This window comes from Saccoglossus kowalevskii, chromosome 8, assembly GCF_978046115.1.
Source record: "Saccoglossus kowalevskii chromosome 8, keSacKowa6.1, whole genome shotgun sequence".
Lineage (NCBI taxonomy): Eukaryota > Metazoa > Hemichordata > Enteropneusta > Harrimaniidae > Saccoglossus > Saccoglossus kowalevskii.
Genome location: NC_140648.1, coordinates 11,584,639 through 11,650,087, shown reverse-complemented (window position 1 = coordinate 11,650,087; position 65,449 = coordinate 11,584,639). Strand labels below are relative to the sequence as shown.

The 65,449-nt window shown below is 37.7% G+C and overlaps 3 protein-coding genes across 3 annotated transcripts in view; 1 reads left to right on the top strand and 2 right to left on the bottom strand.

The window, feature by feature from the left end:
• The first annotated feature begins 14,526 nt into the window (after positions 1-14,526).
• Positions 14,527-17,280, top strand: LOC146739306 (uncharacterized). The gene is made up of 3 exons (XM_085502166.1): positions 14,527-15,064; positions 15,390-15,644; positions 15,900-17,280. Exons 1-3 carry the CDS (start codon positions 14,611-14,613, stop codon positions 16,841-16,843), a joined length of 1,653 nt encoding a protein of 550 aa, XP_085358292.1. The 5' UTR covers positions 14,527-14,610; the 3' UTR covers positions 16,844-17,280.
• Positions 17,281-17,537: 257 nt separating this feature from the next.
• LOC100369686 (uncharacterized) lies at positions 17,538-20,370 on the bottom strand. Its single transcript, XM_085502167.1, has 3 exons — positions 19,771-20,370; positions 19,112-19,385; positions 17,538-18,727 (listed from the first exon to the last, which is right to left on the bottom strand). Exons 1-3 carry the CDS (start codon positions 20,313-20,315, stop codon positions 17,912-17,914), a joined length of 1,635 nt encoding a protein of 544 aa, XP_085358293.1. The 5' UTR covers positions 20,316-20,370; the 3' UTR covers positions 17,538-17,911.
• A 40,987-nt stretch (positions 20,371-61,357) lies between these two features.
• LOC102809059 (histamine N-methyltransferase-like) overlaps positions 61,358-65,449 on the bottom strand; it is a 4,634-nt gene continuing 542 nt past the window's right edge. The window contains exons 2-4 of the mRNA XM_006821767.3: positions 65,272-65,447; positions 63,568-63,715; positions 61,358-62,585 (exon numbers count right to left, since the gene is read on the bottom strand). Of these exons, the coding sequence (XP_006821830.2) occupies positions 62,221-62,585; positions 63,568-63,715; positions 65,272-65,447 (689 nt within the window). The 3' untranslated portion in view covers positions 61,358-62,220. The remainder of the gene's footprint in view (positions 62,586-63,567; positions 63,716-65,271; positions 65,448-65,449) is intronic.

Here is a 65,449-nt window from a genome sequence, read left to right as displayed (position 1 = left end):
TCGCATTGACTTTATTTTACGCTGTGTATACCATGACGTAGTTTATAACGTCAGAACGTTAGGAACTCGCTACTGATAATCCGGAAGCGTTACGGTAAATGCGTCATCACATTAAATCATAAAGACATCATAGAATACCGCAAAATCATAATGGGCAATTAGCGGTAAATATGATGCGTTTCGATTTATTCTAGGTTTCGGCTTGCAGAGACCATCACTCGTGCGTCACAATTTTCACGACAAACGTGAAATTGTACCTGGTTTCAAAAAGATATACTGATATGTTTTCCAGTACATACGTATATAAAAACAAAACATAGGTACATCGAATTATATATATTTGTTGATTGTTAAGAATGAAGAAAATCAATTATAAATCATTGCATTTAAAGTTATCTTCATCGAGGTATTGGGGGTATGATGTGAGTGTATGATCGTGTTAATTTGCGCAAATTACGGGCAATATCATTTTCAAAGCATCAACTGCGCTGAATGGACCATTCACCGCGCCACCAGCGACGAGAATTGGAGAAGGGAAAATACTAGTATATATCATAAACATCAAAACGTCAATGATTAGGCCTCCCACTTAATTATAACAATGTTAAAATCATAGATTCACAAAGATTACTACAGTTCACAGTAGTTCGATCTGATTAAAATGAAAAATGTAGGTATTTCGAGGTTACTAGGGGGGATGGGGATAAAGGGAAACCAAAACGAAAATAACTCCACAAATTTGAATTGGATTGTGTTTTATATTAATAAGTTCATGTTAATTCTTTCTTCATGATAATATGTATTTGTCTTTTTATTTTTTTAACGTATTTTAATCAATGTCCTGGTGAGGTGATCAGAATAGTGCTTACTTCAACTAAAAGTCACAACTTGCTTGTCTCTTCGATCCTAAATTGAGTTCTAATTGTAGCATATGACTGAATTACTCGTTCATTCATTTTGCAGACAGCTTGAACTTGGGCGAATCCTTCCTCTGTAATTATATTATGTAGAGGGTGGGGGAACCCCTAAGTAGAGTTCTGAAAATACATGTAAATAACACCATCATTGCAGGTTGATTTACATTTTTGATTATCAATAGGAAAAGTATTTATCAATAAAACATGTCAACCAAATGTTGGTGTGACTAACATGTATAATATTGGGTTGAATAACTCAAACAATAATTATCTGCTCTTAACTCATTATATATTTTATTAATTAGTGTTGTAACTTATCAAGTTCGATGTATGCACATTTTTCAAAATATTGGTGAAATTTTACTTTGAAATGTATTCTACTTGTGGTTACTTGTGGCCAAAACAAAAATAAATGCCAGTTTTAAATTAAGTGACACATTTTACCATTAAGGAAAGGCAAACATAAAATATTTCAGTCATGAAAGCGGACACTGTGTCTGATATGAAGATTTGGGGACAGTTTTCAATAATACGTCGCTGATGGCGTGCGACGCAAAATTTTAAAAAAACAACAACAATTTAACTGTTTTATCATACGTTGCATCTCAGTATAGTGTGTGGCCCCACATTGTATTAATTAACATAAGTCACTCAAGTAATTATCCACTCATTGACAATACAGTAACGAGAATACAGTAAATGAGATTTACCAAAATGTAGATTATAATAAATAAAACATTATAATAAATCATATAGTCATACTTATTGGATAAGTTATCATTGGTAATAACGTAAACAAAGTAAAATAAAGTAATACAGAAATGGAATTATATCACCACAGTGAAACTTACAATTTCGAACACGACAACGACAATACTTGCTTCTAATTAGAACCATTCAAATTTATGCAATATATTACTTTATATACAGTCATCTAAATCACCTGATTGCAAGTGACTACCGGTAATATTTTCATCGACATGTCTCATTTGATTTGTCCATACCGCAACCGTATTTCCACATTCAAGAACCAAGGATCAGGTATATTTCCTGAAATAATATGTAAATATATATAATTAAGGTGACAGCATACTGTCATACTTCATTATGAAACGTAGATAAATATTAATAACTTTAATTATTGATAACAATTACAGGGTAATCTTGCGTGCACTGCACTATGGACAGCCAATACAAACATAACTACCAGATGGGCTTAATCTTGGTAGAATATCAACAAAAAAGTTGAAGACGACAGCTTCAAAGTACAGTATGTGTGCTGTGTACCAAGGATCTGATAGCAACAATCTGTACAGCATTCAACCAACAACAGAAACTAAATTGAATCAAAGCTAGGCTAGATAACACAGCTTTGCGATTGAAAAATTAGATTGAAGAGCAGTCTTGGCTGATTACAAAACAGCCCAAAATGCATGCTAAGTGCAGAAACTAGTACATTAATGAGAAAAAATTGTCAGCTATTCGACGTATAGGCAGTTCTACTATACACAATTTGCAGGATATGCCGAGTACAAGTAACCGATTTGAAAAGTGTGGTGTTATTCTGCTAGGTCCAATTAATCTTCGACTGATACATTTGCAAAGACAACATTATTTGTAACCGGGGGTGGCTAAAAAGAAAAAACCCAACTAGTAATGGATCTACAGTGAAAAATCATCATTTGAATGTTATTTTGCTGTTGAGAATTGGCCAGGGACATGATGTGGTGGGAAAATCTATATGTTATCATAAACTGCGCATGGACAAATTTAAAACTTCAAGAATTCTCTCTTGAAAATAATCTTTGCAATCATGTATTATGCTACATTTGCCCTGTCTCATTGACAAAGTTGATATACCACTCTTCAAACAATCACAAGAAATCTTGGTTGTTTCTTTGGGAGATCGCTACAGGAATACAAACAATGTATACTTAAAGAAGTAGGTGTGAATAATGCTGATGGGTATCGTTCTAATAAATGAATACATCTGTTATTGTGCTAACAAAAACACATCATCACAATATGCCATTCAAGAGAAATGTTTGTTTACCTGGATTTTCGTATATTTACTAGAACAAATGTCTTTAGTGAGAAAGTAGGAAACTACGAATACTTGCATGCCAATGCGGTATCCGTACTGGGAATGATTTGACAAATGAACGAAGGAAGAATGTATATCTCAATAAGCAGATGGCATTGCTAATTTATTAGGGTATCTTTGGACAAATAAAATATATTCAACCACAACTCTTCAAATGTTCAAGTTCAAATTCGGCAACTTTGGAAAATCAACCATTAGCAAGATTCTGGTTAACATTTTATATGTTTGACCTACTGAAAAGGTGAATCTTCTATCAACGGGAGGTCACTTGTGTGAGAAGGCAGAGATGCTTCCACATTTAACAGCTGCGGGGCATTACAATTATAATCAACAATTATTACCTCTTTATCTGTCTGAAATGAAACAACTGCACATGCCTGCAATCGCAGAGAGCATTCACGAGAAGTGATCACCATATTGTAGTCTCCCCAGATATGTTACTAGAGCAAACATACAATTGCAGATGGAAAAGAGTGGATAGGATGATATTACTTTAAATGACTCCAAACTCGCACCAAATTTGTATATGACTAAGCCAAAGACTACAGCTTTTCAACACAGTTTAAATCTATGAAGCTGGTGAAACACGTAATGCTGAACTGGTTCTAAAGATGATAGATGTGTTTAACCCATTTGAACTATCAATATTTCACAAGCCAACATTTACGCAGATCATTTAGTGCATAGAAATTTGCCACAGGTGGAGCAAGTTAGACTGAAAACGCTAAACGAGTGTCTGGGAAGTGTTACATACATTTAATATATAGAAAGCAAAGATAGCAAACAACTCCTGATCATGGAAAAAGTGCTTAAACAAACACACTTCTTTGCATAATTCAGGGAATTGTCAGTGAGATAATAATTTATATTGTATGCATGCACTAAATCCTCCATTATGTATTTCTAATGAAAATGGGTCAAAGAGGGCAACAGGAACAAAGTCCAGGTGCAATATATGACTGAGATGTTTGGTATTGGTCATTCGAACAACTGACACAACCAGGGACATTTACTGTCTGTTTCATTGGGCGTGCAATTCTAATACTGTAACAATGTATATAATTATATGCAAATTAAAAAAACAACCTACTCCTGACCAGTATACATTAAGTCTTACACAATAAACACCTGTTCTATTTTACCTACATCAACGGATAGTCTTGAAATAGAAGTATTTATGGTTCCAAAACAGGGAAATTACAAATATCGTTAAACAATTCAGGTATAAACTATTCAACACTATAACCTTCTTTTTCGCACCCTCACAGTTTGGGACATAAAAACAAATACACAAGTAACAGAAACGCGCTCACAAAACTTCTCAAAGCGGTTAAAATATATTTATCAAACAAATCTTACTATGCGACAGGAACTATAGCAAAACTAGCAAGGGATGAATGAAATTCCAAATAAAAAGCTATACCACAAAAGATACATTTAACTGGCTCTAAAACGAATATGCAATTTTATTGAATATTTCACCAATATTTGCCCAAACCTGGAGCTACCTGTTCATCCCTAGGAGCATGTACTCATCGCCAAATAATTGAAACTCTTAATAAACAATTTATCAATGATTTAAAGAAAAGTTAATGATAAAATCACAATTCAGCTTTGAATTCGAAAACAGTTTATATAATATGCACTTGCAGGCTTACTGTTAGACATTACTCATTAGAAAACGATAATATTTGACATATCCATAGACCTGAAGAGGGCCTTTGATACGATCAACCATGACTTCTTGTGGCTTTCAACTGTTCTGGGTTAACAGATACTTGCTTCATCGTCAACAATCTGCCCCTATTTCGAATACGTTTTCTCCATATAAAGAAATTAAATGCGGTGTCCATCAATTATCGATTCTGGGCCTCTTTGTATTTCTTGTATATACAGTATTAAATAAACCGTAAACTCAACTAACGCCTTTGAATTCCGCATGTTTGTGAATGACAAAATCTATTAATATTTTGGAAAAACAATGTTATTGATCTAATTCAAATCCTCTATGAATTTCAGAAAGTCTGTGATTGGTGCAGTGCCAACAAACTCACGATCAATTCTGAAAAAAAAAAAAAATATATGGTTATGAGAACCCCAGAGCGAGCAGGGAGTTCAAAAAGCAGTATTTTCATGAACGTCGCCAGAGGGCGTTGTCTTGACAGTCAATTGGTAAAATACATTATAAATATCAGAAACCTATTGTCGGAATTATATCACAAATTCGTCACTATGTACCAAGTTATTGTATTGACGTTTGTGGTAATTTTGAAACCAGTTACTGCCACTACAAAAATAATCCTCGCAAATCAAACCTTTTTCACTACACTCCTGTTTTAAGTTCTTTTTCAACATTTCTAACGATGGTTTGTATTCTGACCGAACTGTTGTTAAAGTAGCTACTATAATTGCAATACTGAAAAATCTTTCAACAAAAGCCAAACATGCTGACACGTATTTTTTATGTAAATTATTTTAATTTTCATATGCATTTGAGTTTTACTATCACAATCTCTCATTACCAATATGTAATAACTATTTTAATGAATGGAGGGAAATGACCAGATTCAACAAGGCAAGTAATAATAATCGTTCTATGGTTTATCTCTAGAAATTGTAAACATGCCTTGACAAACATATCAAGTGATGTCGAAATTGACGTTCATTCTAAGTATTAACATAGTTGAACTCTGGTGACCTTGCCCTTTGTTATATAATATAATTCCCTTTATCATAGTTTGTTTCAATATAAATATGCATTGTCATAATTAATTTTGAATACAAATAAGTTTTGGGGTTGAACCAACAGTGGGGAATCAGTCTACCGAATGTCCTTAAAAGATGTAAATATCTTACAAAAACATTGGTGCCTTATTTGTTTAATTATTTTAAGGAACATAATTTCCAGCTTTATTCAAAGTAATTGAGATATTTTAGAATAAAACCAAATGTCTCATTGCAAAAAAAAAGTGCTGCATTTAGATGTGAATAGATTCATAAAACATGCAAGATAACAGAAAAATTTAGCTAGCTATAGTCCAAGTATTTTGTACAGGTGTCTGTCAAAAATGAATGATTCACTGAGACAAATATGAACTGCCTCATTGTGTGACTACTGTATTATATGAAAAGTAAAAAAAACACCCTTTATGAATAGCTATCATGTTGCAAGCTCTGCTTTGTATGCAAATCAACTTAAATAGTTGGTGTCCAGTGGAGGGAGAAGTCAACAGTACTGTTGCCTCCTGAGAATCTACATCTTCAAACACTGCAATCTTTGAAGTGCGTTTTTAAACCAGTATTATAAAAACTCTTTCATTCTGTTCTAATAGCTGAAACATATTCCTGTGAGTTTATTTGTCGAATGAACTGTTTGTCAAATACAGAATACATATATTTTAGAATAATTTTCTTTTTAAAATGTGGATGAAATGTTTTTTTGCTTTTAATGTATTTCTTATGTATTGTTTTTGATTTGATAACTTTGAACTAAACAGATTTTCTATTAGCTTCAGATCTTGATCAAAGTTAAACACCCAGTTCATAGGAGTGCTTATATTGATTTTCTGACATCTTGTTTTCTGTAAAGATTTTATTGGTAGGTTTGCAAATGTGTATCAGACTGTGCAATCTCTCCATGAGTTGGTTTTGAAACCCAGTATGGGATTCTGAGATACATTACCAAGGATATTATTACAAGATAAATCATTTGCTTCATTGAACACATACAACAATGCATATTTCCACTGAGATCAGTGACCTTTGATGCGTATCACCAGTGATCAGTCAAGTAGAAACAGTCAAAATATTTTATCAGATTTTCTCAATTTTTGCATGATATTTTCATACAGGACATCCGTTGTTCAAACTCAGGGAAGACTTTATACTGATGAATAAGGTGACCAAGTTTGATAAAGTTTGGAATAGAATTAGTAAAGTTATTATGCACACAATAACAATTATTAACGACGACGACGACGACGACGACAACGACAACAACAACAACGACAACGCCAGACAAAATTTTTCCCTTAATATACCTTTTCCTTCCATCTTTGATGGTACGGGCAAGGTAAAAATGATTGGATAATACACAACAATATCGTACAATACACCACATGTTAATCAGATTGAGCTACTTGTCGACTGTCGCCGTCTACCACATCGATCTGATTTCTCACACAGATACTTAGAACCACAGAATCATTACATTGAAATGCACACAATGAAACTGGAGTCACCATCGTATTTGCGTATAATCTCGGTCTCCCCGCCGAATCGTGTCTCAACATAAAGCGATTGTTACCCAGTTCCTGAAATAGCGTAAAAAAACGACAACCAATGAACAGGAAGACTACTTCTGTATCAAGTGCTTTATTTGAACAATACATTATTTGTATTTACAAAAAAAAAATGTTTCTATGTTAAGAGAAATCCTCGGGGAAACCATTAGATCCAAGCGACCCGCGTCTTTGAAATTCTAATCATATTGCAATTGCGTTTGCCTGCGAAAAACAAAAACAAAAAAACGTCGAGGTGAAAAGCGACCTATTTTCGCATAAAATCCAATGAATTCAGTCAAGCAATTATTTATGAGAGACCCCTCCCTTCCCATCCAGCCAATCCAGTGGTTTGATTGTTGAGAAATCAAGCCTTATTTTTGCTCCCGTCGAATTATAACAGATTTGGGGTACCACAACTTGAAATTCACAAGTGCAAGTGATTCAATGAGTTAAGCAAAACAAATTAGAAATAAAAACGTTTGTATATTTCTAGATTTGGTTGATATGATATGTTATCAGCCGCTACGATTGGCAGTTTTGTTTATATATGTGATGCAGCCACTTGTGTTACGCAGATTTGCATCTCTCCGAACACACGCCACAGGAAGAAATCCTCGTGTGAATGGCGCCCCCTGTCGACAGCTGAACGTACATGCTGTTCCAACGCTTCGCTCAACCAGTAAAGGGCTCATATCACTAATTAAATTTCCATAGACGACAATGTTAACATATGACGAGATTGTTATATATGAAAATGATGAACAAAGTTGAAAACATGGCTCAAAATGGGAAATCAACATGTCAGTAATCAACCACTTGAAAAAAAAAACTAACATGTTGGCCAGCTCAAACTTTTGCAAATCTCAGGTAAACAAGACACACCTACTGTATTTTGCTGCACCTAGAGAAATCACTGGAAAACACCAATATTAGAACATCCAAATACACACAGAATAAACTCACAGGTACACACGCTAATTAGTAAACAAAAGATCTGTTGGTCTCACCTTTGACCCACGTGATCACGCCCTCAAACAGGAAGCACCTGAGAAAAATAATATTTAAAACATTTCATTGGTTCTTGCAAGGCATTTAAATTGAGCTACGGGCAGCCATTGGTTGATTAGTGGCATGAGACCTAAAATAAATGCAAGCAATGAAGATTACTAACGTGTGTCGCTTGAATTGTGCTCTCTTGTAGGAAAACAATTATTGTTGATTAAAATTAAGATTCTATGGATAAGATTCTGAATTAGATTTGAACGACACGAAGAATGTTTTCCAAAATCCCACTATATACACCTCGACATATTAGAGTTACTAGTACGAATCAAACTTATTTATTACAACGTAAGCGGTACCAAATATCCGTAACTATGCCATATGTTTATCCTGATTGAAATAATTAATTTCAACAGGGACGATTTTTTACACAGTCAAATGCTAATCTAAAAAAATCAAAAGAAAACAAGCAAAAAGTGTTAAAAGCAATTGTAATCAATCTCATTCTAGCTATATTGTGTATAGTAAATCATGAAGTGAAATTCGGACAACCTCCCTTTCCTTTGCTCTTATATACCGAAGATGAGATTACGATCAGTACTACTGAGCTCCCTTATATATTTTCTCTAATCCGTATGTTTTTAATTGATTATTTTCTGAATTAATTTATCACACTGGTATATAAATTGCTTTATTACTTATTTACTCTATTCTTGATCCCATTCCAATTACGTAATAAGTATGTACTCTCCAATTATTGTCCGACTAGCATGTCTCTTTAATTTCATTTGTTGCAGACAGGAAACTTGTAATAAAAAGTTACGCAATTTCAAATTTAATTAGTCTATCCTACTTGTATCTGCGTATTTCTCTAAAGCCCATTTTTCACACCTATAATTTAGCATGGGTTTTATTTCTAGTGAAAAACATTGATTCAAATTGTTGTATCCATATAAAACTTTCCAATTAAAATTATATCTCGCAATATTCAGAATGTTAAACTATATATATAAACTATATAGGTATTTTCTCAAAAATAAACACATAAATAGTTTATAAATGCAGACACGTAGACATATTTGGTTCTACTCATTTAGATGTGCAACAAAACAATGCCCGTGGTGGTCTGTCTGGGTGCCTTGATTATTAACCATTTACACTGGTCCTCCCGGGGAGGAAAACCACAACCTAGAAAACGACGAAGTAACAGTAACGCCGTGTAGTACATCTTAACGAAAGATAATGATTAGTTTTTAATATGAGATTGTCTGGTGCAGGTAAAATGTAGCCGATATATCATTTCTAATCACATTAGTGAATGTATCCCTATAGAACGGCCATAAAGTGATTAAGCCCCATAACGCCTCGTTAGAAGGTCGTTACAATCATTTAATGTAACGACTTGCCATTGATTTATAGTCAAACACGGACACGAGTGGTGTGTACAGTATACGAGTGCGGTATGGAGAGTGTTTGAGTTTTGGTTAAGATTAAGATAAAAAATACACAAAATGCGACCTTTGACCTTGCAAGGCTCTCGTTATTTTTTATTATACATATACACACAGTCAGGCGGCTCATAATAAAAATCCGATACATCATAACAGTAGTAAGAGTTTATTGTTGGGTATGTACTATATAAACACACTGAGTGCAGATCGGTTTTGAGCTATTGTACAAATACATTTTAATATCTAATTGAAATATAATTAATATAAATTATTAATATATGGTAGAAAAACCAAAGATACACATCTTAAACGGTTGCCAAGACAATGTATAATACTGTTCTGATAAAATGATACATAAGCGCGTAAGTGCACACAAATGACGTATGAATGTGAAGTCACATCACCTTGACTATGGCACGTAATATCCAGGCAATGTTACAAGAATAAGTAAGAGACATGTAAGTAAGACGAAATCAATTTTATTCTCCGCTTCTATTTCCTCTACATAATGACAGAGAAGGTGTAATGCATATTAAAAAAAACAGGCCCCCTAGCTTAGACAAATTACAAATAAATGATGATGAGTTCGCACTTTGTGGCATAGCCTGTTGGAAATGTTTTTTTTAGGTAAACTTAAATTCTAATTATAAGTAATATTCTGTAGTATAATGCATTTATTACCTGTACTTGTACTCTGTGTTAGTGGACTGGGTCTGAACAACAAAATAAATATACACTTATAATTTATCATGAGGTTAGGTAAACAGGTGACATGACCCAGGCCTATGATATCATTTATTCATATCAGGGTAGGGAGAATAGGCCGGGAATGACCCTGCATACTATTTGCCGGGAACTAAGATCCAGGGATGGATGCAGGAGATTGTGTAGGTGGGCGCATCTTTATAAAAGACGGATTATGGAATGTACGGTGCGCCCCTCAGCCATTGAGGTCATAATAAACAATGGTGACATTACCCTGGCCTATATGATGTCAAGAATTTACTTCGGGTCATCTTTCAAAGTAGGAAATTAGACCAGAACGAATAGATGTCAAGACCCGGACCAAAAATGTCAGTAATTCTTACCGGGTTCACTATTATATAGGTAAAGGATAAGGTCGAAGGGGAATGGCGACAATACCTATGATATAACTCATTCATTTTGGGTCCCGGTTAGGGTAAGGGGTTGAGCGAGTGAACCAGATTATATCGATCATTCATATAGGGATCACCATTATATTGGCAACTGAGGAATAGGGTGACTCAGGCCCAGGCCTACGAAATAGCAGGTTATATCGGAGTTATACCTATACAGGTAGGAATATTATGTTAAATAAAATAGTCACACAATACATCATTTATTGATATATCGGTCACCATTATGTTGGCATGGAAACAGGGCCTTTGAAATAAGATAATAAGCCTAAGATGCAACTGAATCGAGTTACCATTTCATTTTATTTAAAAACAAAAACAAAGTCGTGATTAATTTAATCATTAGTGTGTTCAGCGAGCATTACGCAGCTTTGTTCTGTGATTATCGCGCTACATTGCTAATATTACACCTTTTTTAAATGACGAGTTGTAAAAACAAAGTACGTATCTTGCGATACGTTAGATGGCGTTATTCGTTACATGAAACGACCCGTCGACGTAATACCATCAATTACTTTTGGATCTCACGAGAATACACCCCACCAAAATAACACTAAAAACAGACTATCCCAAAACATACACAAACATTTATAATACATTGATTTCACTCAAATATATTAGACACCTGTATTCCCCTCTTCGCCTGAGTTACGAGTTTCACCTGCAATCTGATCAGCGAAGCCTACAGTAGTTTCCTACTAGCGTTGAACAACGATGGTATCGTCTTGGCGCGTATCGGATCGATGAGTTTTATTACATTTTACGACCCTTGCGTTGTAATAAACAATGATGAATAAAAGCATTACTTAATAAAACATGCTATAACTCGTTAATAGGGAGAGTAATCCCTTCCATTTCAACTGATATTGCGCTAGCGGCGTACGTTGTGCCAGTTTCAGGTGGTCGGTTGGTGCCACTGTCATAATCACCATACTGATTAATAGCCCGTGCACAATTAGAAAGAGATACAAACTGTGAAGTGATGCAATGCCATACGCATTGTTTTCATTCTGTGTGACGGTGCGCATCAGACAGTGGAGCCGATGGTCTCCGACGACGCGGTGCTGTGACGTCGCACTAGACGGAATATATCATAAGAGGCCTAAAGCTATTCACCAACAAACTAAGTATTCGAGACCAACTGTCTTTTGTCGATTGTATATAGCATTATCTTTGAAGCGTCATTAGGTGCGTTTTCACTAATGTTATCAATCCATGTACAATATTGAGTGGTACGCAATAAACATAGATAGGGTGAAATGTTATAATGTCCAAGTTACGCGCATGGAAACAGCAATTAGACGCCCGGAGAATGAATTTACATATCACCATACTTGTTTGGGCACGTGGGTGATGTTGGTACAGTATAGCATGGATAAAAAAATATGAAAGCAAATTGAATCTCGAAAAATGCATCTTTAATTGAGTGAATTCCATGTAACTGTGATATAAAAAAAACTACAATCACAAAGTCTTATTTGCGGCACGTCTTTTTAGGATTAACGGATAAAAATCTACCACTAGGCGCTGATTACGACTGTGCTTACAGTGACACAAAATTTAATCAAATGAAAAAAAAAATGAAACCCATTCTTGGCAAAACATCGACTAGATTCAAGTTGTTAGTGTTAAGTTAATTAAGCTGAAAATAGGTGACAGTTCAATGTCTGACATAGAATGTTACCGGACATTTGAATCATTTTTGTCAATATACTGTTAAAATGCTAATATTCTAATGCTAAAATTCAATATTCACTTCACAAACAAACGCCTGATGAAACACAAAATACAGTAATCATTTCTCAGAATTTAGCAACTTCAATTCAATTTATTGAAAACGCAATTACTACTCAAGGATGAATAGCAGCATCGTATTACAAAATATAGCCTAGGGGAATACTGACTTATTGTAATCGCCGTATTTCAACTGACTTACGTCGTTTAGTGTGCATGTCATTAATAAGAACACTCCACGTATGAGACATTGACGATGAGCGAAATTCTCTACAGTATGGGTCAGTAATAGAAACTGAGCCTGGTCTAGCATTACGACGACGTACCTTATGGAACGCGAACACTACATAACGATAGCGTTGGGTGCAATGTTGAACACTTTATCAAACAGATCCTAAATCTGTCAGCGAACTAAACAAAGTCACTTGAAACACGTGACAGTTGGTAGTCTGTTACTGTCGACTGCTGTCATCAGGGTTTCAACAATAGTTTGTATTTCATAATTAAATCATACACACTCACACCCGCAAACAACATGTTGCATGATGGGAATGCATGGTTGTTGTTGGTACGTACAGTGACGTATGTCGCGATGTTTTGTCAACAAACCATTTCAAGTGTTTTTTCAACATGTGCTCCGTAGATGACAGTGGCAACAGTCAAAACATCTGTCATTGACAGGTCTACAATACGCACTTGTTGAAAATCCCTGCACAAATAAAATGCGTCGTTACACATGCTCGACCATACGGTGAATTAATACGATTAAAGATGAAATACCGGATGCAATATGGACAACTTTTAACATTTCATTGATTTCTCGAAGTATGACTTATCGATGACTGAACGTTTACTTTCAATGGCACAACATTTATTTTGTTATGGGTAAATGTTTGTTGCTGTTGTTGTGTTTCTGCTGCCCTTGTTGCTCCCGGTATTTACAATTAGACTACAATTTAAGAAGATGGTGATAGCAAAGAAAAAATGAGTCACGGTGAGTTACAAATTTCTTTTATAGTAACATAACGTTAGAAGCAGATGAGCGCATACCGCTCTGTCTTCGTCATAGGTGCTAAGGTGATCTGAATTGAGGCTATAAAATGTTATTGTTCTCATTGCGAGTGCGAAACAGAAAATATAACGATGATCGATTCATGTTCATGATGACAAAAAGTGATGTATGGCGAATCCGTGTTTCATCATCCCTCTCTCTCTCTATATATATACAGATTACAGATTTAATTTCGTTCTATGATAATATTATTTTCCATACTATACAGTGCAGCAATGTCCTGTTTTGGATTCTGAAATATACTTCCGGTTCGGTTACCTCGGTTAAGTATCAAAGTCTGACTTTCACGGTGAATTGCGAATAAAGAGAAACTTACCTACTTGCCAAATCATACCACACGTGTTCCTTCTGGGTGATTTGGCGATCGTTCAACCGAATAAGCACAATACACTGGAATCTATTTTTTTATAATAACGAACACAGCTACATACCACGACTTACTTCAAACGAATATATAGCATAATTTATGAGCGTGTTTGGAAGGTCAAAGGTCATGTTTTCCAATTCGATTCACTTTTTGCCAAGACTATCTCTTCCAACAGACATGATGAAGACAAATTTACATACGCAAGCATGAATCAAATCGACCTGTAAATTTATGGGCACCTAGGGAGTCGCGTTCTAGAGTTCGCCTCAGGTCACTCGGCAACCAAATGTATGTTGGGGACTTCGGACTGAAAACGTATCACATGTATACATAGACCCATATGCTTCTGTATGCCCGGCAATTCTCGCGTTTCACAATACACTGCGCCACCTACCGGGCTGTAGAGAGAGGCATATGATACGCAAAGCATCATGGGAAATTGTCGACATCTTTATTCTGAAGTTTTACCGCGCGTATTTGATATCGTCAATTTGTTTTTCATATAATAATTCAGTTTATTGCCATGGTCTTCCTTTGCGAATCCTCGGAATGCTATTCACATACATCGAAGCTTCGAAACCTTGACAAATATCCTTGGATGAAGGGTATTAGGTGGGTAAAATGGCCGCAAGAAAAAAACGCAATTGCAAGGTGGAAACATTTGATTAGACGTGGCGGAAAAAGTAAAGATGAAAACATAGTGGATATTCTGAATATTTCTAGACGGTCGAGACTTTGTTCCCGACATTTTGATGAAGATGAGATCGATATGTGGGGAAATGCGTCCGGTGATCCCAAATACTTTGCATGGAACAACTGGGGGAAACCTGTAAATCAAAGGCCATTGAATAAACATCAAGCTGCTAGGCAACCACGGCCATCAATTTTACAGGTGTGTAAGAACGTCCCAAATGAATTGGTACCGACTGTTGGCAAAGAGTTGGATGTTGCAATAAAGCAGAAACCTGATATTGGACGTAAGTTGTATTTTTTTGTTGACTTTAAACGTACATGTCGTTCGATGCCCGTAAATCAAATTAGTTGATGTATAGTTAGTTTGGCTAATGTCGAGTATGTGTATATGATATGATACGTGGTCCCCAAACACTGAATCCCAGAGCGTTTTCGTTATATTCTAAAGGATTGTGTTTTTTATGATCAACTAATTTCACACAGAAATATGGTAGCTGCTTGTGATCAGGCAGTATTCGTATTTATAATTGTGCATCCAAACGTTTGTGACTGTACATTTGAAGTGAACAATTTACTGAATATCAAACTGTCTTCATTATTTTTATATAGGTTTGCAGCTTAACGTTTGTCCATTTGTTGAGACACCACAACCACTGGATCATGATTACCTCCATACTGCATCTCCTATTTTGGTTAACATAAGTACACAAACCACAATGACCATGGATGACATAAATGTTCTAGAAAGTACAGCTAAACCACCATCTTCAAAAAAACCAGGACAAGGTGTAGTCAACTGTGCAACTGAGACTGATGAGAGAGTAAATTTCTATACAGGATTGCACTCAAAGTCTATTCTTCAGGGTGAGACATTCACAATATCAAATTCATTCATATTAAAACATTTTGTAAATTTTATTTTTTTCAAAATTTTTATTGTTGTAATTGTGTATATGTGTTATTGCTTGTGTTGCTATACTACTGGTTTATTATTTTTGTACAGTTTTAATATATAGTTTCTGTGGTGACAATACATAGTTTAAGGTAATGTTTTCAGTACTGCATTGTTTATTTTGTTCATATGCTATATTTTTATTTTTTTTTTATTTTTTTTTGTAGGTGTTTATGACTCAATTAGTGGTGGTGTTGATCAACTAAAGTACTGGAGAGGTGCAGAGAGTACTGCTGATCATCATAACAGTGGGCGACAAAGACCAGGAAGGCAACATCAGTTGCCACATTATTACCAATTTCTTATGTGCTTAATTAGACTACGTCTAAATTTACCACTTCTCCTCCTAGCGGATTTGTTCGATGTAAGCTGCTCAACTGTATCAAGAATAACAATCACATGGATCTCCTACATGTACCAGACTTTAGTGCCAGCATTACTTGTCTGGCCATCACAAGCAAATATTCAAGGATGGATGCCACTGGACTTTAAAAAGTCGTTCCCCAATACCCGTGTTGTAATTGACTGTTCTGAATTTTTTATTGATCGGCCAAGAAACAAAGATGAACAATATAAAACTTACTCACAATATAAAAGTCACAATACATACAAAGTTTTGTTTGGGGTTTCACCTTTTGGTGCATTCACATTTGTAAGTGACCTGTGGTCAGGAAATGTTTCTGACAAGTATCTTACAGAACAAAGTGGACTGATAGAAAAGCTGGATGATGGAGATGCTGTGATGGCTGATAGAGGCTTCCATATAGAAGATTTACTTTTAAAAAAAAATGCTGCTCTCATTGCTCCTCCATTCACCAGAAAATGGCTTAATGGGAAGGGTAAAAGACTTAATGTTAATGAAATTAGACGAACAAGAAAAATAGCACGCCTTAGGATTCATGTCGAAAGAGCAATCCAACGTGTTAAATGTTGGAGGATCTTGAAACACCAAATTCTATCTTCTTTACAGGATTGTGCATCAATGATTGTTAAACTTGTTGCAGCATTCTGCAATCTCAAAGGACCCTTATTTTATTCTAAAAACGAACAAGCATTGAAAATGTCTAAAGTTGTACCCAAAAAGGCAGTTAAGCGTAAACACAGTTGCTGATGCTTGAATGCAAATGTATATCTTTACAACACGTTTGTATGCAAATGTACCATTACAGAAAAAAAAGTCTTCTTCACTTGTACTAAATATGTATTTCAGTAATGATTTTCTAGTCCAGTTTTTATTATTATCTGGATTTCTGATTAGTTTTTTGTTCTTTCATATTGTTTGACTGAATTCAGACTTATCAATTTTTTTTTCTGCCATGGTCCAATCTGATTAAAATTGCATGTTTTTCCTGTGTGGGAGTCATTGTATTGTCACACATATTGATCCTAGATTGTGATTGGTTAGCAATCACGTAATTCAGATGATGTGAATATGTTCACATGATTAATGACCATGAATGATGCACCGTTAACAAATTCGTTGTTACTGTTACCATACTTTTAAATGCCAATTTTTAGAATAAATTATCATACTAAATAGGTAAACAACACTAGTTTTTATAGTTGGTAAATGTGTACATAATTTTAGCAGCAGGCAAGCTAAATGTTGAAATAAGTTTTTTTTTTTTATATAATTTGAATGCCAAACTTACAACGTAGGATTTCATACCATTGGCTGTACGTGTTGCATCATTCTGGAGTATGTGACCAGCCAGTCAAGGTAGCAGATACATGAGTAGCACACCAAGAGATACATACTAAATACTATAAAATATTTTTTTTTAAAAGAAATGTACAGATTTCCATTGTGATTTTTTTGTAACAATTTATTCATGTCAGTAAACATACATTATTCATCTGTCATCTTACTTGCATTGAATAAAAACACCACAATAAATATTGAGTGTTAAGTGTGTGAAAATATAGGTAATCATACAAGTTGGAGTAGGTTTACAACATGTAACAACTAAAAGTTTGACTAACAATATAGGTTTTGTACTGTTTGCTCCTCCCACATGAAATCTTGATAATAATTTACAAACCTTTTGATAAAAAAGCAGTATCTGATACTATCTGTATAATTCATAATTATGGTGAAATGTACAGAAAATTTTGCAAAATGTGTAAAAATTTGCACTGAATTTTAAGCGGGAATAATATATGGCGGTCAAAGTGATTTTCATAGCAATGGCAGTACAGCAGTATTAAAAACAAGTTCTGCTTTACTCTGTAACAGTTCCCATCTGTCCACATCAAAGTATACAGGTATTTTTTGTATTCCTTTACGTGTGTACACAACTAAATCACAAGATGCTATACCTGTCACACCTAACTGGAATTGTATCTGGCTGTACCATGGGGAAGTCTGCTTTAAATGCAAAGTTTCATCAACTAGTTCTAAATGATATTTGGGATCTATGCAAGGTATTTTCTCAACAGCAATGTTTTTGTGCTTAAAAGAACATTTAATTTCAATTAGTTTTGGTTCATGGCATGAACAATTAACAGTGCCATCAGGTGATGCTCCCATAAATGGTTTATTTTTCATTACTATTAGTCCACACTCATTAACTTCAAATTTGTTGTGTTTCTTAACCTCACTAATTGAGTATAATTGCCTTGCAACCGGCTCATTTTCTTTACCAAAAGTTACAGCACTGTTTTCAATAGGTTTTGCAGTTCCCAAAATCTTACTGACTAATGTTTCACACTTGTGAACATCTCTCACTGATCTCACCAAGTCAGCAATGCTTGCTGTTATACGTCCCTTTCTGGCTTCATACCATGCAGGATCACATTGAAGAAGGTTTTTTAGAATTTCTACATGCTGCTCTGTTGTATTTTGGGTTAAGTAATCTAAAAACATCATGTTACTTCCTGAAGATCTGTAAGTTGTATAAATCTCTTGCATCGTCGGCACATTAGTCTCAGGCAATAGTTGTGGATCTTTCACTAACTTCAGAAATAATGCACCGGGATGAGATTCTTCACATACCTGGAAAAAATGTAGTCATATTTACTATCCATATTTGAGTGAATAAGGGAGAGGGGACTTGTTTTCTTTTCCCTTTTGTTTTATTGCCTAAAATAAAGTGGTGGGTAAAGAGTTGTCTAACAATATGACAGAAAAGGAAATTGTACTTATCTATATACAAACAAAGTTTCTTATGTTACGATGGGGCACTGGTAAATAGATATTTTTGGCCATCTGTTTTCAGAGTATACAGCGGAGCTATATCAGCCGACAGGCTGTTAGTTAATGAAATATGTTGCCACCATGTTGGGAAGAAAGTAAAATTTACAATATGTACATCCATTTTCCCCAAGTGCCCCTCCCCATTATTAAAATGGTTACCCCTTAAGAAAATCAGCACCTCACCCTTTTTAAATGCTCTTGAATCCTGAGAATGTCTGTATTGTTCACTGTTCTCAGTGGTCTGTAGTTCTTAGGTTGGGGACCAGGTTTCCTTGGTGTTGTTTTATCTCTGCGATAATCTAGGTCTTCCACCTTAACTGGTATGGATGTTTTGCGGGGCTTAGTCCACACACAAGTCTCATCGGTACTTACTGCAGTTCCCCTGTCAGTCTGCCTGTCTACGTATTCAGCTACTGCAAATAGTAGAGCAGCTGTGTGCTTGCAAGAACCATCATCACTAATAGAAAAATAAATATAAAATATTTTAATGGAGGAACCAATAAACAAATATTTTACCATATAACCATAATTTATTTTAGTTTGTATAGTTAAAAACTGGGAACTAGAGAAAATGGATGGCATGCACTATACTTGTTCTAAGATGTGGGAAGGAGTGATTAAAACTTTAAAGCATTCTTTAATTTTAAAATATACTGTTATTTACAACTTTATATTTACATGCTAATTTTTGTAAACAATGTAGATATTTTCAAATTAATTATGTTTGCGTCAGTACATTAATATCAACAAAACACTACATGTAGCTTCTTAAAGATATGAATGTTTGAACTACATAGTACATGTAAGATAATTATAACAATTACTGGTTTGGTAACACTTACGCTGCAACACAGCCACAACCGGCGGACATAACTTCAGCATCTGATGAAAGAAGTAGCCAAGTTGCGTACCGCTGAGCAGTTTGGCGTTGTTCCGGTTTCACCTCAGCTTTGACATAGACGTGATCTATGTGCCCAGACACCTTTCCTAAAAGAACGTCCTCTACATGGTTATCCTTAAACATAAGATACCCATCGTCGTGTTTATATTTTGTGAGTCGTTCCGGTGTCCACTCGCAGTTTTTTATTAAATACGCAAACACGTCACCAAGCGCAACTTTCGGGAGACAATGAAGTGTTCGTGTCCACACCACTTGTTTACCATTCAGGTTAACAGCAACAGTCCCGTCATCATTTAACACCCGCCGGCGTTTCCTCTCTGATTCATCATGATCACAGTCTTCAATAACATCGTATATACCGCTTGCTTTTTGTGCCAATTCAACCAACTCATTTTTCTTCTTCCCAGCACATGGTATACGACGATCAGTTAAATATTTTTTTAAATCGGGGACTCGCAGACGACTAAAGTCACAGAAGACCGCCATACAAATAAGCCTCTCAACGTTCTACGCTGGTGGCGCCATTATTGCGATGTCGACACCGGAAGTGAGAAATGCGTCTTTCCAGGTTATCCGCCGAGGGCGCACTTTATTGTGAAACGCGAGAATTGCTTGATGGAGCGAGGACTCAAAACCTTACCGGCATCGTAGTTTGTTTTCAGTTCGATTATGGAGTGTTGGCGTGCCAGTTCTGTTACCGAAACGCAAATGAACTTCGCGGATTGTTGTAGTTTTTTTTTTACAATTTCATCATTCAGTGTTCCCCGTGTGAGACTTCATTGGCATGAAGCTAGGAGGTCGCATCAAGTTAACCATTAATGTTAATACCTAGTTATATTTCCACAGTTTCATTGACCGTATGCTGCGTAAACACGGATCGTATAGTTTCCCTCATAAACTCTTCAACAATTACGGATTTATTGACTATAAATAGCGGAAGAATAACACTACAAGATTTGAAGATGAAAGCGGGAATTCGACTGAGCTACGAACTGTGTGTGCACGCGGATTGTAAGGTGTTCAGAGCCGTCTGCTAGGATATTTGAAAAGAGGACCTGACCTACGCGATTCTGTGACCTGCCTACTGCACAACGATGAGGTAAAATGTGAAATTCTCATCGAAAATGTTCTCAGTGCGGGGTATTTTTTAGGAATTTTCCGCTGTGACAATCTATCGAAGTAAATAATGGGTATTTCGGTGCTGGAGGTCAGTATGTAAACCATTAGTGGGCAGAGAAAAAGGAACGCACATTTATCATACTGTGTGCGAGATAGAACGAGACAGCGACAAGGGCACGCTCGCAAACAAGTAAACAGTAACGCATGTCTGAATGTAGACATCAATTTCGAGGAGTAATTGTAAGCGAGGACAGGAACCGGGACAAGTTTACTGACAAATGGATCGCAAATGTGTTTTTTTAATTAATGGGAACACTTTTTCTGAAAAATAGGCCGTGTTCATGGACGCGCCAAAATGTGGGGGAAATGACATTGTTGCCTCTCCCAAAACACGAATAGCAGAATTCGTGTGTGTAATAATATTACGCCTGACATAAACAAATTTGTTCTTGCCATTAATGTGACGGCTTGTCTAAAATTTTCAAGTATCTCCGTTTTTTGTGTGGCCGTGTTAGAGTGGAGATAACGTGTTATCGAACCTATCAGTCCATTTGAGAAGTTTTGACTTATTTTAAGTGATAAGGCATCATGGGTCGAGGGAAGGTCCATCGAGGCAGAGCAACGGGCTATGCGTACGCCGATGGACGGTACACTTACAGGCAAAGATCGCCTCGAATGAGCAGAGGGTATCGCCCATACAACTCGTCGCCCTACCAAGCTCCTCGCCCGACCGGCGGAGTGCAAACTTATCCGCCCGTGCATCATAACCCGTATTATACACCCCAGATTCAAACGGCCGCTCGATGGAGCTATTTGAGCGCCCCTGAGCGTCGACCCGCAGCTGCAATACAGACGGGGCCGACACCACGGGTAGCTCCTACGCGTGGTACTCCGCACGACAACAACATCATTTATCCATCCGCCACAGAACACGTAAACTTTCCCCCACAAGAAGATGGGCGGCCCTGTAATTGCGGCTCTCATCATTCATGCAAAACATTACAGCATTACGAATGGGACGATGACGTAAATCACCATGCCATGCCACGATCGTGCATCGATACCACGCCGAAGTGGTGTTTTGGACTGCCATTGTTTCTGGGTGCTATATTCATGGTGATAGGAGGATTTTTCACAGACAAGTCAAGTTTTATCGGGCATGGAATCATCTTTTTTGTGGTAAGTACTGTGTGTCTTGCCTTCGGGACTTTTTTGTTACTTCTAGAAATTTGCATCTGCTCATACTTGTGCATGGGCCCGTCATCGAGGAGAAAAATATCCACCTGCACATGCTGCAATGATCACCACGACAAATCTAAAGGGGGCGACGATGAAGTAGTTCAACAGATCCCAATGACCGTTCTACAGCCTTCTGTGACAGTCAACGCCAAACACATGAGTTTTCCTAACAACGGTCTATCGCGATCGCCTAATGGACTAAATCCACGCGTAGGGACGGAACATCGTCGACATAGTTTGAGCACCATTCACGAAACCTCCTTCAATGCGGACTCTGAAAGTTTGTGTTCGGACGACGCATCGATTACTGTAGAACGTCCCACTTCGTTTCTAAGCACGATGAGGACTGTTACAGAAACGTCAACTCCCCCGCCGACAATTCGTACATCAATATCATCATACTGCAATAACCATGATCCCGTCAACTCGAGAGGATTGGATATCCGTCGACTCCAAGAACGACTCAAAGAAACGGCTTTTCGGCAATCACTAGACACGTCGATAATTATGGGAAAAGACGACTCACCAAGCAATTCGGATTACATGGAAACGCGAGAGATGAGTGTTAATCGTCAGAAAACCAACAAACTAAATAAGCTAGGCAGTGATGAGCATGCCAATGTTACTATGGCAACCGACACTCCAAATGGAAACTGTGACAGTGAAAGTTCAAGTGACTCGGAGATGAACCGGACTGTAAACACGGAGCCCGGGTATAACGGCGGCTCGATGAAACTTATTGGGGATTTGTCATCGTATAGTAGCGAATCAGACAGCCTACTAGGATTAAATGGTTGCCATGGTGACGCTACATCCAATGATACCATTCCATCGTTCAGACATGCTACTGATTTGACAACAGACTTTGACTCCGTTGAGGAAGACATTGACGGAGATTTTGTTTATGTATAATTGTTGTCTCCAGCTATGCGGGCAGCTCAATACCAAATTATAACTTTTCTTTTCCTATTGCTACCTAGTTACACATTGACCAAGTAGCTAGTTTAATCAGCATATAAGAGAATTGAGTCATTGTATTATTATCATCAGCACGCATGCTCAGACAATAAATAAACCTGGGCATTACATCACATGTGTAAGCCACACTCAAAATGTATTTTGACCAAGATTCTTCAATTTGAAGACCCGGTTCAGGTTAGTCACCTGATAGGTGTTAATTTGGATTCACTTTCGAGAGTCAAACATCATTTTCTGACATACACAGATGGATTTTATTGAACTTTAGTTCATAAATGAACCCACAGATGAATTATTTTGTTAAAGCGCGGTAGTCGTCGCGCTGCGCATGTGCGAGATATATGGGTCTCATATAAACAAAGACAGCGACTTTGACTGTTGCGCAAATCAACGAGTACGAACTGAGACGTTTCCAAGCTTTAATTAAGTAATTTTCATGTTATTGGAAGGTATCGACGGAGTCACCGGCAGTAATCAGTGCAAGTCGCGCCCAGGTCAAACCTCATACTTGTGATTTCCATTTGAAGAGCGCACTGGATTGTGGGAAAATCAATGTTTATCAACACAAATGTCGCACATGCGCAGCGCGACGACTACCGCGCTTTAATATATGCTATCATGTTTCGTACCCGAGCAGCGAAACGTACAAACTTACTATAAAGGTAATATTATCGTAATTATTCATCCATGATTTGAGTCAAAATGGCCGACAAGCGGCAATTCTGTCATTATTGTTCGAATCTCTGTGTACGTATCCTGTAAAAAAAAAAACTGGGGTTCACACTCGTGATATAAACTGCACACGAATGTTAACATTCATTTGACCAATCAGAGTGATTGTACATTTGACACGATCATTGCGCGGCTCTCCGCCATTGGGCATCTACGCGCTTCGTGGATTAGAACTGTACAAACTACACTAAATAATAGCCATTCACCGTGACCGTGACACCTTCATATATGAATTATGGGCATTTATAAACGGTTTATAAAATGAGGATACACCTATAAGTGAAAGCGACAATAGTACTTTGACCGATTTTATTCAAAGTTTGTGCGAACACAATATATATTAGTTTACCGTTTACCGTTTGGTCGTTCTATTCATGTTCTTTGTTGCTCCGATATGATATGGCCAACTGATACGATTTTCATGTCCTGAAACACATTATTTGAACAGATTATCGGGTATTTTTGGTGTGGATCGTGTCAAATGTGATAGGAAAGACAATACCGGTAGGTACCTTGCACATGTGGCACTGAATTAACAATACCATGCAAATAAACGTGCATGCATTTATGACAACGTGACTTGTGTAATGTGACTAGCACGGATTTCCGCAACGATTGACCTTCATTCTATAAAACATTATAAATATTAATAAATGATTTATATTCAAATAAAACAAACGCATCCATTTCATGTTTAAATTCCTTGGCAAATAAAGCAAACCGGTCTTCGTACTTATAGTTCTTAGGGATCAAACGCAGCATATTTTCGGATGGCTAGAATTACCACGAAAACTGGAGGAAAATATTATTGCAGCGTTGACTGAATGTTGTCAGCGCCGAGGCAAGGAGTAGCATGTGAAGTTTTGTTTATTTGTTTAAGTCGCAACGAGACACCACACAGTGAGTATTTTCTGGTCTTACTGACGTACACCGCCTGCATGGTGGGACCACGTTTTTAGAGCACGGGATCGACTCAATAATGTGTACGTTGTTTTGAATGGGGTGGCATGTTGGGGATGGGGGCTGTCTGAACAACGAGAGAACATTTTCGTTAAAACATCTCCGAGGGATACCTTGTCGTCACAATAGTAGCATTGACCGTGGACTCTTTTTTAGCTCCATGCGTTGACTAACCACCTTATCTAAGTACGGATCAGAGGCGAACGCGAATCCAAGATGTGGTACTTCAAGTTCATGAAGTCGGAGTTGTGTATTTTGTTTGAAACATTTGATATTTATTTATAAATCGGAGCAGACCGTTTGTCTGGTATACCATGTATAGTATGTGCAAACCAAACTAAACAGGCATTATACCGTATAATGCTTACAGCGCTACGCAGCCAACATTGTGATGCCTAGGGGTGAAACATTACACTTTCGGGGGGCTGTTTAAGTTATTTTTTTTGCAGTAACATTTTGCATTATATTTTTCCTAGAAATATGTTGCTATAAATTTGGTGAAATTTGTGTTGAAATATTGTTATCCCATGACACTATCCCGACCTGTTTTCCCGCGTACTGACCTCTAATGAAATGTTTAATGAACCACCCCTTAAATGCAAGGCTAGAGTGTGGAACGGAGATGATTATATAGACAAACCGTAAAATATAATCACAACATAATGACTTGGTCGTATAAGTTGTCCAATCATAACCATGCTAGTATAGTACCTGTAAGCCCATAAATGTAACATACGGATGGTCCCAGTGAGCTCAGCCGAGCAATTTTCTACCGGGCTACAGCTGTAATTATAATATCCACTCATAAATAAGATAGATATATATGTATACAAAATAAATCAGTTTTCCTGCAACATCTACTTAGACAGGTGAAGACGTCTTTGTCGGTATTGTTCCACACCCGAATCTAATTTATGTCAATGACTAACCGGGTGTTTCGTTCCACCAAGTAGAGAAGCTGCAATAAATGATCTAATTATATTACCGCTGCAAGGAAGATGACCGGGAGGAGATCACTGTCTTCATTCATTCAGACCCCTAATTCGATTAACTAGTCTGGGTATCATGTACTACCCCCGCCTCAATTGTGTACGTGCAGTGTATTGTGAGTTTAAAGCGCAGTGGTAGTCGCGCAGCGCGTGTTCGAGTTTCACGTAAATAAACAATGTATTTTACCCGCGTTGTATACGTCGCTATGAGACCTATATCGAACAGGACGACGCGCGGCGACTGTCGCCCTTTAATATAAGGAATCCGTTGACGTTCTAACTTGAGAAATTCACTGTTTCCAGGGGCAGTGAGTTGGGTTGGCGGAGACAGTAGTAACGCCACGGAAGCTGAAAAAAACAAACGAACAACAAACATGTGTATTTACTGTTAAAATATATCTTGTTACAAGGCAGTGTCCTAATTGGATCACCTCACCTCCCAATTTTAAAATAATAATCTTTTAAATAAATCAACGTTGGGATGCGTGGGATATTTCTACCTTTGCTCGTTAACAATGACCCCTAGTTACCGAGCACGTGGTGGCAAACGGAAGAGGGGGAGGGGTATAGAAGACACCGCATTCGTCAGGTTCACCCTCACTGCATTCTAGACATTCATGTTGGTAATTTATTATTGTAAACATATAAATTAAGTCTCTAAATAGGTCATATACATCATAAATATCTCTTTATGTAGGTATATCTTATCCACTGACATTTGTTCTACGTTTATTTTATCCCGTATTGGGAAAGTCAAAATAGAGACTCTCTTGTGAAGTTTCATCGGTATCCATTTCCTCTAACAGCACAGTATGACGTGGCAACCACTGATACCGTCGTTGGTTTTCATTGCATGTAATGTCGTCTCCCGATCCGTGTGATCTTGTGCATATGATATATTAGTATTTATGATCTGCATGTCTTCAGAGTCATTAGCCGCCCAATGTACTCAATCTGCAATTTCAGAAGCTTCTTATTAGATTTGAACTGTAATTCTATAATGACATATGATCGCTTACTGTCAGAATACGTAGCGTTGATGTAATACGTATTATACATAATATGCTGTTGATCTCAGTGCTCCATTCCCTGTTACACTCAAGTGTTTTTTTTTTTCATTCGCTCCGGTCGTGAACAAAATTGAATAATGTGGACGACTGAAAAATACTCGTTCCCGTCTGGTAGGATGTAATAGCTTGCGTTCATTTCAAAGCAGTATCCCAACAACTCAAAGCGGGAGGGTCGTCACCTGCTGCACGCGCGAGAATTGAGTCCCAAGCGACGATAACAACAAACACTAAAAACGCAAAGGCTCATGGGTAGACGCTTGTTTGTAAACAATAACACGCTATGGCCATCTGATGCATGCGCAGGTGACGACTCTCCCGCTTTAAGTCGCAGTCATTTAGTGAAATAATATCATTTGTTGAAACACGTTGAATATTTCTATACTACAGTATGGGAAAACAGATTTACATTGAAATATAAACATTGTATTTTTAAAAGTTGATACAATCCAATACAGTGATAACATGGTATATAAAGTAGATGAAATATTATATTCAATAGATATACCCGCATTTTATAATTCATGTCAAAGAACACATAGACTGACAACGGTATAGCAAAAACACAACAAGCAAGCAAGCAAGAAACCCAAAATAATTGATGAGAAATAAATGATCAAGTCACTCAGAGAACGAAATAATGGTTCAAAAAGTGATGCAAGTGTTTCGAAAAGTGTAAGCAGGAAATGCAGGAAATAGCGTTCAAGCTATATTTCAATTTTTTTAAGGGCGAGCATGCGCCGGACCCTATAGTAAGGTCGGGCCTTCGGCGCAAGATCGGTGAGCAGATCTCGCCGCCCCCATGCACAATTTCGTGTCGCCGCCCCTGCCTGTATATTGGTGAGTGCATGAAAAGTATTACACATCCATGGTGCGTGAAACGTAACTCAAAGTACACTTGGCACAAGATCTCATGAGAAAGAGAAAACTAAGATATATTGCTTATGCATATATGTTTGCCATTTGTTTGAAATTTGTGGCCCCAAGACAAATGTACTAGAGTGAACACACACTATTATTGAATGTTAATGTAATATGTCACATGGTGATTCAAATAATTCCAGAATGTAGCTTTGACGCTAAGAGAAGAGCATTGTGGATATATAACTTTTGGTACTCCTCATGATGTAGTTATCGTAGAAATTCTTACATGAAATCTAGAAATTTCACTCCATGATTTATGTGTCATGATTCTTGACTGATTGTATAGAGCAACACATTTGCTATTTATTTGCACCATGTTTAATTTTTATCGCCGCCATATGTAGTTACAGTATATCACCGCCATTTGTAGATATATTACAGTAACATGAGTTATACAGCCGTTATATATATATACGTATAGATATATCACATACAATTATATCGACCTCATATGTAGTTATATATCAACGTCATATGTGGCTATACACCGTCAAATACAGTTTTATCAATGTCATATACAGTGATATAAACGTTATATGTAGTTATATAATCGTTATATGTAGTTATATCATCGTTATATGTAGTGATATCATCGCTATATGTAGTGATATCATCGTCATATGTAGTAATATCATGGTTATATGTAGTGATATCATCGTTATATGTAGTTATATCATCGTTATATGTAGTTATATCATCGCTATATGTAGTGATATCATCGTCATATGTAGTAATATCATCGTTATATGTAGTGATATCATCGTTATATGTAGTTATATCATCGTTATATGTAGTTATATCATCGTTATATGTAGTGATATCATCGTTATATGTAGTTATATCATCGTTATATGTAGTTATATCGTCGTTATATGTAGTGGTTATATGTGATATAGCACCGTTATATGTAATTATATCGTCGTTATATGTAGTGGTATCATCGATATATATAGTTATATCATCGTTATATGTGATATATCACCGTTATATGTAAATATATCGTCGTTATATGTAGTGATATCATCGTTATATGTGATATATCATCGTTATATGTAAATATATCGTCGTTATATATAGTGATATCATCGTTATATGTAGTTATATCGTCGTTATACATAGCTATACATCGTCATATTCAATTTTATCTATGTCGTATACAGTTATTACACCGTCAAATACAGTTTTATCAATGTCACATACAGTGGTATCATCGATATATGTAGTGATATCATCGTTATATGTAGTTATATCATCGCTATATGTAGTTATATCATCGTCATATGTGATATATCATCGTTATATGTAATTATATCGTCGTTATATATAGCTATACATCGTCATATTCAGTGTTATCAATGTCGTATACAGATATTATACCGTCAAACACAGTTTTATCAATGACACATACAGTGATATCATCGTTATATGTAGTTATATCATCGCTATATGTAGTTATATCATCGTCATTTGTGATATTTCATCGTTATATGTAATTATATCGTCGTTATATATAGCTATACATCGTCATATTCAGTTTTATCAATGTCGTATACAGTTATTACACCGTCAAATACAGTTTTATCAATGACACATACAGTGATATCATCGTTATATGTAGTTATATCGTCGTCATATGTAGTTATATCATCGTTATATGTAGTTATATCATCGTTATATGTAGTTATATCGTCGTTATATGTAGTTATATCATCGTCATATATAGCTATACATTTTCATATACAGTTTTATCAATGTCACATACAGATATTACGGTCATATATAATTATATCATCGTTATATATATGTATATCCAAGTCTTATGCAGCTGTGTTACTCTCCGATGTAGTTATATCACCATTCCATGTAGTTCTGGCACTGCCATGTGCAGGTATATCAACGTCAGACAGTCATGCGTTTCCGCGGATATTGAATTTGGAAATAAACAATGTGTAAACTACCTCGAGATTGTAATTGGTCCAACCCTCATCGCGGCGGCTCTCTCAATGGTTACCTACTCAGTAATATATATGTATGCGAGAAGACGTTATATATATATATATATCATTCTGTTCTGTAAATGTGTCTTTTGCCCTAGATTTCATACGAAGGTCTATAATTTGAATTAAATGCATGGCAATTTGATTCTTTGGAGCTCCTGGGTTTATATTATTTATGTTATTATTGAATTATCGTTGCGTGAGTCCAGATTGTTTTGACCACGTGATCACTACTGCTAACTACATTACTTCGCGACAGACGTTCCTCTGGTCGACCAACAAATAATTTGCGAATAATCGAAAGTTTTTATTCCTTAGAGGCCTCGAACTGACCTTCTTTAGAAGAGTTTTCTTTTTTTTTTCACTGCGAGCAGCAATTTGTGTCGCACTCACTCTGAAGTGTCAGGCGGGCACATTTGTCAGCCGAGGATGAATTGCCTCAGCGAAATGAACAATTCAGACTAATATTTAAATGAGGTCAAGTACGCGGAAAAAACAGTAATCACGCGCAGCAGTTTCTTCAAATGGGGATCATTTTTCTTCCAAGTAGCACGTATTTTCCATAGATCTTATGCTGGGGACAAGGGAAAAAGATTTTCAGATTCCTTAATAGCCATTTAATGCCCAGTCTGGCGGCCCAATCACTCACGCATAGAACTGTGCAATAAGCAACTCCAGCTGGAAGTCCTCAATCAGAATAGCCGGTCAAACGGCGGTATATTCGATCGTCGATACGCTGTATATATAGAATGGATAACTCGTGCAATTGTACACACGTATAGCATCAATAATCCCTGAACCACACAAAAACATCACATAGTCAGTGCACAGAAGCACTAATCAGCGACATTTTACAGCTAAAAATTAGAACATGATTTGTTACTTTAACGGGGAATCAACTATAACGCCAAGGAAGGTCCTCGAATATATCTCCCCTATGCCCCTCCGACCTGGAGTAGAAGTGATACAGCACTCACAATTAATGTTTTATAAGTTTGACTCACTGTCCACTTCATCGCATTACTTTATTTCCCAAGGTCTATCAATCCGTCTATCCTGTAACGAACAGCGCCCTCTATAGATTATATTTTTCACCGCGGGGCTCTGTTGATGTCGTCAACTTTATATTGCTGTCAGGTATATCAACGCAACTAGGTAACATCTGTCTGTAACTTAAATACTTAACGAATTGGATAGTGTGAGGGGGATTCAGTACATACGGCCTTGTAAGCGGATGAATTGAGTACTCTGTGGCAAGTTGGAACAGCAGCAAGCCTTCGATATAGAACATGTATGACAACTATATAAATAGTTTTCCATCTCCATTTTGGTATTAGAAAGTAATAACCATGATTATAATAATAAATAATATGATTGTGTTAGTATTTACATGTTTGCACTCGCCTTCGTCTCAGTATATAACGTATATAAACATGTTTGCAAACAAAATTGCAAGGGAAAATGATCGATTGGATTATTGTAAAATTACACGTCACACACACGAGACTATGTTTCAGGTATGTCTTCGACAAATTATAAACTAATAATGTGACCATACAACGCGCTGTACACGTTGCATGATCACGGCGCGATGACAGAATCTGCATGAATCGTGAGTGCGCCCCCAACACCGACAACAACTTCGCACGCGAGTGCCTTGGAGCTGAAGATAATCGTGTCATTTGAACATTTATTTCCGTGTTATCACCGCATGTGAACTCTGCCACATTGTGTAAAAACGCTACTCAATGGGGCGCGCGGAAACTGACATGCTGGGGAAAATAATTGCAATGAAAACTTGTTTTTATTAATATTGAATTACTCCGCGTCACTTGACAGGCCGAACTAAACATTCAGCTCTGGCATACGACGCGCATTTGCTTGTCCATTTCACATTAAAATACAATAAATGAGCACTTGTCAAATATACATACTTGTTACGTAATCGACGACGCAATGATGGTGATTTATGTGTACAGGATTAAAGGTCGATGACACATGCCTTAAATTTATGCTGTTATTCAATTGTCAAGTGGCATTTATAATTTCAAAGCAATGCAATGCACATATGACCGGATGTTACAGTTCTCAGCGCGAGGATTAGTCATGTCCCCTGGCCTGAATGCAAGCCGTATGTCACTGATGGGAACACCGGCACACAAGGAGGCAGGTCGATGCATTGAACACAATACACTAGTGATTGAACGAATATTTGAAGGAATAAATAAAGAAATGCAAAAATAAGATAGAAGCAATTATAAATATATTCATAACTAAAACAAAATAATACGCATTATACTGAAGCTTTGATCACACACATGCGCAGAGGAAGAACACGAAATACAGCGAATTTGACCTTCTGCTGACGTATGATAAACACTAGGTTTTTAACTATAAAATGCATACATACGTGCGCAAATTTATGCATTTTATACAAGGAGGCTTTTCGAAGTGCTCTCGATGTTACAGGCTTTCTGTCAGCCAATATTGAAGTCGCTCTTAGTCGGAGATGACGCCTGTTTCTATAGAAAGAATTGTTGATCACGTGATATCTCCGCAGACGCATGCACTATTGTATTGGGTGCATTCAGAGCTCTCACTGTAACAAGCTCAGCGCACTTGGTTATTCACACATCAACACTAAAGAAATCCCTCCTCGCCGCCGATAACAACAATCAAAATAACAAGCTTTTATGCAAACATGATGCACTTTTTAGCGTTTAAAAGAAACTTGATTCGATGAGAAGTGGAATATGTTAAGTAGAGATATACATTACAACATATTCGACGTCACCTCGTTTTACCCCAATTGTTAGCAGAGACCACAGCGGTGAATAAAAATCGCGTGTCTGCTGAAAGCAAACACTAACGTATTTATTTTCCGACGATCGGCATATACATCGTAGTTGTATTATGTATTTTTTTTTACTTTGTCACAATTACTTGAACCTAGGTCACTTTGATGACGTAATATTCGTGTCGATGAATCGAAATACTAGTACTGTTGGTTAGGCACCAGCGAGATTACTAGTTTAGTGCTATGCATGGGAAGTAGGGCGGTTATCTTTGATGATGGAAGCATTACAACGTTGAAACGAGCAAGTAGCGGCGACCACGGTGTTGTTATATCTGCCCTATATTGTATCAAATGATTCAAGTATGAAGTCATGGACAACATCGTTAAACTTAACAGAGATGCAAACCGCTGCGATATAAATTGTGTTGTATTTGAAATTCACAGTGATATATTTCTAGTGTGATGTGTATTGTGATGTATTTGAAATTCACAGTGATATATTCTTAGTGTGATATGTATTGTGATTATTTTGAAATTCATAGTGATATATTCTTAGTGTGATATGTATTGTGATTATTTTGAAATTCATAGTGATATATTCTTAGTGTGGTGTGTATTGTGATGTATTTGAAATTCATAGTGATATATTCTTAGTGTGATATGTATTTTGGTATATTTTAAGTTTGTGACAGTGATACAGTCTGTTACAATACGTATGTGAAAGATTTTTAAAATTCATAATGATAGAATCTGCGTTGCGAAAGATTGTTTGAATACTCGCGTAATGCATTACTCGATATTAATTACAACCTCTCCCAGGAGGTCAATTGTAATATACAATGGGGGAATTCCACAAATTTAATTTTAAAGTGCTTTCATCCTCAGACAGAAGAGGTGTGTGAGCTACAATCACTGAACGTTACATAACATCATTAAATCCAATGTCGATTATAACTAGCCACGAACGAGGATGGAAAAAATGGCGGATGAGATGGCGTACTCGGACAGCATTATTACGTGACGCTGGAATGAAAACAGAACGGTGTTCTGCCCCCTTTGCGTCTGGGATATTGCGTGTTAGTCTCATTGACACCGCGGCAAGAACGACATTGCGATTAACACAATTAGTATGCTATATACGCTGTCACATACATATATTACTACACACGGCGGATTAAAAGACTAGATAAATTGTTTCGCAACGTTGAAACTGCATAACACATTATTTTATGTTATCTCTTACTAATCTCGGGATTGTGACTGGATAGTATCAGCTAAGAGTGTTTTGATCACATACCGGATTGTTCTAATTAATGATGTAAAAGTTTTCGCCCCCGTACACGCACTTATATTATATCAACATTTATCTTAATCATAACTATATAAATCACGTCAACACCGTTTTTATTAATATGTTACAAATATTATTTCACTCGTTATCATTAGCTGTGCGTGTTAGGTATATCCTGGCGATCTAGTTCATGTAAATGATGCAATACTCTAACGCGCAGTTGCTGAGATATTGCTTGCTGGTAATTCTATTATACAGAATGATTCAACTGCCAATACATCATTACGATACCATATATATTGATACAATACCCGATACGTTAATTCAGAGGTGTTACATCATTACGATACCATATATATTGATACAATACTTAATACATTGATTCAGAGGTGTTACATTATTACGATACCATATATATTGATACAATATCTGATACGTTAATACAGAGGTGTTACATCATTACGATACCATATATATTGATACAATACCTGATACGTTAATTCAGGGGTGTTACATCATCACGATACCATATATATTGATACAATACCTGATACGTTAATTCAGGGGTGTTACATCATCACGATACAATATATATTGATACAATATCTGATACGTTAATTCAGGGGTGTTACATCATCACGATACAATATATATTGATACAATATCTGATACGTTAATTCAGGGGTGTTACATCATCACGATACCATATATATTGATACAATACCTGATACGTTAATTCAGGGGTGTTACATCATCACGATACAATATATATTGATACAATACCTGATACGTTAATTCAGGGGTGTTACATCATTACGATACCATATATATTGATACAATACCTGATACGTTAATTTAGGGGTGTTGCATTATTACGATACCATATATATTGCTGCAATACCTGATACAATGATCAAGGGGCGTTACATTATTACGATACAATATATATATTGATACAATACCTGATACATTAATTCAGAGGTGTTGCATTATTACGATACAATATATATTGATACAATACCTGATACGTTAATTCAAGGGCGCCACGTCATTACGATACAATATACATTGATACAATAACTGATACGTTAAGTCAGGGGCGTTACATCATTACGATACAATATATATATTGATACAATACCTGATACGTTAATTCAGAGGTGTTACATCATTATGATACAATATATATATTGATACAATAACTGATACGTTAATTCAAGGGTTTCTCATCATTACGATACAATATATATATTGATACAATAACTGATACGTTAATTCAAGGGGCGTTAATTATCACACACATTATATATTCATTGATACAATGCTCAATGAATTGGTGTAGAGACGGTACATCAATACAATGTAACGATTGATTTTGAGAAATTACATTATGACAATCAACATATATTGATACAATGTCCGATATATTTACGCAGAGGTCCGATACATAGAAATGTGTTGCATCATTAACATATATTACACATTAATACAAAGCTCGATGCATTGGTGCAAGTGTTGCTACATTATTGAAATGTAATACACATGGATACAATAGCCAATGCTTTGATGCAAATGAAGAGAACCCGTTACAATGTGATACACATCGATACAGTGTTCGATGTATTGGTGCAAGTGACGATATATCATCACAGCACGCATATGCGAAGGGCGACACATCGTTACAATGTATTACACAATTATACTCTGACTAGTAATTCTTGTTACAATGTTCGATATACCGATTCAATGCCCTATACATTTACGTAAGTGCCAATACATTGAAGAATTATCTGATACATTGACACAGTTCTTCTGCTTTGCATTTGAATGCAACACCATACTTAGTGTATATATAAAAATAAACGGATTACGCGCCACTGGTAACGTATTCCGCAAGCACGCGTATATCGATTTAGCCTAGATTATCTGCATAAATGGGTCATGTAAAATTCCAATCGGATTTTTTTTAAAGCAATCTCGATTTCATTAATGGATTAAGGTATCTTATTGGAGTTCACGTGCATGCATTTAAACACATTACCATAGTGCGTATTGCGTCACGTATCAATAACACTGTACGCTGAAGAGTAAAAGATCGATAACGTCTATGCTATTGCAGCGGAAGTAGCCCTTTGTTAACATTATGTTTAATTTCAGTTAAATGTTATATAGTTGCCGGCTGTTCGTATATTGTCAGTATACTTTTACACTGTCATGTAACATTCACATGACTAGCTCGATACGAACATGATATGCAATCCTGATTCCTACACTAGAGAGTGTATCTCACAGCCTGTATTGGCAGGGGACCCAATTTGTAGCATTGAGACGTGCGGGGAATAAAGCACATTTGAAACGTATGCGTTGACGGCTTGTTGTCCGTCGTATTATTTCACGGTAATTCCTAGAGCATTCCAATTTGTAATTTGTTTTACTCGTTTAACCTACTACAGGGCGTCTACGGGGACATCATTTGTGTGTTATTATTGAATCTCCGATGCCAATTAACTATTTAATAATAATTTGATCATTGTGTTGAAAAATGTTTGCAAGTTGGCATCTGGGTTTATCACGCTACGAATATGCGTGAGAGACATATTGACATGCATGAGATTGTGTGAAAGATGACATCATAGTTTTTATGCTAATCACACTCATATTTCACTCCCATGACGCAAACGCTCAAATTTAATTAAATACACAATCGCTATCATCAATGCGGCGAACCACAGATAGACTATAATGCTGAGTGGACGGCTAAAGAAAAATCCCCAAGGAGTCGGTCACAGAATAAATCCTTTTCATTATTTTTACAAATGCCATTTCAGTGTTTTAGCTGAGTCTGTGTTACATCAACAAATCGTTGATGATTATCAAATACTTTATGCTAATTATTACATGTCAAATATTACGCTTGATGATATGTTGGTGACAGCTAATTGGTTCGAATGCAATGATATTCGGTCATAATAAATAATAACTCACTCACTGAGTAGGGGAAGGACTGTAAGATACAAACTAGGGTGTTAGATTCTAAAACTCGAGATATACACCTCATAGTTTGCATTGACATTTATAATATATGTGTCGAAGTGAGTAAACAGTTGAAAGTCATTAAAAGGTTGATAGACTGAACTTACCTTATGCGATTCTGTCCCATTAGACGGGACACCAATAGACGGTCCACCCGTGTACTGTTTCTGTCCTTAGTACACATTAAATAATCCATCTACTCTTATTGGCAAAAATAGCAAGAAATTGAAAAGGTAAGAATAGCAAAGGAACTAAATAAACGAATGAATAACACAGAACTTTGCATGAACTTTTCTAGTTCCTAATGTTTTCAACTTCTTGTGGCTTTAACCACATCTTACGGCGATCTAATCCAAAGGACGGTGTCATTTTTTCTCTGCAGTGCGGATTTAAGATTTAGCTATAATATGTTATTTTTTATTTTCTTGGATTTGATTATTTTGTTGCCTTATTGTTGTTATTGTTTTATCTTAACATGTTCAAATCTACTGCATTATGCCAACACTGCGAACTTTGATATTTAAAATGAGTACATTTGTTTTCAGTTAATGTTGCTTAATTTTTTAACTAGTTTTAATTAACTAGAATTTAGCTTCAGCAAATGTGATCCTTAACTCTATCTCGGCATCACACGCAGACGGTTCATCATATTTTATATGGTCACCAAGATAGCAAAATATTGTTACATTTTTCTAATTTATTTTTTAGCATAGAAAAACAGTTGATGTACAGGCTAGTATCTTGATCAGTGTATTCATAATTCAATTTCATGGTTTTTGCCATTGTCATTGACGCGGCGGTGTAAAGTTTCAAATGTCTCATTTGGAAGTACAATAACCATTTGTTCTCAAAATACAGTTTCAAAACATGTGCGACGCCTACCCAGTCAACAGTATGCACTCCCTTGTATGATTTCTTTCTGTTCTCTCTACTAGCTGCTATGGACCTAATCCTGTGTTTTAGCTTAATGAAATTAATATCCAGTAATTTATTAAAATCACAATTGTTAAAACAGATACGCATAACATAGTTCATATACAATTTATGAACAGGAGGGGCTTTCGCTCGTCCATTCTTAGCTCAAATTAATAGTTCGAATGAATCATTATGCTGATTCACTGAGTGAAGTTGCCGTGTGCTGGTATATTTGGTATAGTTGTATCTCTTTCAGGTGAAAATTGCTGTAGAATAGAATAGAACTGAATAGCAAAGGTCTTACAATATGATCGCATGCAGTCCACATGAATGTCCAGTGAATGCACTGCAATATCATGAATGAGATTTGCATATATGCAAATGAAATGAGGCATAGACATGCAATTGTACCAACTCAGCAGGTGGATGGGAGGTTATCTGTATTTCACAATCTTATACTTGTATCATTGTCAATTACTGACCTGTATTTAACCATCAAAACACATCTATAGAGCATATGTTCTGCATCAAAATCGTTTACACAGTAAGATCATGAATAGCATGAAAAACACGCCACGTTTTTTCAGGACACTAGATTACGTGATGATTCCACTGCCTCAATCAATCAATATTCTTGAAATCTGTTTGTGTATAATGTAATTCAGAGACTATGATATACGCGAAAAGTTCTGAAATCAGGATAGTAAAGTCATGCTGTTCAGTACTTCAACATATAATCAGTGTGACTGAGCGACTACCATCTAACCTTTCTATTTCAAGTAGGTTAGCATGATAAATCTTGACCTTTACATTTAGACGTATCTTACAATCCATTAGCCGTATATCCCTTTTAATAGCCCCTGCCATTGCATTATTGACTCATAGAAAGTAGTGATAATGCTTGATCACCCATTTAGGCCTCCTATCATAAGCAATGAATCACATGCATTTTCAACAGATTTGTTACTTTACGTGCCAAAACAAACCTGTAAAATCATGCCTATTAGATAATTTGTTTTAACAAACGACTACTTTGTGAACATACGGTATCAAACAGTATTCAAATTATATGTTCTTATCCATTTTCCATCTTTAAATGCCAATTTACAATCTTGCTAATCACTTCAATGTATTCAGTGTCTCTGAAGATAAACAGTCATGCAAGCAACCGAAGGGTAAAATATATGATACAACTATCGGAGTTATAATTTCTGTCACACATATATATATATATATATATATATATATATATATATATATAATATATAATAATATATATATATTCTGTGGTCACATGATCATGGTGTATAGCAAGTTGTTGTGACTGATTATAGAACAAAAGTAGTCCTTTTTTCAGAAAATGATATAATACTAGAAATAACATAATACCCAATGATATCCAAATCCGTTATCAATAAATGTAATTCAATAGTTAACACCTGGAAACTAATTTTAATGCACCTCAGAAGATGTATAGAGAGTGATTGACTCATGTGTTTCAAAAGACTTGGCATATCCAGCTCCACTTCAGTTGGAACTGAATAACGCAGACAAAACACACTGCCGATGAATGTAATTGCGGGTTTTCCTGTTTGGATCATAATAATATCAAAAATAACATAGTAGTTGTCAACAATTTGCTCAAAACACCTTTCAAATGGTGATGTAATAATTCTGTTGATATTTGTATCGGCATGTACAATACGTCTTGCATTCAGGGCTGTCAGGATTCAGTTTCTTTGTAAAATTTGTTGTTTACGTAAATGCAACTACCAGCCAGCAAGAGAGTGCAAAAACTAGCAAAGTTACCATGACAGACAAGTATCGTTTGTTGGTTTGTTGTTGCTTATCGGGTCATTCCAGTTGATAGCACGAGAATTCATTGATGTCCATGGTTTTATTATGGTTGTTCATAACTTCTGAGTAGATCGTTTAACTCAAAGGTAATGCGATTGTATAGTCGTAGCATGTTGTATCATATTATCAAGGAATTGATCATGCAAAGTTGCAGCAAAGATGGGTTCAAATAAACGCTGTGTGATTTGTAATGTAGTTTCTTTGGTTGTTGTATTGTATTGTATTACCATTTTCTTTTTGTGACTGAATTAAAGTTGTCTATGACAAATAGAGTTACATCGGGATTTATGTATTTAACAAAAAGAAATTGATCGTAAACCCAAGTATCATAAATGACAGCTAATGTTGGACGCCTAAAATGTATACTCCTTTCAAGTTTCCGGCTGTCTGACTTATACCCTTTGTAATTATATATAAGTTTCCGGCTGTCTGACTTACACTCCCTTGCAAGTTTTCGTCTGTCTGACTTATACCCTTTGTAATTATATATAAGTTTCCGGCTGTCTGACTTACACTCCCTGCCAGTTTTCGTCTGTCTGACTTATACTCACTGCAAGTTTCCGGCTGTCTGACTTACACTCCCTGCAAGTTTTCGTCTGTCTGACTTATACCCTTTGTAATTATATATAAGTTTCCGGCTGTCTGAATTATACTCCCTGCAATTTCCCGTCTGTCTGACTTACACTCCCTGCAATTTTTCGTCTGTCTGACTTATACTCCTTGTAATTTTCCGTCTATATGACTTACATTCCCTGCAAGTTTCCGTCTGTCTGACTCACACCCCCTGCCATTTTTCGTCTGTCTGACTTATACTACCTGCAATTTTCCATCTGTCTGACTTATACTCCCTGCAAGTTTCCGGCTGTCTGACTCATACTCCCTGCAAGTTTCCATCTGTCGGACTTATACACCTTGCAAGTTTCAGTCTGTCCGAGTCATACTCCCTGCAAGTTCCCGGCTGTCTGACTCATACTCCCTGCAAGTTTCCATCTGTCGGACTTATACTCCTTGCATGTTTCAGTCTGTCCGAGCCATACTCCCTGCAAGTTCCCGGCTGTCTGACTCATACTCCCTGCCATTTTTCGTCTGTCTGACTTATACTACCTGCAATTTTCCATCTGTCTGACTTATACTCCCTGCAAGTTTCCGGCTGTCTGACTCATACTCCCTGCAAGTTTCCATCTGTCGGACTTATACACCTTGCAAGTTTCAGTCTGTCCGAGTCATACTCCCTGCAAGTTCCCGGCTGTCTGACTCATACTCCCTGCAAGTTTCCATCTGTCGGACTTATACTCCTTGCATGTTTCAGTCTGTCCGAGCCATACTCCCTGCAAGTTCCCGGCTGTCTGACTCATACTCCCTGCAAGTTTCCATCTGTCGGACTTATACACCTTGCAAGTTTCAGTCTGTCCGAGCCATACTCCCTGCAAGTTCCCGGCTGTCTGACTCATACTCCCTGCAAGTTTCCATCTGTCGGACTTATACACCTTGCAAGTTTCAGTCTGTCCGAGTCATACTCCCTGCAATTTTTCGTCTGTCTGACTTACACTCCCTGCAATTTTTCGTCTGTCTGACTTATACTTTTTGCAATTTTCCGTCTGTATGACTTACATTCCCTGCATGTTTCCGTCTGTCTGACTTATACTCCCTGCAAATTTCCGTCTGTCTGACTCACACCCCCTGCAATTTTTCGTCTGTCTGACTTATACTACCTGCAATTTTCCATCTGTCTGACTTATACTCCCTGCAAATTTCCGTCTGTCTGACTCACACCCCCTGCAATTTTTCGTCTGTCTGACTTATACTCCCTGCAATTTTCCATCTGTCTGACTTATACTCCCTGCAAGTTTCTGTCTGTCTGACTTATACTCTCTGCAAATTTCCGTCTGTCTGACTTACACTCCCTGCTATTTTTCGTCTGTCTGACTTATACTCCTTGTAATTTTCCGTCTATATGACTTACATTCCCTGCAAGTTTCCGTCTGTCTGACTCACACCCCCTGCCATTTTTCGTCTGTCTGACTTATACTACCTGCAATTTTCCATCTGTCTGACTTATACTCCCTGCAAGTTTCCGTCTGTCTGACTCATACTCCCTGCAAGTTTCCGGCTGTCTGACTCATACTCCCTGCAGTTTTCCATCTGTCGGACTTATAATCCCTGCAGTTTTCCATCTGTCGGACTTATAATCCATGCAGTTTTCCATCTGTCGGACTTATACTCCTTGCATGTTTCAGTTTGTCCGAGCCATACTCCCTGCAAGTTCCCGGCTGTCTGACTCATACTCCCTGCAAGTTTCCATCTGTCGGACTTATACTCCTTGCAAGTTTCAGTCTGTCCGAGTCATACTCCCTGCAAGTTTCAGTCTGTCTGACTTGCGCTCCCTGCAGGTCTCCGTCTGTATGAATTATACTCCCTGCATATTTCAGTCTGTCTGAGTCATACTTTTGGTAAATTTTGCAAGAGATACATTATAAGGTAGTCTGAATTCCGTTAATTATGAGACAAATGTATCATATTGTGAATAGAACTGCAATCACTAATGGGTCAGGGTGTTTGAACCATATACATTCAATCAATGTTCAGCAAAAAACATTCAAATATGTGAATTAATTTAGCATTCATTTCCGTGACCACGTCTTAAGTACTCCGAAAATCACGTGACTCACACGTCACTGAATACGTACATAATCATATTACCTAGCACATTGATATACTTTTATTCTACAGAAATACATATATAATATAGTGTATGTAAATGTATAATATCATCAGTTCAATTTAATAAATACTTATAATAAACAACATAATGTGATACATTCCCACAGTTGCGGCGCGCTCAAAACAATTCAGATAGTTAGGTATGTCAGGCGCATAGGGACCACAAGTCCGCCCTAGGGTTATATGGTTAAAATGATGACGTCATCTATATATAACATGATTTGTTAACTGTGACAGTAAATACCTAACCACGCGTATGAATTATGCAGCAATTTACAGACTATAGCGAAATGAAGACACATTCATAGGGAATATAGTTGCTTCATTTCAGTTTATATTAATTATTTTATGCGCACCGCTTGGACAATCGACTCAATCGTGTTTGTATCAAGTAGGCGTAAAAATAGCTCGTGGAGCAGACGAATCGAAACAAATGATGGCTTTTTTTGCCACTGTGAAATTAGATTGTTGTTTTGTTTCAAGTTGGTTTCGTGTGACTGAGCGTGCGCAGTGTGGATTCCACGAAAAAAGTATGGTCTTTCGTGAGCCGATTTGCTGTATTTGATCACAAGTTTAACATATTTTGTTGAGTGTTTTCACATAATTTCTTATTTTGCCTAGTAAATAAAGGTTTTTCATATTTTATAAGCGTTTCGTAAACTATCACATGCAGTGTTTGTTTTTGTTTTAAAAGTGATTTAAATATGAGTCACTTACTTACCCAGTTCAATAGTTTGTTTTCTTTTGGAGAAACACACTGGGTTTAAATTTCGCTGATTTACCATTCCAAGCACATTCACGGTTTTATCATTTACATAATGTGTTCTATGCTAAATTTTACATATTCAGTGGGTTTCAATTTTCCAGTCAGCGAAATAAGCAAAATTAAAAGCCAGTGAATAGTTTACCCTTTTACAGTATTGCGACATGAGTTGATGTTAAAGCACTATTTCATATAAAATAAATAGTATTCCCAATAATTTGGGACGACTATAAGCACCTGTCATTTTATATGATTTGTTCACCTTGTGTACTCGAACACAAGGAATTACCACAGGAACCTATAGGCGAAAGTATAAGTAGTTGAGTGGCCATACTTTATAATATGGATATTATGAGCAACAACATACACAATAAAGCCATATGGTAAAAGTCAGTGAAATCAGACAATAAGTTTTAATGATAGTCGCATATTTTTTTTCATTACGAGTGAACAATATGCGGTGAGTGAGTCTAAATATAAACTCCACTACGAAATCTGATTGTTCGTGCAATAGTCCCCTAATTGAACAGAGTTCCAGCGAATATATTGGTTATGAGGAGGGGGTAAAAATGATTCCTCATAACAGCGTAATATACTGTGGACACAGTTGGAAACATTTGAAGCGGGAAATCGTGATACTGTATACTTCAGTTTGTTTAAGCAAGGCATGCAATTATTTCGTTTACGTCTGACTTTAGTTTAATATATGTAACGACGTTTTAAAACAGTTTGTTAAAAAGTATCAAATAAACAATGCTATTCCACGTCGTGTGGTTATACATAAACCTCTAAGATAACTATAAACTAATATTTGCAGCTGAATATAGGAAGTAACTCATGTAAATAAAACTAAATGTGTGGCGTAATAAATACTAAATACTAAATATGCAATGCATGACGGGAACCGGCGCTTACATATAGCACCAACTCGCCTAGCTACACGCCATGGAACGTTTTTCCCCTCTGTCCCCGGACATCGGTGTTATAATGTGTGTAGTGGCGTTACGCATGTTCATTGAGCGATTCGCGGGAAGTATATCTTATGCTGAGTTTCATATCGAGCATTTTGTAAATTAATTACTGTACCCGGATGTCAGTTATTATCTGTAATTTGATTTGCCTCTTTTGCTAATTTACAATAACTGAAAAACATACTCATGCAAAACATGTCATTTGGGTAGGACGCGCACGTGATTGACCAACCCTGCTGTACCCAACGCAACGATGTTTATATCATAATCCCCAATCTGTACATGTCACTGCAAATAAACCATAATATTCAAAGAAAATGTTGAAAATCTCGATATTAAATTAGGAATCAGATTTACTCACAATCCTGCATAATTTCAAGGAAGCACGGAGACAAAATACGAGACCCAGCTAACTGGACGCGACAATTAAATTCAGTAAGCGAAAGCTTAGTTAGCACGGTTGACCTATCTTGCGGGGGTCAATGGGTCACTGGGCAATTTCAATATATGTTCACGTAGGCCGTATAGTTACATGTTATTAGGTTTGAAAACAATTTATATTCAAATCATCTTATCATTCAGGCTTGTCATTATACAATACAACGAATCACACAACGTAAGCTTCTGTGATTGGTGACAAAAATTGTTACAACACCTACGGTAGTCTGAATTCAGTGTATGTGTAATTGAATTATTCTAAGCACAATATTAAATAATCTTTCTTTGGTCTAAAACGAACATATTCTGAAAATACACGATTAATAATGAAATGGCTTATGGATCGTCGAAGTGCTTTTATTCAATTTAAAAAAATAACGCTGTTTCCTAGAATTGCCGGATGTGTTCTCATTTCGTTCATTTAAAAAAAAAATGTAAGTGTACTTAAGAACATGAATATCATGATAGAATTCTCATGCTCCATCCCATCCCCTCACTCCTTAAGCATGTCAATTTGCAATTTGTGTTTGACGTATGTGGTCCTTATCTAGGTCATAAATGATAAATCACATTGACTACGTGTGAATTATTACAGAGAAATCTGAAATTGATTGAACTGGTTTACAGCTCACACTATGTTCTGATGACAATCACGGAAAAGCCACTCTCGTTTATATAGTCTGTTGTTAAACCATGCATGATAGTTGAAAAATGACTCTGAAATTGATTTCTATGTTAAATATTATACTGAATATTCCATGCATGGTGTGCATGTTGTGAAGGTTGCAGTGCATGATCTAGTAGTATTCTGAAAGTGACGCCGCAAGACTACGACATAGGAATACTGTTTGGAAATATAGTGGGTTATATTGATGTGCCCAGATTGTTAATCACTTATAGGGTGGATTCTACCTCATTATGTTAACTTTTTGCACCTTTTTGTATCGGTTTGGATAGCATATGGACTCTTAACACATACTCAGATCAATATATGTAAATGAACTACTATGCTAAACTTAAATAAATAAATGCTCCTTATTTGATACAACATCTAATGATCAAAATCCACATGATTTAGTACTAACACCATTCGAAAATAAACTACTATATATATGTCCCAAATATAGTACACAGCGTCCATTTTTAACTTAACGTATTATAAAATGCGACTATTGAATTTCACAGTTTGTAAGTGATGCTCGATGAACTCCCGTATGAGGTCAATATGCCACGAAAGAGCACGGGGCAATTTCGTCCGATGTATAGTGGATACGTGTTATAAGACGTTTGAATACGTGGATGGGTAATTGACAGGAGCCTGGGCCAATGACAGTTCTCGTAGCAAATAGGTGTCCTGGGAGAATTAGCAGGAAATTCTATGTAATGTTGCTGGCAGCTCAGAAAATTATTTATGTTTCTTTTCATTTGTTTATCATGATGGTTATTTAACATCACCTATGTCTCAATCCTCCAGTAATCGCTGACGATAATCTAAAGTTTGCCGAGCATCCGTCCACGGATGTCATTAATAAAAAAAACATGGTATACGTATCATGTGATATTCATAGGGTAGTATATTTTTCGCTAATTCTTATTCATACCTAGTTGCGAAAACATAGTTTGTAAATTAAGTAGTCTCTTTGGCGGTGGCAGATTGATTTTGACTATTGGAGGAGAGGGGGTGGGAATGGGGATCAAGTTGCGGCTCTTATTCAGTCATCCGTTGATCTGATTGTATCATGTCCGCAATAACCCAGTATGCTCATTCACAATGTTTTAACAAGACAGGAGATAGCAAACAAACAATTTGCATTGAAAAACTATCGTTCACTTTGATGAAATGATAATGGGCCATGGTACAAGAACAATTGAAGTATGACACACCTGGAAAAACACATCTCGGTTCTCAACGATCACCCTCCGTATGAGGCTAATCTCATTTACACATTAGGCGATTGTAAGAGTGACGTAGTGCCTGGTTGAAGTGATTCAACCTTTCATATGATGAAAATAAATACGCACCTCGGATCGTTTCGTGTTGCATTTATAGCTCTGGCCTCTAAGGATTACGGACTTATTTTTTGAAATTGTTAAATATGAATGCTCACTATACCAACAAATGAAACTCATATCAGAAGCAACTAAGTCCACTTGAACGCTGTAATTAGCCAGACGTACATTTGTATGCAGCCAAGCTGAAGCTCAGATAAACTTGACAAACCCTGTTCTCAGAGGACGTGTTCGATGAAAAAAGGTGCGTTAAAAAGAAATCTTTATGCCAAGCGTATTACTCGAGGATTTCCATAGATCGTTGATTTAAAATTCCAAGTCCGATTAAAAGAAATTCCAATGAATGAAAATTCGTGATCGCCTGGTTAAAGTGGCATGACTAAATTATATGTATCTCTTCGTACATCCCTAGCCTCGTCTGAGTGGTACGTCAACACGCTCGAAAATGAAATCGTCGGCTCAGTATTTAATTTATTGTAGACGGACTGATTCTTTTTATTCTGTCCTATCATTTGATTGGAATCAGCAACATAATCAATGCAAACGTAGTTCCATTCCCTTTTCGTCTACGTCAGCTGGTGTGACACGGTTTCCCGTAGTTTTTTTCACTCTCTTTCTCTAGCTGCCAGATTACCAGAGATAATCGTCGGCACTCTTTTCCAACGCTTTGTGGTTTCCCATAACACCGCTCCGCCCTGATTTCCCATCAAACACCAGTGCTGCCTGTATCGTTATTATTTCTATTCCGTGCCTGCTCGAATGACTGGTAGTTTTAATGGCCACGGCGTGCAAATGATGGTTACTGAACACAGCCCGGAAAAGACTGACAATCCTGGTCGCGCGGATGCCGTTGGTACAACGACGGAAAGACGAGGGGATAGATGGAAATACCACCGTTTTATCGCCACTGCTTTGTTCGTCTTCCCTCTATTGATATTCGGCGCAGCTTTAATCACGCTGGGTTTCATAATAAGCAATTGGCTAATGCTCGGTATAGGATTCGCGACTTTTCTGGTATCTGTTCTATGTGCTTTCATCGTCCGTGTGTGCCGTAGAGATGTTAGCCCGCCGTCGCCAACGCCGCTGCTTCAACCAGAGTCGCCAGCGGGGGACATTCGAATTCCGTCAATTTACGAGGAGCCTCACCACAGTGCTATGAGCTCTCGAAACAATTCCTTCCTTTATTTGAGGTCGAGCTCTCCCGATGAATTCCGAAGGATTTCTACCACCAGCATCGCATCTCGTAACTATATTAACTCTCACGAGCCCATGGCGACGATCGGAGGAGCTACTCTCTGTCGAGAAAACCGTCTTTCCGTCTCCTCGCGACTTTCACTGTCGTCTGCTACAGATCTCAGGTAAGACCAACTTTACTAGAACGAATTATTTTTCGAATTATCAGCACAATAAATGTTATAATATTATCGGAATGTCGTAAAGCGGCAATTCAATCCAATTGAAGCAAATTTTGTGATTATTTCCACAATTGTCGGTTACTGGGAATGGCCCCAATAGCGACCAACTGTGAATAAGTTGGTTGATGTTTATCAATAAAAGAATCACGTTCCGGTGATTACGTCACTAACCTCTGACCGCTGAGCTCAACATGATATAACTGAGGCATTTGCCACTGACAGCCCCGACTGATGGTTTCTCAGTATGTTAAACTTGTGGGAGTTCTCTCTTGGTACCAATATTCTTACATTGGCAAGCCACTGACGTGTTTTTCATAAAAGAAAAAATACATACATGAAATGTGGAGAACTGTCATTATTCATGAAATCTGTTGTTATAATATGACAGATCGGAAGTATTCATAAGTGTAACACATTACACTGTATATCCTTTTGAAATGTATGCGACTTTCATGTGATCTTTCATAATGATTGACGAGTGGTTAACAATTTATAAGGATGGTCCATAAAAGAGCATTCTACTTCCATATATGGAGATTTGACGGTCAGAGTTGTTTCTCAGATGACAAATATATATTTTAATTTAATGTATAAGGTTATTATACACATTTATGGATACATACCTGGATGTTTTAATTACATCGGTTACCGTTGCGATTAGGTATGCTATATTATCTGGAAAAAGTTACTTTCTAACTGCCCACCAGGTAATTTAGGAAAAAAAATAATGGCACAGTGGAAATGGTCTATGCAGTAATAATGGCACACTGTCCCGTTGAAAGACATTATCCTGCAAATTGAAACATGGACAGTATCTTTCTTTTTAGAAATCACTAAGTAGTCCATTATTCAGTAAATATATTTGACTATAGGGTATTTTTAAGACACTATGATAAACATTGTCAAAACCTGATCGGTTATTTACTTTCCGGCCACAAATAGTTATGTTATTTACAAATAAATCTATGTCACGTAACTCGTACATTACAAGCACGGTTTATTTATATATATATTTTTTACTAATAACTCACATGTTACAAGTTATAAGTAAATAAATAAAAAATATAAATATACAGTGCTTGTACTTGCGATTTATATTTAAATAATAAATAATAAATAACAATTAAATGGTGCCTGTAACTTGACGTACAAGGTAAATGATATAAGCAAGTAATTGCATCACACAGTCCCCGTGAGTTTAAACATAAAAAGGCATAGATATGCCTCCAAAACTCCATTAACAAAAACAAAATGGCCACCAGTTGGCCATTTTGAATCCGATCCGACAAACAAAGTGACGTGCATCAAGGTAGGTATATTGTACTCGCAATTACAATTTTACAGTTACAATTTATGAGTAAATAAATATAAATATACATTGCTTGTACGTGCGAGTTATAAGTAAATAAAAAAAATACAAATAAAACAAATGCAAATAAACCGTGCCTGCAATGTGACGTACAAAGTAAATGATACAATTGATATACTGTAAAAAATGTTGAAAAAGCGGCATGCAATTTGTAGTAAAATGACGTAATAGCGAAATGTTGATTTAGCGAATCTCCCTTGTCATTGTTGATTTCTTTGTTTGGTGGCCATTTTGAATTGATAATACAGTCATTAGCGACATCTTGAATTAGCGAATCTGTTTCTCTCGCTAAATTAGCGAAAAGGACATGCTCGCGAAAAAGACATGTTTTACAGTAAGTAATTGCATCACATAGTGCCCCTATCAGAGACAATATGGTATGTTGTAAGGGTTAGCCAGTCCTGTTTCAGTATGTATGCATACAGTGCCTATATCAGAGACAATGTGGTATGTTGTAAGGGTTCGCTAGTCCTGCTTCAGTATGTATGCACACAGTGCCTCTATCAGAGACAATGTGGTATGTTGTAAGGGTTAGCCAGTCCTGCTTCAGTATGTATGCACACAGTGCCAAGTCAGAGACAATGTGGTATGTTGTAAGGGTTAGCTAGTCCTGCTTCATTATGTATGCACACGGTGCCTCTATCAGAGACAATGTGGTATGTTGTAAGGGTTAGCCAGCCCTGCTTCAGTATGTATGCACACAGTGTCTCTATCAGAGACAATGTGGTATGTTGTAAGGGTTAGCTAGTCCTGCTTCAGTATGTATGCACACAGTGCCTCTATTAGAGACAATGTGGTATGTTGTAAGGGTTAGCTAGTCCTGCCTCAGTATGTATGCACACAGTGCCTCTATCAGAAACAATGTGGTATGCTGTAAGGGTTAGCTAGTCCTGCTTTATTATGTATGCACACAGTGCCTATATCAGAGACAATGTGGTATGTTGTAAGGGTTAGCCAGTCCTGCTTCAGTATGTATGCACACAGTGCCTCTATCAGAGACAATGTGGTATGTTGTAAGGGTTAGCTAGTCCTGCCTCAGTATGTATGCACACAGTGCCTCTATCAGAGACAATGTGGTATGTTGTAAGGGTTAGCTAGTCCTGCCTCAGTATGTATGCACACAGTGCCTCTATCAGAGACAATGTGGTATGTTGTAAGGGTTAGCCAGTCCTGCTTCAGTATGTATGCACACAGTGCCTCTATCAGAGACAATGTGGTATGTTGTAAGGGTTAGCTAGTCCTGCTTCAGTATGTATGCACACAGTGCCTCTATCAAAGACAATGTGGTATGTTGTAAGGGTTAGCTAGTCCTGCTTCAGTATGTATGCACACAGTGTCTCTATCAAAGACAATGTGGTATGTTGTAAGGGTTAGCCAGTCCTGCTTCATTATGTATGCACACAGTGCCTCTATCAAAGACAATGTGGTATATTGTAAGGGTTAGCTAGTCCTGCCTCAGTATGTATGCACACAGTGCCTCTATCAGAGACAATGTGGTATGTTGTAAGGGTTAGCCAGTCCTGCTTCAGTATGTATGCACACAGTGCCTCTATCAGAGACAATGTGGTATGTTGTAAGGGTTAGCTAGTCCTGCTTCAGTATGTATGCACACAGTGCCTCTATCAAAGACAATGTGGTATGTTGTAAGGGTTAGCCAGTCCTGCTTCATTATGTATGCACACAGTGCCTCTATCAGAGACAATGTGGTATGTTGTAAGGGTTAGCTAGTCCTGCCTCAGTATGTATGCACACAGTGCCTCTATCAAAGACAATGTGGTATGTTGTAAGGGTTAGCTAGTCCTGCTTCAGTATGTATGCACACAGTGCCTCTATCAGAGACAATGTGGTATGTTGTAAGGGTTAGCCAGTCCTGCTTCAGTATGTATGCACACAGTGCCTATATCAGAGACAATGTGGTATGTTGTAAGGGTTAGCTAGTCCTGCTTCAGTATGTATGCACACAGTGCCTCTATCAAAGACAATGTGGTATGTTGTAAGGGTTAGCCAGTCCTGCTTCATTATGTATGCACACAGTGCCTCTATCAGAGACAATGTGGTATGTTGTAAGGGTTAGCTAGTCCTGCCTCAGTATGTATGCACACAGTGCCTCTATCAGAGACAATGTGGTATGTTGTAAGGGTTAGCTAGTCCTGCTTCAGTATGTATGCACACAGTGTCTCTATCAGAGACAATGTGGTATGTTGTAAGGGTTAGCCAGTCCTGCTTCAGTATGTATGCACACAGTGCCTCTATTAGAGACAATGTGGTATGTTGTAAGGGTTAGCCAGTCTTGCTTCAGTATGTATGCACACGGTGCCTCTATCAGAGACAATGTGGTATGTTGTAAGGGTTAGCCAGTCCTGCTTCAGTATGTATGCACACAGTGCCTCTATCAGAGACAATGTGGTATGTTGTAAGGGTTAGCCAGTCCTGCTTCAGTATGTATGCACACAGTGCCTCTATCAGAGACACTGTGGTATGTTGTAAGGGTTAGCCAGTCCTGCTTCAGTATGTATGCACACAGTGCCTCTATCAGAGACAATGTGGTATGTTGTAAGGGTTAGCCAGTCCTGCTTCAGTATGTATGCACACAGTGCCTCTATCAGAGACAATGTGGTATGTTGTAAGGGTTAGCCAGTCCTGCTTCAGTATGTATGCACACAGTGCCTCTATCAGAGACAATGTGGTATGTTGTAAGGGTTAGCTAGTCCTGCTTCAGTATGTATGCACACAGTGCCTCTATCAGAGACAATGTGGTACGTTGTAAGGGTTAGCTAGTCCTGCTTCAGTATGTATGCACACAGTGCCTATATCAGAGACAATGCGGTATTTTGCAAGGGTTAGCTAGTCCTGCTTCAGTATGTATGCATACAGTGCCTCTATCAGAGACAATGTGGTATGTTGTAAGGGTTAGCTAGTCCTGCTTCAGTATGTATGCACACAGTGCCTATATCAGAGACAATGTGGTATGTTGTAAGGGTTAGCTAGTCCTGCTTCAGTATGTATGCACACAGTGCCTCTATCAGAGACAATGTGGTATGTTGTAAGGGTTAGCCAGTCCTGCTTCAGTATGTATGCACACAGTGCCTCTATCAGAGACAATGTGGTATGTTGTAAGGGTTAGCCAGTCCTGCTTCAGTACGTATGCACACAGTGCCTCTATCAGAGACAATGTGGTACGTTGTAAGGGTTAGCTAGTCCTGCTTCAGTATGTATGCACACAGTGCCTATATCAGAGACAATGCGGTATTTTGTAAGGGTTAGCTAGTCCTGCTTCAGTATGTATGCATACAGTGCCTCTATCAGAGACAATGTGGTATGTTGTAAGGGTTAGCTAGTCCTGCTTCAGTATGTATGCACACAGTGCCTATATCAGAGACAATGTGGTATGTTGTAAGGGTTAGCTAGTCCTGCTTCAGTATGTATGTACACAGTGCCTCTATCAGATACAATGTGGTATGTTGTAAGGGTTAGCCAGTCCTGCTTCAGTATGTATGCACACAGTGCCTCTATCAGAGACAATGTGGTATGTTGTAAGGGTTAGCCAGTCCTGCTTCAGTATGTATGCACACAGTGCCTCTATCAGAGACAATGTGGTACGTTGTAAGGGTTAGCTAGTCCTGCTTCAGTATGTATGCACACAGTGCCTATATCAGAGACAATGCGGTATTTTGTAAGGGTTAGCTAGTCCTGCTTCAGTATGTATGCATACAGTGCCTCTATCAGAGACAATGTGGTATGTTGTAAGGGTTAGCTAGTCCTGCTTCAGTATGTATGCACACAGTGCCTATATCAGAGACAATGTGGTATGTTGTAAGGGTTAGCTAGTCCTGCTTCAGTATGTATGCACACAGTGCCTATATCAGAGACAATGCGGTATTTTGTAAGGGTTAGCTAGTCCTGCTTCAGTATGTATGCATACAGTGCCTCTATCAGAGACAATGTGGTATGTTGTAAGGGTTAGCTAGTCCTGCTTCAGTATGTATGCACACAGTGCCTATATCCGAGACAATGTGGTATGTTGTAAGGGTTAGATAGTCCTGCTTCAGTATGTGTGCACACAGTGCCTATATCAGAGACAATGTGGTATTTTGTAAGGGTTAGCTAGTCCAGCTTCAGTATGTATGCACACAGTGCCTCTATCAGAGACAATGTGGTATTTTGTAAGGGTTAGCTAGTCCTGCTTCAGTATGTATGCACACAGTGCCTCTATCAGAGACAATGTGGTATGTTGTAAGGGTTAGCCAGTCCTGCTTCAGTATGTATGCACACAGTGCCTATATCCGAGACAATGTGGTATGTTGTAAGGGTTAGCTAGTCCTGCTTCAGTATGTATGCACACGGTGCCTCTATCAGAGACAATGTGGTATGTTGTAAGGGTTAGCTAGTCCTGCTTCAGTATGTATGCACACAGTGCCTATATCAGAGACAATGTGGTATTTTGTAAGGGTTAGCTAGTCCTGCCTCAGTATGTATGCACACAGTGCCTATATTAGAGACAATGTGGTATATTGTAAGGGTTAGCCAGTCCTGCTTCAGTATGTATGCACACAGTGCCTCTATCAGAGACAATGTGGTATGTTGTAAGGGTTAGCTAGTCCTGCTTCAGTATGTATGCATACAGTGCCTATATCAGAGACAATGTGGTATGTTGTAAGGGTTAGCTAGTCCTGCTTCAGTATGTATGCATACAGTGCCTCTATCAGAGACAATGTGGTATGTTGTAAGGGTTAGCCAGTCCTGCCTCAGTATGTATGCACACAGTGCCTATATCAGAGACAATGTGGTATGTTGTAAGGGTTAGCTAGTCCTGCTTCAGTATGTATGCATACAGTGCCTCTATCAGAGACAATGTGGTATGTTGTAAGGGTTAGCCAGTCCTGCTTCAGTTTGTATGCATACAGTGCCTATATCAGAGACAATGCGGTATGTTGTAAGGGTTAGCTAGTCCTGCTTCAGTATGTATGCACACAGTGCCTCTATCAGAGACAATGCGGTATGTTGTAAGGGTTAGCTAGTCCTGCTTCAGTATGTATGCACACAGTGCCTCTATCAGAGACAATGTGGTATGTTGTAAGGGTTAGCTAGTCCTGCTTCAGTATGTATGCACACAGTGCCTCTATCAGAGACAATGTGGTATGTTGTAAGGGTTAGCCAGTCCTGCTTCAGTTTGTATGCACACAGTGCCTCTATCAGAGACAATGTGGTATGTTGTAAGGGTTAGCCAGTCCTGCTTCAGTATGTATGCACACAGTGCCTATATCAGAGACAATGTGGTATGTTGTAAGGGTTAGCCAGTCCTGCTTCAGTATGTATGCACACAGTGCCTATATCAGAGACAATGTGGTATGTTGTAAGGGTTAGCCAGTCCTGCTTCAGTATGTATGCACACGGTGCCTATATCAGAGACAATGTGGTATGTTGTAAGGGTTAGCTAGTCCTGCTTCAGTATGTATGCACACAGTGCCTCTATCAGAGACAATGTGGTATGTTGTAAGGGTTAGCCAGTCCTGCTTCAGTATGTATGCACACAGTGCCTCTATCAGAGACAATGTGGTATTTTGTAAGGGTTAGCTAGTCCTGCTTCAGTATGTATGCACACAGTGCCTATATCAGAGACAATGTGGTATGTTGTAAGGGTTAGCTAGTCCTGCTTCATTATGTATGCACATAGTGCTTCTATCAAAGACAATGTGGTATGTTGTAAGGGTTAGCTAGTCCTGCTTCAGTATGTATGCACACAGTGCCTCTATCAGAGACAATGCGGTATGTTGTAAGGGTTAGCTAGTCCTGCTTCAGTATGTATGCACACAGTGCCTATATCAAAGACAATGTGGTATGTTGTAAGGGTTAGCTAGTCCTGCTTCAGTATGTATGCACACAGTGCCTATATCAGAGACAATGTGGTATGTTGTAAGGGTTAGCCAGTCCTGCTTCAGTGTGTATGCACACAGTGCCTCTATCAGAGACAATGTGGTATGTTGTAAGGGTTAGCCAGTCCTGCTTCAGTATGTATGCACACAGTGCCTATATCAGAGACAATGTGGTATGTTGTAAGGGTTAGCCAGTCCTGCTTCAGTATGTATGCACACAGTGCCTCTATCAGATACAATGTGGTATGTTGTAAGGGTTAGCTAGTCCTGCTTCAGTATGTATGCACACAGTGCCTATATCAGAGACAATGTGGTATGTTGTAAGGGTTAGCTAGTCCTGCTTCAGTATGTATGCACACAGTGCCTCTATCAGAGACAATGTGGTATGTTGTAAGGGTTAGCCAGTCCTGCTTCAGTATGTATGCATACAGTGCCTCTATCAGAGACAATGTGGTATGTTGTAAGGGTTAGCTAGTCCTGCTTCAGTATGTATGCACACAGTGCCTATATCAGAGACAATGCGGTATGTTGTAAGGGTTAGCCAGTCCTGTTTCAGTTTGTATGCATACAGTGCCTATATCAGAGACAATGCGGTATGTTGTAAGGGTTAGCAAGTCCTGCTTCAGTATGTATGCACACAGTGCCTCTATCAGAGACAATGTGGTATATTGTAAGGGTTAGCTAGTCCTGCTTCAGTATGTATGCACACAGTGCCTATATCCGAGACAATGTGGTATGTTGTAAGGGTTAGCCAGTCCTGCTTCAGTATGTATGCACACAGTGCCTATATCAGAGACAATGCGGTATGTTGTAAGGGTTAGCCAGTCCTGCTTCAGTATGTATGCACACGGTGCCTATATCAGAGACAATGTGGTATGTTGTAAGGGTTAGCTAGTCCTGCTTCAGTATGTATGCACACAGTGCCTCTATCAGAGACAATGTGGTATGTTGTAAGGGTTAGCTAGTCCTGCTTCAGTATGTATGCACACAGTGCCTCTATCAGAGACAATGTGGTATGTTGTAAGGGTTAGCCAGTCCTGCTTCAATATGTATGCATACAGTGCCTCTATCAGAGACAATGTGGTATGTTGTAAGGGTTAGCTAGTCCTGCTTCAGTATGTATGCACACAGTGCCTATATCAGAGACAATGCGGTATGTTGTAAGGGTTAGCCAGTCCTGTTTCAGTTTGTATGCATACAGTGCCTATATCAGAGACAATGCGGTATGTTGTAAGGGTTAGCAAGTCCTGCTTCAGTATGTATGCACACAGTGCCTCTATCAGAGACAATGTGGTATATTGTAAGGGTTAGCTAGTCCTGCTTCAGTATGTATGCACACAGTGCCTATATCCGAGACAATGTGGTATGTTGTAAGGGTTAGCCAGTCCTGCTTCAGTATGTATGCACACAGTGCCTATATCAGAGACAATGCGGTATGTTGTAAGGGTTAGCCAGTCCTGCTTCAGTATGTATGCACACGGTGCCTATATCAGAGACAATGTGGTATGTTGTAAGGGTTAGCTAGTCCTGCTTCAGTATGTATGCACACAGTGCCTCTATCAGAGACAATGCGGTATGTTGTAAGGGTTAGCTAGTCCTGCTTCAGTATGTATGCACACAGTGCCTATATCAGAGACAATGTGGTATGTTGTAAGGGTTAGCTAGTCCTGCTTCAGTATGTATGCACACAGTGCCTATATCAGAGACAATGTGGTATGTTGTAAGGGTTAGCCTGTCCTGCTTCAGTATGTATGCACACAGTGCCTCTATCAGAGACAATGTGGTATGTTGTAAGGGTTAGCTAGTCCTGCTTCAGTATGTATGCACACGGTGCCTCTATCAGAGACAATGTGGTATGTTGTAAGGGTTAGCTAGTCCTGCTTCATTATGTATGCACACAGTGCCTATATCAGAGACAATGCGGTATGTTGTAAGGGTTAGCTAGTCCTGCTTCAGTATGTATGCACACAGTGCCTCTATCAGAGACAATGCGGTATTTTGTAAGGGTTAGCTAGTCATGCTTCATTATGTATGCACACAGTGCCTATATCAGAGACAATGCGGTATGTTGTAAGGGTTAGCTAGTCCTGCTTCAGTATCTATGCACACAGTGCCTCTATCAGAGACAATGTGGTATGTTGTAAGGGTTAGCCAGTCCTGCTTCATTATGTATCCACACAGTGCCTCTATCAGAGACAATGTGGTATTTTGTAAGGGTTAGCTAGTCCTGCTTCATTATGTATGCACACAGTGCCTCTATTAGAGAAAATGTGGTATCTTTACCTACTTCAATATACATGTACATAATTTCTCAATAAGAGGGATTATTTAACCGAAAGCCGGTTTGATTTTTAGTATTTATTTTAAGTCTACCAAATATTGTTAGTTAACCTTTGTCAGATTTATGAGTTTAGTTCTGTTTTGTTTTCGTCTCTCTCAAGACACTGGAAGCCTTGTTCATCCGAAAGCCTGATGATCGATCACACAGCTACACCAACGCCAGTGTGCACGCCAGTAGTAATTGTCACCAATAATAATGAACCATATGAAAGTCCGGACAACCAGACTAGAACCTCAGAGGACCAATTTCAAAAATGTGCATCGATGGTGAACTTGTCGCGAGATATGAACGAGACAGAACTGTGACAAGTACGTCCTATCAGTTGTAAAGTGTCGTGGAAACAGTTTACAAGAGGACGCCGTCTACGGCGATTGAGGGTATATTGGTTAGCTATGCACAATGACAGCAACTTGACTTGTGCCGAGGCGTCGAGGCGAGCTATCAGAAACTGCAAGTGTCTACGCAGACCTGTTCACTGATAATACTTACACAACTACATATTTTGCCTTTACTCGATAGAATTAACTTATGGCAATTTCTTCCATGAACGTACTTCAAAATACCTGAAAAAACAATCCATAAGTTTAAGAGAACGGATACACTCGTACTCAATGTGTGGTTAAACAGTATTTGGAATTACATAGAGCATATCAGAAACGCCTGGCAGTAACAGACGGAGTAAAATAACTTTCAATTATGTTCGTCGAAAGCATGTCAATGGCCCTTCATAACACAGCATCGTTATAAATAACGTACTTACCATACAGTGTTCGAAAAAAGGACGGTTAATATTAATTATCTTGACGCATGGCCATCAACACTGATTGTCTGATTCTAGATTGTCACAGCAGGTTAATGGGGGACACGAGCTGAGTGTGTGTTTGTAAAGACATGGTTATGTGATTCTATGGTGACAGGGATCATCGTTTCTTGTCCCAATACTTGGCAGACACGAAAGCAGACACGTTATTTGAATGACGGATTTAATCACAATCAAAACGTAACAATTATATACAATGTAGCCAATGCAATATGTAATAATTATGGGATGTACTTGTGGGTACCTTCGTGAATAATGTTTCGTATGTATGTCCGAACTATAATGTGTATTTGTTAAACGATTCATGATGGTGGTGCACTGCGGCTGGTTACATTAACCTCCGATTCATGTTCACCGTAAAGACACTATTATAGTAACAGTTAGTAATTCTATAAACTGTCACATTGAAAATGCGTCATCAACAATGACGTTTGCATCTGATTGTCTGAACACCTCCCTTACAAGTCACCCGCCCCTTCTAGCAATGAAGAGTTGACATGACGTCAAAATTACGTAGATATGGATGTGTAGTCGTTCGTCATTTAGAATATAAGAAAAGAAGCTATTTATAGACGACTACGAATCATTCTTTGAACTGCGTTCCTGTCGCGAATTTACGTCACTGGAACGCTTCGTCAATAGAGGGCGCTACTCAGAGAATTCTGCGAATTGTTAGCACCCAGTGTAGTAGCGCTGCTGAAATGAAAATACCCGTAGAACTCCATGTAGAAGTCTATTCACAGCGTCGAGTTTCATGTGTATGTGAAAGCTACGACTGCAAACACTGTTTTATGTTGAGAAAAGAATTGAATCAACGTGGAGTACTGTTATGGAACATTGCACTTACTAGGCGACTGTGATCGCGTCCTGTGAAATTATCATATTATTCATTACTGCCCGAAATAAACTATTGTACTCCGATCACGCAGTGACGCACAGATGTAATCCCCGCCAAGATAAATTGCCAGTGTGTACAGTGAACACTAAATGAATAGTGTGTGGTCTGTAACTACCAGGATTGACACTTCTTCGAATGCGTTTTATTTCAGCTTAGTATCCCGTAATCCGGTTATATATATGACGGGATCGTCACGGTGTGTGAATATAGTGTTCTTTATTCGGAGGTTGACGTATGGCATGTTGAGATACGTGTCAATCACACAGATTTAGATATTGGTATATATTTGATTATTTTGTTCTAAATTTATCTGACTGTATTCCCGACAGGCATGGAACCGGGTTATCTTAATTTATTCTCAATCAAATTGCTCACAAGGTGACGTTAATAAAGTAAAAGATTGCAGTACTAATTTACATAATAAATAAATAAATAAATAAATAAATAAATAAATAAATAAATAAATAAATAAATAAATAAATAAATAAATAAATAAATAAATAAATAAATACATAAATATCCTGTTCTACCGTGTTTTTTTGCAAACTGTCGCTGAAGTGTGTTGCACAATATGAATATCCCATTCGGTGCAATTATTGGTAAATATCATTCTGGTTAAGAATCTAGGTAAGTAGAGATTATCAGTCGCTTCCACTAGACTAAGTAATCTGAGCAACTACATATGTGAGTCGCGTTCAGATCTTCCAAGAGCAGAAACCAATCCGAACTCGTGTCACACGCCCGATGGTCAGAGGCGGCGGCACGAATTTTTGCATGGGGGGTCTGCTCACCACCTGGTCTCGCATTTTTTGGGCGTCCACCCCAACTGCCCCCCCCCCCCGTGCCGCCGTCACTGATGGTAAATACGCCAATGGGAAGCTGCTCGAATGTAACTTGCATAAATAATTAGCTAGCCGTTATAGTTACCCAACTGGATTTAAAAGTGGCAGGAGCTTCTACTGACATCGGATTTTAATTAGATTTGGTGATTGTAAGCAGCACATTGAGAAATATCCCGAAATTGGAACGCCTTCAATCTCATCGTCAACAATAACTTTTGCATGTGACCATTCGAGTACGTGTCATTTTCACTATATCTGAATCAACCATTATGTATACCATCTTGATAAGAAGACTACCGCGACCCATACAAACTTCGCGGATAACTGAATTGGCGCGAAAATATTTGGCGCCCAGTATGTACCGAAAAGAGCATTATACTAGTAGGCCGTCCCAATATGACGTCATATGTTTACATTTTTGCCAACCAGCATGCATTGGCAGGAACGCACACACGAATATTTAGTAACAGAAGCAGCGAATAACGCCTTTGTTTTATTTTCAGGTGCGAACGACCGCTTTTCGTCAACCAGTCACTGCGCACGCGTACGCGCGCAATAATCAATTATATTAGGTGAGACTGGCATACATCGGTCAAACGTAATACCACTGTATTTAGTGGCGTGGCCAGACATTTTGCCACGAACACACAGCCTCATCGGTGAGCTATCCACTGTACTACTACAATGAATTGAAAATAAACTAGTATGTTCTGGCTATGTGATTAAACACGGGCGAATTGTAACACCATGGATGTACTAAGAACATCCTTAGTACATCCATGGTAACACTATACCCCGCTAATTCAACTGGACTTAAAACACGTGCCGGCAGCTTGCACATGAATGTCTATCATCATCCTATGACACAACAGCGTACCCTGGCAGAAACACGCCGATAAATCGCAGCAGCTCAAAATAAAGGAACCGAAAGCGATACTATCATGTAATTCCGCGAACATCGGGCCTGTGCATGTATGAATAGACGTCATGGAAGTCACTGTACGACGAACCCATTGTGATACGAACATTCCTATACAGAAACTATGACGTGACCAGGAACGCGTGAGCGGGATTATAGCGACATATGTACACACGTATTAGTGCAGATATCAACTTATTTGACCTGCGCACCGACTGCAAAGATCTACTCATCGATATTGATAAAACGATTATTCTGACAATTTACCCCTTATTGTATTTCGTAATTAGTAACATTACAATACAATACACAATAACAAGATTGTTACATGTGAGCACTACAATTTGGGTTAACAATGACATGTATCACACCGCAACATATAAATTGCTCTTCCCGTCACCATGGCAACTCATCTATAAAGTAAACTATTGGCGTAAACCGTCTAACAAACAATCACTTCCATGGAGCGAATGTTGGAATGATGAGCACGTTGCCGTGAATGAGAAATTAAATAATCTCATTACACACAAGAACAAAACAAAAACTAAGAAATGCGCCTTCAGCGCTGTGATAAGAGTAAATAGGCAGATATCGACATTTTCACCCGACCACAAACACGCACACAGTTTATGCCAATTTTGAACATCTCTTATCTATAGACTACACAAAGATATAAAAAAAAATATAGCAAAGCGACAACAATATGACTAAACCTAGAGTGCAACGAATTCCAATGAAGTTCATTTTATTATTATGCTATAAGTTCTTCGTCGTAGGCGGCGTAAACTGGCATAACCAATTTGAAAGCCTGAGAGAGGTCAATTTTAGTAGAATATGTCACACACAATTACCAACCATTCACATATCACTTAATATGTTTTATCTTTTTATTTCTTTCGTGATTATTCGAATTTTGTAATTTTTCCCACCACAGGGGGCGCACCATCACTAGAGAATATAGTACTTATTAAGGTTATAGTAAGCGCATTCCAAAAATTAGGTACCGGTGTTACTAAGTTACGAAATATATCGTTTACCTTTCTGGTTTGCAATATCATCACAATGCCGACGTAAAAAAGTCAGGTGATGTCAGGACTACCTAAATGATCATATTTAGCAAGTTGGTTTTTGAATCACGAACGCAACAAGATCGTTTTTAAAATATATCTTCTTATTATTTTTATACGAACACTTGTCACTTCGTAATTCTTGCATGATGTTCACCTTGAGATCACGTGGCGCAGTTTCCATGAAATACTCAACTTCAGTGATAAAATCCACTAGTAATGAACCGACATTCGACGTTTCTCGGAAACAATCGTCGATTTGGAAGTACGATGGCAGTTCAATTTTTTCGTAATTTAGTTTATTCTTGTCAAGAATGTCTTTGATCGTCTTTCCAGTGGCATAGTTACAGTGGTCGTTTTGAGGCAACTGTCTTCCGAATTTCTGCCACAGCTGTCCCCATGCACCAAGGCCTACATTTGGGGGAGATTAAGAATATATTGAAATATTGTATATTGGTGCGGGTGTGTAGTAGACCATCGTATGCATGTTGATTTGTAACCGTCTCAATAATATGTCTATACACCATGATCTAGCTAGGGTGAACTTGAATTACGACATATAAAGTTTTTGCCAAGGAAGTTCTAGTTCATTTGCATATCCTTGAAACTTAATTCCGGCGATTCTCAACCGTGCAATATCGTTGATTGGCTTTCAGACAGTGAAGGAGACAACCAAAAATATAGGCTGAGGTAAATTCTCTACAGTTTTTGCATCTACTGAGCATGTCACTGTTTTCGCGAGATTAACAAAATTATCAAAACCATTTTAGAAAAATGCATAAAATGCACGAAATTTTGCTTGCAATAAAATATTAGCCGAAAAAATAATGACTTTCAGCGGGTTATGATATTCATATTTTTCTTGCCCCATCTCGTAACTTCAATCACTTTATTTCAACTGTCAACGTATTCCACCAATGTAGTAAATAATTCAGCCACTCATGCTTGGTAAGTTATCTATGTACTTATAATTTGGCTGGCGCTCACGTATAATACTGTCTGCACCGAGATATTGACACTCCTTCCTCCGTAGTCATCTGGCCACACCTATACCACGTCCAATAACAAAAACCATACGTCTCAGGGTAAACCATCAAATGATTTTTTTCAGTGGCGGATCCAGCAAAAAGTATTGGGGGGGGGGGGAGCTTCGCTTAACATTACGGAGCGAAAATCGCAGAGAAGCTATGCGTAATCTGGATCCGCCACTGCTTTTTTTTAGTAAGCAAATAACACCGAATAAACGGCAAGGTAGATACTACGTCAATTTACTATAATTTGACGTAGTATCTACCTTGCCGTTTATTCGGTGTTATTTGCTTACTTTACTTCCTATGCCAACAGCAACTATGAGTTTAAAACTGCTTTTTTGTCGTTCGAATAGGTAACCTACCTGACACGTGTATAATTATCATAACACCATTGGCTGCTAGATGGTGGCGGTAAAAATCCATGATGGTGGACTCTATATCCGGCACGTAATAGAGCATTTGAATTAAGTGAACCAAATCAAACTTGATGGCCTCAGTACCCACTGTCGACTGGAGTGGAAAAAAAGACAAGATAGTTGTATTAGGTACACGCTGCAGCCACTGCCATTGTTAAGATACGCCTACAAAAGCATCGTTAAGTGTGATATATCAATTAAATAATTGATTGATTGCACGAACATGTAGTTTACTGATTAATTGTTGACACCAGGAACTATCGACTACTCGACGGAACTGACAAATAAATAAGTTAATACGTAAATTATGTTTGTGTAACACCAGTCCAAACTGCTATTGACAAAGCTCCTACAGCTAAACACACGACAGAGGACACAATTTCACACTATCTCGCCAGATATGTTGTATATACGTATGAAATCGACATATTCCAGAACCTTCGACTTGCACCGCTGAGGGCAGCATGCCCTTGAATGCACTGCTCTATGACACACACGCTGCGTGGATAACACAATGATGCTCGAATCTAAATTTCAGTTTGCATTAAAACAACATTCAAAAACTGATTCTAAATTGAACATAATTTTTCATTATCTCTAATTCAACGTTTAATTTCTCATGCATGTTCCTGGAACGCGATGCTTAATTGTCACCTCATTTACGCGAACTGAGACAAATATCTATTAAACAGGGACGACAAATTTACATATAATTATTGATATCGACAAAGGTCACCAACTTTTGTTTTTGACAGACCTGGTGCAAATCATTTGTTTAAAAAACAAACAAATTACGTTTTTGAAACAATTGCTATAGGAGGACATGTTAAACGTTATTTTAATTTTCTAATAATTGGCAACTTCCATACTGTGTCTAATCTTGTGCTACATATGATTGTTTCACTATATAGTTTGGCGATCATACTGTTTTATTGTATTTTTTATAAGATGCAAAATGAGCGGGAACATATAATTTTTAATACTGTTGCTCGACTCTGTATATTTATGACTACATTGAACTATGATTTATTATGCCCTGAAAACACTGCTTTGTAGCATATATCCGACTACTGGCTGTTTGGCTCGTACAATAACAATCAATAAACTTGCATAAGCATATTAGTATAAGCGTATTTTGATTTTTTTCTAACAAACACTGTTGTGTGACCTGCAAACGCATGGAGCAATGTTAGTTTACGATAGTCCGATTCAGTCCACAGTATCTAACAAAATATAAGTTTTCGTCAATATTGCATTTCTATATTGTATAGATTGTTTTTCGAAATATTTTTCGGAAAACGTTTATCCACTATAACTAACACTCCACAATCACATTGCAGAGAAGTAAGATGTAAAATATTCCCTTCGCCTGTGTCACAACACTTACACAGACTGAGATAACACAGGGACGTCTTATACGAAGAAGCATTGTGTTTGTGTGCAAGGTATGGCTAAGTATTCTATTGGAAAGTAATCCTTGCTTGGCAATGGAGAAAATTATTTTTAAACCCACCAGTCAAATATTGTTTTATTTGTAACAACATTATAAAATAAAATAAAATCAGACTGTACAATAAGGCAATCTGATGATACGTTTAATGGTTAAAAATGATATTTATTTTCCTTGATATGGATTTACTGTGAACTCACCATATACTCAGACGATGTCTGCTGCCTCCATTCAAACTTCACTTCACTCAGTTGATGGTTGCTTTTTATCAGTGTTTTGTATTGAGACAGTTGTTTGAAACTTGGTTCCACCACCCGGCAGCATATTTCGCTATAGTTCTTCAAAAGTTGTGTTAATATTCGTTCGTCCATTTCACCT

What these genes read in the sequence shown, in the direction of transcription:
- LOC146739306 (XM_085502166.1), top strand. Translation starts at nt 14,611, where the DNA reads ATGGTCTTCCTTTGCGAATCCTCGGAATGCTATTCACATACATCGAAG. An exon ending in GCAGAAACCTGATATTGGAC is followed by an intron (nt 15,065 to 15,389) that starts GTAAGTTGTATT and finishes ATTTTTATATAG; the next exon opens with GTTTGCAGCTTAACGTTTGT. An exon ending in CTCAAAGTCTATTCTTCAGG is followed by an intron (nt 15,645 to 15,899) that starts GTGAGACATTCA and finishes TTTTTTTTGTAG; the next exon opens with GTGTTTATGACTCAATTAGT.
- LOC100369686 (XM_085502167.1), bottom strand. Translation starts at nt 20,315, where the DNA reads ATGGCGGTCTTCTGTGACTTTAGTCGTCTGCGAGTCCCCGATTTAAAA. An exon ending in GGTTGTGGCTGTGTTGCAGC is followed by an intron (nt 19,386 to 19,770) that starts GTAAGTGTTACC and finishes TTTTTCTATTAG; the next exon opens with TGATGATGGTTCTTGCAAGC. An exon ending in TTCAAGAGCATTTAAAAAGG is followed by an intron (nt 18,728 to 19,111) that starts GTGAGGTGCTGA and finishes CATTTTTTCCAG; the next exon opens with GTATGTGAAGAATCTCATCC.